The following is a 72,089-nucleotide window of genomic DNA, read 5'->3' as shown; positions in this document are numbered from 1 at the left end:
CAATCTTATTGTTTTTTTTAAATTAATTATTGTTACAATTTTATTTAGCTAAATATTTTTAATTTTAATTAATGCGAAAAAATATTAACTTTCATTAACTAAAGATAGCTATCAACCGTACTTCGCGCACAAATAAAAATTATCTTAATTTAATAAGGGCACCTACCTAAATATAATATTTCTTTCTATGGTTTTTCTTCTTCAAAGACATTAACATTTTTTTGGAGTGAAGAAAGAGGTAGATACCTGAGAAGGATTGGTTAAGTCTATCGACCCCCAGGCTAAGTAAAGTCACTCGTGGTACGAATGGATCAGTAACGTCGAAGAAAATTTTAAAATATATTTATTTACATATATGTGTTTGCACGCGCTAGATCCGTTCTAAACTCCTTGCCTTTTTTTTATATTAATTTTAAATCAATTTATGCCTGACCTGCTTCTCTTTTTAACATTTAATCTTTTTTCTGTGAATCATCTATGGCTGTCATCTAAATTGATTTATTGTGAAACCATCAACATTTTATAAACATTTTCGTATTCACTCTCGAAATATTCACACTAAATCAAATACACACATACACACACTCACACTCTCTTAATAATTAATTTCTCTCTATCACTCTAAATCATGTTCTCTTTCTCTCTCTCTCTCTCTCTCTCTCTCTCTCTCTCTCTCTCTCTCTCTCTCTCTCTCTCTCTCTCTCTCTCTCTCTCTCTCTCTCTCTCTCTCTCTCTCTCTCTCTCTCTCTCTCTCTCTCTCTCTCTCTCTCTCTCTCTCTCATTTACTTAAACTATCTCTATCAATATTTTAATCTATTAAAAAGAATTTTTTTTTAAATAAATATATTTATTTTAGATTTCTTTAAAATTTTTATAAAACATCTTTAATTATTTTATTTTCTTAGATTTTTGTGTCTTTTTTTCATCGTAATCTTTTCGTTTAGATGATTGCCGAGATTTTGGCTTTTCTTTAATTATTTCACACTTCCACTCTACTATCTTTTTTTCCTTTTCTTGATTCTCAAATTCCATTTGTATTTGAATTAATATATCATCAAATCCATCATCGAATTCTATAAATAAATAAAATTATTTTAAATATTCATTATAACTTTTTTTTATATTATTAAACCATATTTAGCTTTTTTTTAAAATCTTTTTTTAGAGATTTGAATAGACAATAACCTTGATTTAATAGATCCAAAATAGTTATAATTTACCTTTCGAAAAATCTTTGCGTGATCTTTCTTGCTGATCTAATATTCCCTTCTCTTCAAATTGTTCTATTTTTTTTCTTTCTCGCTAATAAAATAATCCCTTCTCTCCAAATTGTTCAATTTTATTTGCAATAAAACAATAAATATCATATCTATAATTAATTCGTAAGTATTGTTCTATTTTACCTTTTTAATATTCTGTGTATTTGTCCTTTATTAAAAACATTTTTCTCAAATTCTTTTTTATTTAAATTTTCCATTCTTCTCAAAATAAGTGACACAGATACAAATTAAAGATTGAATAATATTCTGACACATTAAAATCGTGAAACTATCTGCAGCTCAATATTGTCATTAATTTATTTATATATTCTCGTATTAATAACACATTTTAGAATTAATGCCAATATCACACAGGCACACTTTAAGACGTGCATTTCACCTCAAAATAGGACGATAAATAATAACATAACTTCCCAAGTTTCCTATACAAGTTTTTAACCATACACACACACACACTCTCTTACCCAGCAAACACAAAGTTACATGTAACGTGCCTGTTAGTTGTAATTTCCCACTCAATAATATAATTGTAATATAACACGTGTTATATTACAATTACATTGTTGAGTAGAAAATTACAACTAACAGGCACGTTACATGTAACTTGGTGTTTGGTGGGTAATAATTAATTTCTCTCTATCACTCTAAATCATTTTTTCTCTCTTTCTCTCTCTCTCTCTCTCTCTCTCTCTCTCTCTCTCTCTCTCTCTCACTCTCATCTTTAATGATATAATTTAAAATAATTAATATCATATCTATAATTATTTCGAAATTATTTAATTTAAAATAATTTAATTTAAAATAATTAATATCATATCTGTAATTATTTCGAAATTAGTGTTCAATTTTACCTTTTTTAATATCCTGTATTTGTCCTTTAATATAAACATTTTTCTCAAATTCTTTATTATTTAAATTTACCATTCTTCTAAAATTTAGTGACAGATACAAATTAAAGTTCTCAAAATAAAGGCCTGCATTTATGAAACGACCGGTAATTAATCTAATATTCATTTTATCAAGTAATTCTAATAAAATTGAATACACCGTTATGTCAAAATTTCAAAAATATCAGTAAAAAACTACTTTTTAAAACTAAATTTGAGGTAATAATTTTTTAAACAACCGGTATATCCAAAAACTGACTTTATAAGAAAACTCGTGTATACGAATACAACGTTGTGTCAAAATTAAAAAAAAAATATCATTAAAAAAAATATTGTTTAAAATTAAATTATGGCCATCATTTTTGAAACACATGGTATTTTCAAAATTAGACCCCATAAAAACACTCCCGGTTACGAATGCAACGTTGTGTCAAAATTTTAAAATAATCGGTGAAAAACTTACGGAGATCTTAGATGAGGAACAAACATTTACATTTTTATTTATATATAAAAGATTGTGCTCTAAATTCAATTCGTTTGTATCGTTTGCTGTGATACCCTTAGAATTAAATTCTACTTCAATATTTGTCGGAGAATTAGAGTTGGTTTCATACTTTTTTGGTTGATTGAGCACAATTGGGGAGTTGGATATGACTCCAGGCTGGTTGCTTTCTTCGATAGTTAAAATAAGTTCAGTCTTACTTATCGAACTATTGATGACGTCATTTTTTTGTAGTTGACACATTATTATTAGCAGAAAGCACAGAGTCATGTGTCGACATAGCCAATAGTGATCTGCAAACGATCTTAAATGAGTGGTCACAAAGGGCATAGCGGAATAAGCAGGTGAAATCTGCCCCCGCACTAATCGAGCTCAAATTGATATCATTAGTTGGCACTCTTGAGATGTAAAACTTCCCCAAATATTAGCTACAAAATTGTATTTTTTTTGGAGTTATGGAGGGGGAAAGAAAAATAAAGAAAGTGGTTTTTTTCGAAAATGGTTGGACCGATTTTAACGAAAAAAATATATGTTGTAAACATCGACAAGTTTAAGAAAATTTTAAGTAATTTTTGTGGTTACAAAAAACACGATAAAAACATTTTTGAATTTTTTATGAATTTTTTGGGGGGTAATAGTTCTGAGATACCACTTTTATATTTTTACAAAAACATTTCTAGATTTTCTCCTTTAACACATATTTTTTTCAAATCAATCGGAGAGGTGGAACATGGTTAAAAATAATAATTCACACCGCGTCGCCATGCCGCGCCGCGCCGGCTGGGCGACCGCGCCGCGGAGCACGGCGATTGTTGTCATGTTAAACTTACATACTAGTTGCAGTGTTGCAATGTTTAGTTGCCAAGAAAAATTATGATATAATAATATAAAATATAATAACACATATAATATTTTTAGAACGTCTGCAGTTAGCCTATAAAACTTATCATTTCGGCAGTTTATCACGAGGAGATTGCAGTACGTTTTTAAATTCCATATGTTCGGGGTGCTTTTTAAATGTAAGTCCTCTTGCCTCTCACATTATTTATCATCGGTGTGCTTTTTTAATGTGAATTCCTTCGCCTCTCACATTATCTATCATCGGGGTGCTTTTTTAATGTGAGTCCCCTCGCCTCTCACATTATCCATCATCGAGGTACTTTTTTAACAATAAGTTTTATAGGTTAACTGCAGACGTCCTAAAAATATTATATGTGTTATTATATTTTATATTATTATATCATAATTTTTCTTGGCAACTAAACATTGCAACACTGTAACTAGTATGTAAGTTCAACATGAACACAATTGTCGTGCGCCGCGGCGCGGTCGCTCAGCCGGCGCGGCGCGGCACGGGCAGATTCCGATGGAGAATCAATTCCCTCATTATCTTTTCCAATTTCCTCGCTGAGAGATAATATAATAATACTTTTGCTATTTCGACAAAATGAGAAAAATTTGTTTGTTTTGTTAACAAAGCCATAGCGCGTATATAAAATTTCTTTACTTTCGGATTTAGTTGCGAAAAGAATTTCCATTTAGACACCATATGCATGTAGTGACAAATATCAAGCCGTATAAAGCACTTCGGCGTTTCAACAGAATGTTCTGTTAAAATTATAGCAAAACAAATTGTTAAATAATATTTTAAGTTAGAATATTGGCCAAAAGCTTTCACAATAGCATTAAGTAACGCCATATCAAAATACGCATACGACTGATCGAGGAATTGGAAAATTTGCTTTTCTAATCGATCCAATACGCAAGAATTCACTTAATCAATATTGAATAGCATTGACATTTTGCACAGCGCTCAACATTTGAAATTCTGGCATCTTATAGTTAGGTGTATCCGCAACAGCTTGATATAAATAAATATGTGACGACAGTTCCCCATTTGGTAAATTAATTTTTTAAATTAATGAACCGGTTGCATCAATATAAAGTGTATCGTGATATTCTAAGTAAATGATCATTTGTCCAATAATGAACAAAAAATGGATCATAACCTATACTATGAATGGAACCTCCATGATTTTTATATTTCATATTTTGCAGATTAGTATACACACATGATCCTTTGACTTGCAAGTTGAGATCTTGCCTTTCTTATTTCGCCTTTCTCAAAGTAAAAGGTTTGTATAGATGTGGAGGTTCCGAATCATACAAAGTCATCATTTTTGTAGCTTCTTATCTTTGCCATGTTGTCGCCGACAATGTACCATTGCAAGAGATTGCGGTATATCTACTCTTTTTTGTCTACTCAAGTTTCTTTGTGTGTGTGATGTCTGCATTAAAATTTTTTACACGGCATTCCATTTGCACATCTATATTATCCTTAGGTTTATTAATAATTTTACCAATAAAATTTGATTGGCAATCTGGACATTTTGCATAAATAGTTGCATAAATGCCTGTTTCAGATATTTTGCATCGTTTGAACATAAATGGACATAGTAACTTCACAGTTTCATATATAAGTTTGAAAATTATATTTGTTCATCTACGGCATCGTAATGTATTATAATTTCTTTGTACCTTGGTGTTAGATTTATAAATTACTGATTCGCAATCTATATCGTGCCATGTTTTTAAAGGTATAATGAGATTAAATTCTATATCTTTCTCTGTAGATGACAAATTAAATGATTCGTCATCATCAATACTTATATCAATTTCAGTAATAGTAAGATCAACTAAATTATGATAACTTAAAACTTTCTGATATAATCCATATCTTTTTTCTAATAAAATGGTGTAAATGTATTTCGGGGAAATCTTTCCCTCTAATAGAGAACTTAATTCTTTATATACAGTGGATTTTGGCACAACTACCTTTCCATTTTCATCCAAAACGCATCTACACTGAAAAAAATTTTCTTAATAGTATCAATGTATGGCGTTTATTGACTAAAATTCATTGACACAATAAACTTTTTGTTAATAGTATAAATATTACATTGAATCTTTTTATTAATCGTAAATAAATTTATTAATATAACGAATTATTCTTTGTTACAATAAATAAAACGTCATAATAATAAAATAATTCATTGGACCAATTTTAATAAATATTTCATTAATAGAATGAATATTTCATTGGAATTTATGTACAGTTTTGGTTCAGTGTATATTTGGAACAAAGTAATATTTTTTCTAGCATGTTTACTGCCTTTATGCTCAAACTTATAAGAAAAATTCTGTACGAATTAAATTGCGAGATGGAGAATAAAATCGAAAAAGTATTTTATTTTATTTCATGAAAAAAATTCCAAAATTTGCACTCGTAATAGACGTAAGCGCGTCTTATGTGTGACTTATCCGATTTAGCCACAAATCCAAACAACAGCGACAGTGTGTCGAACATTCGCTGCTGCCTGCGCTAGGCAAGTCGTCCCCTCCACTATTAAAAGCTATGGCTGTTTCGAGCGCATGCACTCGTTCTCTATCACACTCGCGCGCCAGCCGCCAGCACTCTATACTTTCTGCTACACGCGAGCACATGCGAATACGCATGCAAATGCAGGTCCGTGAAGTTGGTACCAGTTGGTCCGTGAAGTTGGAAAATAAAATTTTCCAAAGTGTTTCTGGTAGATTTCAGCGTGTAGAGGATTGTAGTAAACGTTATTTTGTTTGTAGTAAAAAAATAAGTTTGGATTGGATTTTTTTTAAACCGATAGAAATTTTTTTAAGGTTAGGCCTATATAGACAACAGATTCTTATTTGGAATCGTTTGTAGTTGTTTGTAGTGATTTTCATTTCGTTTGTAGTCGAATCGTTCAAAAGTTATCGATTTTATAAAAACCGTTAGAAATATTTTTAATGCCTTTTGTTTTGTTTGTAGTCGAACCGTTCAAAAGTTATTGATTTTTCAAAAATCATTAAGAATTGTTTTAAGGCCAGGCCTATATAGACATCAGATTCTTATTTGGAATCATTTGTAGTTGTTTGCAGTGCTTTTCGTTTACTTTGTAATCGAACCGTTCAAAAATTATCGATTTTTTAAAAACAGGAATTTTTTTAGGTTAGCGTAAAAAGTCGCAAACCCATGTGGTGCAGTGAATGCTTTGCACGCGCATACACACACACATACACACACGGGGGGGGGGGTGCAAAGAAGGGTCTTCGGTCCGTGCGGACGTGCGTGCGTGCGTGCGTGCGTGCGTGCGTGCGTGCGTGCGTGCGTGCGTGCGTGCGTGCGTGCGTGCGTGCGTGCGTGCGTGCGTGCGTGCGTGCGTGCGTGCGTGCGTGCGTGCGTGCGTGCGTGCGTGCGTGCGTGCGTGCGTGCGTGCGTGCGTGCGTGCGTGCGTGCGTGCGTGCGTGCGTGCGTGCGTGCGTGCGTGCGTGCGTGCGTGCGTGCGTGCGTGCGTGCGTGCGTGCGTGCGTGCGTGCGTGCGTGCGTGCGTGCGTGCGTGCGTGCGTGCGTGCGTGCGTGCGTGCGTGCGTGCGTGCGTGCGTGCGTGCGTGCGTGCGTGCGTGCGTGCGTGCGTGCGTGCGTGCGTGCGTGCGTGCGTGCGTGCGTGCGTGCGTGCGTGTGTGTGTGTGTGCAAAGCAATCACTGCACCACATGAGTTTGCGACTTTCCATGCTAACTTAAAAAAATTCCTGTTTTTAAAAAATCGATAATTTTTGATCGGTTCGATTACAAAGAAAACGAAAAGCACTGCAAACAACTACAAACGATTCCAAATAAGAATCTGATGTCTATATAGACCTGGTCTTAAAAAATTCCTAACGGTTTTTAAAATATCGATATCAAGTTTATTTTTTTACTACAAACGAAATGTTTACTACAACTACTCTACACGCTAAAATTTACCAGAAACACTTTGGAAAATTTTATTTTATAAAAGTCGGGTGCCAATTTCACGGACCTTGCAAATGCTTAACGTCTGATTGCTAACTTTGTCTGCGCTGCGAAATCTGGCGATCTGACGTAATTTTGTCATTAGGAAAAATTATTGTGTTAGTCTGGCACAATCCGGCACAATCAAAGAAAATTCGGAAATGTCAAATTTTTGAATCACGCCCACCCCTCTTTTATTAACTTTTATTGACCCTCAAGGTAATCTCAACTTTTAACGCATGTGTCTCGCTGATTGTAAGTAGCACAACTTAGCACAACTTGCAGAATTCGATTATCTGTCGCCGTTCGCAAGTTATACAAATATTAAATTTTTTATTCCTAAAAATTCAATATTTTTTACCTACAAAATAAATAGAGATATCGAGTTTCTGTTGACGGCACAACATAGCACAAATTATTACCTTCATAAAAAAAAAGTTTGTTTCGGCAAAGGTGTGGGGCTAGTATAATTTTGTTTTTATTTTTTTTATTAATTGTTATTGATGTTATTAATCTCCCGTTTGCAGCACAATTCAACACAAACATAGTACAATACGGCACAAGAAAAACTCAAAATTCGAAAAGTGCGGGGCTATAAAAACAAATTTTTTTTTTTTTATTTCTTGAGTACGCATTGATTTACAGAGTTGCGGTTTACGGCACAGTACGGCACAAACGCAGCACAATGCAGCACAATTTTAAAAAATACAAAATTCGAAAAGTACGGAGCCAACTTCACACACGTGTAAGGATAATAATTATCACTATCACCAAGGTATTACTTTTGTCACCAAGATATCAACAATTATATGTTACTAGTAAAGAATAAAAATAGTATTATTAAAATTATTCATTTGAAATTTTGTTACATATAATTAATAGTTATTAATATTGATTGACAATTACAGCAACATTTAACCAATACACAATTGTCACTGTGAAGTTGGCACCGCAAGTTTTCATGACAGTTCTACTTGCACCCTAAATAGTTCTAGAGTTTCTGATAAGGTTCAGAAATAGTTCCGTTGATTTAATTAAAAAAAATTAAATTTTAAAAAATAAGATGCTAACTTCCCGTGGCACCTCATTAATAAAAATTGAACATTTTAACAGCAGTTCTATTTGCACCCCAAATAGTTCTAGAGTTCCTGATAAGTTTCAAAAATAGTTCCGTTGATTTAGTTAAAAAAATGAAATTTGAAAATATGAGGTGCTATTTTTCCCAGGCACATCATTAATAAAAATTGAACGTTTTAACAGCAGTTCTATTTGCACTCGCAACAGTTCTAGAATTCCTGATAGATTTAAGCAAAAGTTCTGTACATTAGATACATTTAAACAATTTTTTAATTTGGCTGCTGACACCGCACCACAAGATTAAAGTACCACTCTCTGGCGAGTTCCAGCCAACTTTATGGTATTTTCTAACAGTTCTGCAATAGTTTCAAAGCTTTTTGTAGGTTTCGTCGACAGTTCCGGTTTTTAAGCAATTTTTTTATTAGACGGCTGGCACCGCACTACATGAGTAAACTACCATTTCATAGCGAGTTCCAGACGACTACATAGCATTTCTCAATAGTTCTGCAATAATTCCAAAGTTTTTTGCAGGTTTTGTTGACAGTTCCGGCCTTTACGCATTTTTAAACAATTTTTTAATTTTATGCTGGCACCGCGCTATAAGATATGAATACTACGTTATGGTATTTAAACTTTAGCCAATTTTATGGTATTTGATATGTATGTGTTAGTAATGTGTTAGTAATAAATCTTTATTACTATTTCAGATTTTGTAACACCTGTTAGGACATTCTTACATATACTACATTTCTTTGATACATAAATTATTAAGAATATTTGCTGCAATAGAGTTGCAAATGTCAAAGTAATCACGCGTTATATCCGAGAAAGACTTCTCCAAAACTAACATCCAGCTACCATTGCACCTAGTTCTTACAATATACATAAATTCTACTAATGTAAGCAACAAAAACGATTCATCTTTTTATCTCTGTTATTTTCTCCACGACACGAGGTGACGTTGAAAATAGTCAATTAGTAACAATAATAAAAAAAGTATATAAATATAAAGTATATAAAAATAAAGGAATAATAAAAAAAGTATATAAATATAAAAAACATATTTATTCCTCTTTTTATATAAGTATAAAATTATTTAAAATTAATATATTTTTGGTTGTTAAATCCACCTCGCCCGCGCCATCCGTCTCGGTTGCCATGACTTTTTTTCCATCGGACTGCAATAAAAACATATACGTTATAATTATATATAAGTTTATCGTTTTAAGATTAATGTAAAAAAATATTTACGTTGCTGGTCGTTGATCGCAGACTCAGTTGTTGGTTGTCTAGGCTCTAAGTTGTAGCTCTTGCTTGTCCAATTGTAAACTCGGCCCCGGTTCTGATTGCGAGTTCAACGTCGGCTGCGAACTTGAGCCCGATGTCTGATTTGTTTGTTGTCCTTGTGCAGTGAACTGCTGCTGCATTTTTTTCATTTGCTTCTCGAGATCGGCAATCTTCTTGTTTTTACTAAGGCTCTTTTGTTCTTGTATAGTTATTACAGCATATTCCTGCTGCATTTTTTAAATTTCGAGGTCAGCAATATTTTTTTCTTCGGCATTATTTGCGGCTATACTACATTATAAAAAGGATAACTTTTATTAATGTTGTTTTAAAAATATTTTAATATGTAATATTGTGAATCTACTTACATGTCGTCATCGGCGTCGTCCATCTTTTCTTAATGTTAGACCAGGTGTTAAAGAACTATAAAAGCACTCATTCTGTATGAGTAGCCCGATTGTTAATGATTGTTAATGATAGTTTATACTATTATGAAATATGCAATAATACACTATATCTTACATTACATAATTCTAAAATTGTCATGTATACATATAATGATTATTTTAAATGTCTTAAAAATGTCATGTCATGTCATGTCATGTCATGTTTTTTAATGTCTTTAAATGTCTTTTAATGTTTTTTTATGTTTGTAAAATATATATTGTTTTTTTAATTTAACGTTTTTATAACTGCAATAATACATATTATATTAAAAAGTAGAGTACAAGGTAAGCAATTGATGCTCATATGACCTGCACGCATGTGACACTTACGCATGCGAGTCATATGAGCATCAATTGAGGACACATCTGTCTAGCACCACGACATAAGTTCACGCCGTGCAAATTATCCGTACGACGTGCATGCATTGTGAGCTCACTTAGCGGGCATTTTGTTATCTGGGTATTACATTGTCAAAAATACAATTGGTCACACTGAATTATATTGTGGCACTTTGGCAACCCTTTAGTCAACGATTAAAGTTAAACGGAGTTGGTCAAAGTGGCCCTACAAATCTTGATAAAATTATAAAAGAAACTTGGTTTATATTATAGTTGCAATAGAGTACTAAATTATTTAATATTAAAAGATAATATTAAGGCTGCGAAAGATAGTATTAAACGTTTATTTAATTTTAATCATTGGATTATAATTATATTAAAAATAAAATTCCTAGATTATATAGTAATTAGTATACAAAGTGAATCTTAAAATACCTTTCTAATTTGTTAGCCTATTTCACACTGAAAAAAAATTTACTAGATTAAAATAAATATTTTTCAAATAGTATCAAGCAGAAGTTTTGTAAAAATTAAATTTGAAATAAATAAATAATATTTATTTCAAATAAGATAATATTTTTTATAATTTATAGAACGGATTATACATTTTTTATATTGTAGAAAATATTATCTTATTTAAAATAAATATTATTTACTTTTTACAACACTTCTGCTTGGTATTATTTTAAAAAATATTTATTTCAATCTAGTAAATTGTTTTTCAGTGCATACATAATATTTTAATTTTTTTAGAAATATTTATTTCTTTGGATTTCTTTATATAACAAAATAATAACTCTTTCGTTAATTAAGATTACATTGACAAGCATTATAAATGCATACTGTACCACACGTTTTACATATCAGAAGTAAAACTTAGCACATATAATGTTTAAATAAGAATATAAAAATTAAATAAAATAACAAAGAAAATTTCAAAATACGACTCGCAAAATTTATTATTTAATAGTTAAAGTTATTTAATAATGTACACCGTTGTACAGAAAGTGCATTACTGGAGAAAGGTTGCCAATATCGTCATGTTATATATTTGAGTGAGAAATAAATATAACAAAATACATCTATGATATTATTTATAGAAACAAATAAATAATAAGATATAAAAAAAATGTATTATTAATTTCTGTTAGAACATTTTGCAAAATGTCAAACAAAACACAAAATTCTGAAGAGATAAATGATATTTTGGAGGATGGATCTTCTGAAGAAATAAATTATACTACAGAAAACAGATTTACAGAGTTTGAAAAACTAAATGGAATTAAAGTTCTAACTCCTAATGAAGTACTAGATAATATTCAAGTTTTCGATTCAACTGTATAAATACTTATTGTATAAATTTTTAAATATCACTTTCTTTTTTTCTCTCTTATTATTATAATTATAATTCATAATGTTATTGAATTTTTTCAACTTTTAGGTCTATGTAGTGAGATAATAGAATTTGTTGCTGGGATAGAAGCTCCAAGATTTGTCGGTGATAAATAGCAATATAAAGTTTTCAAATTTTATTTAAATAATGGAAGTGGAAGACGTGTACAAATTATCGTTTGGAACGATGATATTGCAAGTGTAGAATCATTTATAAAATTAAATTATGTGAGTATTTTTATATACATGTACGTAAAATTATAATTAAATTAAAAATTTTTATATTAAACAACACAATAAATTTCTAAACATTTTATTCAAATTAATACATATATACATTAATATTCATAAAATTTTTTAATGATAAATATATTTAAATTTTTGTTTTGACATATAATGATTATCCATTTAGATGGTGTACAAGCTTGTACACCTAAGATAACTAGATTTAATAATGGCAATGTGCCATATGAGTTGCAAGTGCGAACAAATAGTATAATTTCAACTTTGAGAAAATATGATCTAATTTTAACGGATGTAGAAGCGGAACAAGTTGAATTTTGTGAGGCTATAAATAAATCATCACCTATTAGTAAGTTTTTTAAATTTTCTTATTTATTTGTAAAAATTTACATTTAAATTTATACAATAAACTAAAATTATACATATAATAATTAATTTCAATTTTGTTTCTTTTTTACACTTGGTATGTATAATAAATTTACATATGTGTATAAAATATGTAGTTTTAAAATTATTATTGTACAATTATTTAATAATATATTTTTATTTAATTTAAAAATAATTTTAATTATTTTTTTTTTATTTTAATTAAACATTTTTACATATTTAATAAAATTTTAATAAAAGAAATAAAATCATAGTTTTTAAATTCGTTTTTTTTTTTAGTTTTTAAACATATACACATTTTATTTTAGTTTTTAAACATATACACATTTTATTTTTTAGTGTTAGAAGGCTATATAAAATCAAATTTTGGACCAATTTATATTAACAGTTTAAATAAGAAAATTGGTTGTAGCTTACTAACTGACGGATACTATAAATTAGAAGTACATATTATGAATTTTAATGAAGATGTGATTTAGAAAAAGGTGACAAAGTCAAAATAACTTGTATAATGCAAAATTCAGGTAAAAACAAACGTAATCGAACACTCATAATAATTCATTCCTTCTCAAACAATCGTAATCAAAGAGTAAGTTTTTTAGACTAGGAAATGTCGAAGGCTGCGTTCAGTTTTACTCGTGATGCGCATAATGCGTGATCGGAACACAGCCGAAATGTTACACAGGAAGTCTAGAAACTATTCAAACCTCCTTTTTGCATTGTTTATATTTTTTTGAATGTAAAAATTAATATTATCTACTTTTTAGAAATAATTGACAAACGTGCTGATTTGTTGTGTCAATCTGTTGTTTCACTGTTACTGATAAATTGATTTTTATATTACATTCAATTTAGTATCAGAATGTAATGTCAAGTTTTGGCTGTATTAGGGTGTATTTAATGATACAATAGACTTTAGATTTGGCAGCCTTTATTACAAAAAATTATTTGTACACGTTCCGAAGTAAGTCTAAAAAGGTCTTTTCTTCCCACATAGAAATAAAACCTCCAGTAGACGTCTAATGGACGTCTGCCATGGAAGGATAAACTTCTAGTGGATGTCCATTAGACGTCCAATATAGAGCCATTAGAAATCCACAGTTCCGCATTGTGGACGTCCATTAGACCTTCATTAGAGGTCGTCAAAGAGGTCTATTAGACGTTGTGTGGATCATTAATAGAGGCTTCACGGAGCCTCGATGGATGACTGACGGACGTTTCGTGGATCATTAGTAGAAGCTTCATGGAGCCTCGATAGATGATTGACAAAATAAAAATTTAAAATAAAAATTTTATTTCTTTTAAATTATTTTTATCAACAGTACATACTAAATTTAGGACAAATTTTTATTAATTAATTAAATTTAAATTATATTATTTTATTTTATTCTTACTTGCCTCTGGTTTTGAACCCGAGACCTTAGGATTACGAACCTTGTACTCTATCTGCTATGCCAATTTGACTCATCGATATGCCCAGATAGCACAAAGACATCCAATGTATGTCCAATGGATATCCGCTTCTGGACATTTGGACGTCCATTAAGAGTCCAAATAAGGTCCGTCGGACATTCGATGGACGTCCATAGGATATACGTTTGGCACAACTTTGTACGTTCATAGAAAGTCCTTTAATGGACGTCCATGGGATATACGTTTGTCACAATTTCGGACATTCATAGAAAGTCCGAAATAAACCAAATTTTGAACCTATTATGATTTGATTATTTCTTTTGGGCCTTTTTCAATTAAAGGGCTTGCTGCAATAGTGGGTTAATCCACATTTTGTAAAAATTATCGACATAAAGCATGGACTGTGCATTTCCTGTAACAAGCTCTTGAAAAGTGTCCCGCAGAAAGACATAGGCCGGTATTCATAGTCAAATCTTATTTCAAGATCGTCTCAAGCAATGTCTTAAGATGCTAATACGGCTCTGTGATTGGTTGATGGCATCTTAAGACAGTACTTAAGATGATCTTAAATATAAGATCCGACTATGAATACCGGCCATAGAGGAGACATGGTCCGGATCAATTTCTTTTTTTGTCTAGCGCCCATTATGCTACTGGTTAGACAGAGACAGCGCTTGACCCAGACCAATTGCTATGTCCCTCTTTTGGTCGGAAAAAGAAACGGGGGAAAAAAAAACAAAAAAAGAAAAAGAAAGAAAAAGAAAAAGAAAGAAAAAGAAAAAGAAAGAAAAAGAAACGATAATAAAAAAGAAAAAGAAACGAAAAAAAAAACAAAACAATAAAAAACGAAAAAGAAACAATAATGTATTATAACAAACATTTTAAAAAATACCAATAATTGAGTGTTAATAATAAATAAAAAAATAATACGTATTATTTTATATTATTTCATATTATATCTAAAAGTAGAACAATTAAAATAAACCTTTTGAAAAATAAAAACAATGTAATTTATTATTATTTATAAATTAATGTTAATTAGAACTATGTAAATAATATATATATAATTTACAATATTTTTTTTAGATTATATAATAAAAATTAAGATAAATTATATAAAAGTAAGATGCAAGTGCGGACATAAATCAGATATCCAGCATAAGACGTTCTGAATAGAACATTTTAATTCAAATAATGGACATCTTATAAATGTCCATTTTATGTCCATGGACATGTGGGCCTGAATTGGACTTAAAATGGACGTCCTTGGAACATCCAGTGCTATTTGGGTGGGTACTTGTTATTGTCTACATATACATATATGTTATAAACTAACGCAATTATATTATTTTTTATAAAAGCAATTAAATTTTGCAAAACATATTAAAAATAAATAGCATTAATTTATTTACTTATTAATTTCACTGTTAAATTTATCTTTTTCCATAACCTTAATAATTTGATGGAAATTGCGATCTATTTAGCATTAATACTTTGAAGCGTTCAAATGGTTAATTAGATAATTTTAACTATATAGATCATATATTCTAAGAAAAATTGAATAATACACTTATTATTCTGTTTTTGTATTCAGTACATGATAAATTTAGATTTTGTGCATTTTTTTGTGCGCAGTAATTGTAGACAAACCGTTATTTTTTAAAACATTATCTTTATGATAATTTTTTTTAATATCAAATGGATCTCTCATTCAGAATGTTATAGTGTTGTCTGATTTCTGAGTCAACTACGACGCGCATGGACGGCTAAAAAATCGGACAGCATTGTAGTATCTTTTATGAGATATTAAGCTGATATCATAAAAATAACATTTTCAAGAAACTTAAATGAAATTCTTCCATGAGATATCTCAAAGACCTCTCTTAGCAGACGTCTCTGATAAATGTTACCATTTGGACATTATTTCCAAAATATCTAAATGTTTTCTTAAAAAAGTTCTCTTAAAGTTTTCATTCTGACAAGCGTGTTGTCTGGGTTAACTTCTACTATAAAAATAAATGTTCCATACAGCTATGGAAGTTTAATGGATACCTAATGGACATCTATCTAACTTCCATCATGGAAGTAAATGTTCCATAGAGCTATGGAAGTTTAATGGATCCTTAATGGACGTCTGTCTAACTTCCATCATGGAAATAATGTTCCATAGAGCTATGGAAGTTTAGTGGATCCCTAATAGACGTCCATCTAACTTCCACTATGGAAGAAAACATCTAATGGAGCTATGGATGTTTAATGGATTCCTAATGGATGTCTATCTAACTTCCACCATAGAGGTAAACCTTCAATGGAGCCATGGAAGTTTACTGGATCCCTAATGGACGTCTAGCTAACTTCCGCCATGGAGGTAAACCTCCAATGGAGCTAAGGAAGTTTACTAGACCTCTAATGGACGTCCATCTGACTTCCACCATGGACATAGACGTCCCATGGATCTATGGAGGTTTAATGGACGTCCATTGGACATCCACTGGATGCCAATTTCTATGTGGGTTGCTTAGGATTGTTTTCAAAACAAGAACATTCTTTTTAAGATTCGCTTACGTGGGTCATCCTTATATAGAACTCTTGACTGAATTTCATTTCCGAGTTCGGTAGCCATTTCTACTATAAAAAAACTTAAAAAAATAAACTTATAAAAAATAAACTTATAATGGATAACTTATTAATATTTTGTATGTTTCTTTTATGTTTTAGAGTTTAAAACATATAAGTATTAACTCTTTTCATTTATTATTTATGTATATTAATTTATAAACTCTTATATTATGAAATATTAAACTGTTAAATTAAATTAATTAAAATTAATAAAATCTATTATACACTATTAAATATATATTTCATAATATATTTTATTTTATCCAAATGTTCCTTTTTTTCTTATTATACATATAATACATTAAAAATAATAATTATTTATAATTTTTAAATTATATGTTGCATATATTTATGCATGTAATACATTTTTATATGAAAGCATAACTATTTTATTATATACAAATATATTAAATGTATAATATATAATTGATTATGTAATATATTTTGTTGCTTTCGTCCGGCAAAACTGCCTTTCGCTCTCTCACTCACGCACTCCCGCACGAAATTAGAAAGACATTTTCTCTCTTTCAAAGCTCTTTAATGTAGCTAGAAATACAGAACGTTTTCGGACAAAGAAACAAAGCACGTCCGTTCGGGTTGACAGCTCCGGATCAAATCTGACGAGCGCGTCCGCGTAAATACCACAGCGTGGTTACTAAGGAGGACGCCGCGCAGCCGAGAGTCAAAATGCATCGAGCGTCCAGCGCAATCATAACACTGCCCCCCTCCCCTTCCCAGATTGTCGTCCCGACAATCGAGGAGGGCAGTTTTTAAGCGGTAAAACGCAGACATCAGGACTTCAGTGTGATTTAGCCCTTCCCTGAGCTGCTGCTTAAAGTACCGGGCCACACTTCCGTTCTTCTGCATCTACGGGATCTTAATTCTTTTTCCTCGAGTCCCCTTCTCAGAGGCAACCAACTAGGCTCTTCCCCCAGCTTCAGGAAAACTCAGGAATTCCGCTTCCTGCATGAACCACCTCGCCGTTGCTCTTCGTAACCGCTGCCGACGCCGTTCCTCTTCGAACAAGGGGGAGGTAATTTCTCGTGGACCCCTCTCGCCCTATAAGAGCACCCTTGTCCCCGTCTCGGCATTCGCCCAAAGTCTCACGGAAAACCACGCTCGAAAACCGTGAGTGAGACGATCTTCTTAAATTCTTTTCTTATAAAAGATTACACTCGTCTTCCAGACAATTCTCAAAGAATCCTCTCAAAAATACCTTCTCCAAGACGGAAGACCTCGCTTTTGAAAAAGAAAAAGAAAAATTTCCCGCAATAAATTGTTAAAATTTAAAATTCAAGTTTCCCTTTCCTCAAAAAAAAAGGGGGGGGGGTAATTCTATCTCAAGACGGGCTTCCGAACTCCGATTTGTCCCAACATTTCTAAAAATTCCTCCTCAAAAACGGAGCCAGCCTATTCGCATGAACCACCTTCTTTTTATGCCTGGAAGTTTTCTGAATACAATAAACAACATTACTTAACTTCTTGACCATCAAAAAGGGGCCTTCCCAGTCGCCTTGCAACTTTGGAGCTTTATCTTTAACTCTACGAGAATTATAGAACTAGACTCTTTCTACCTCTTGAAAAAGAACTTCCCTAGTTTTTCGATCATAATGTACTTTCATTTGAGAAGATTTTAAATTCGTCCTTTCCCTAACACAAGAATGGATTTCTTTCAACTTTGTTTGAAGATTTTCCACAAAATTTTCTTCCGAAGACGATTCTTCTTCTTAAAGTTTCGAAGGACCTCGCAAAAGATCCAAAGGCAATCTAAGATCACGTGCGAAATAAAGTTCTGCAGGAGTCATACCGGTAGACTCGTGTTTCGATGATCTATAAGCCAAAAGAAACATGGGAACCCAACGATCCCAATGTTTCTGATTTTCAGAAACAAATTTCGCCAAATAATTTGTTATTGTTTGATGTTGACGTTCGACCTGCCCATCAGATTGAGGATGAAGTGGAGTAGTTCTTGTTTTTCTAATTCCGAGAAGTCTCATCAATTCCGAGAAAAGCTTTGATTCAAAATTTTTCCCTTGATCCGTATGGACTTCCACAGGCACCCCGTGCCTGGAAACAAACTGGTTAACAAAAACATCAGCTACTGTCTTTGCCTTAAAATTTTTCAGAGGGAAAGCTTGCACCCATTTTGTGAAGCAATCAACGATGACGAGCAAAAATCTATTCCCAATCTTAGTCGCCGGAAGAGGACCAAGAATATCTATTTGAACCCTCTCCAAGGGAACTCCAACATTATAAATCTGAAGAGGAGATTTTCCTTTACCCAAGGGACCCTTCTTAAAAATATAGATCTTGCAAGTTCTGCACCATTCTTCAACGTCCTGTTTGCAGGTCCCCCCAAAAAACGCCTACAGATCTTTTCCAAAGTCATATTTATTCCAAAATGTTCTCCGGAAAGAGAGTCGTGTGCTTCCTGCAAGACTTCCTTAACCCGTTTACGAGGAACACTAAGCTGAAGAAAGTTGGATTTAAGGTTTGGAGCTTCCCATTTTCTATAGAGAATCCCGTCTTTCAAAATTAAGGCATCCCAGTACGACCAGTAAATCCGAGAAGAAACATCCCTCGAAGAAAACTCTGTGCGAGGTGGGCGAATTCCTTCCTCCTTGCTTCGAAGAAAAACCGAAATGCTAAGATCTTGTGTCTGATCTCTACGCCAGTCCTCTAAATTTTTCCCTTCGAAAACGATGCGAGCGACTGCTTTGCCATTTACTTCAGCATCTCTTCGCTGAACTTTAGCACAATACTCACCATGCGTTTCACATAATCGTCTGGACAATCCGTCAGCGTTACCGTGACACCGTCCTTTCCGATGAATAATATCAAATTCGTACTGCTGGAGCCTTTCTAGCCAGCGAGCCAATTGTCCTTCCAAATCTCTAAAAGACAAAAGCCAACGTAACAAAACATGATCCGTACGGATCAAAAATCCGTACGTCCCAAAAGATAATGACGAAAACATTTAATTGAATCCATTATCGCTAAAAATTCACGACGAGTTACACAATAATTACGCTCGGCCTTACTTAAAACACGACTAAAATACGCAATGACATTCTCCTTCCCCTCCTGATTCTGAGATAAAACCGCGCCAATTCCAATATTGGAGGTATCGGTATCTAAAATAAATTCACTCTCCCCTTTCGGGAAAGAAAGTATCGGGGAAGAAGTCAGCATACATTTTAATTTCTCAAAAGCTTCCCGGCACTTCCCTTCCCAAACAAATTTAGTTTGACTCTCCGTTAACGCAAAAAGTGGTTTAGCTATAGAAGAAAAATCTTTCACAAATTTACGGTAATACGAAGCAAATCCAAGAAAACTACGTAATTGTTTCTTTGTGTGAGGAACGGGCCATTCTCTAACGGCAGCAACTTTTTCAGGATCCGTAGAAATTCTCTCCGCGGAAATTACATGCCCCAGATACATTTTTTGAAAAAAGAACACATTTTTTGGATTCAATTTTAAATTTATTTTTCGTAATCGTAAAAATATTTTTTTAAGATTTTCCATCATCTTAGCAAAATTTTTCCCATAAATTATTACATTGTCTAAATAAACCATACAAATTTTTTAAATTAAATCTCGCAAAATCTCCTCCATGAAGCGCTCAAACGTAGCAGGAGCATTACATAAACCAAAGGACATCACCGTAAATTGCCAAAGCCCCTTGCCGATAGAGAAAGCCGTTTTCATTTTATCCTCTGAACGAATTTTAAGTTGCCAATAACCATTCTTAAGATCTAAGGTAGAAAACCAAGAATTACTTGAGAGTTGATCCAAAATATCGTCAATTCTGGAGAGGGGATATAAATCTTTAATAGTTACCGCATTGAGTTTCCGAAAATCCACACAAAATCTAATTGAGTCATCCTTCTTTTTTACTAAAACTGCTGGAGAAACCCATGGATTTTGCGATTCCGCTACTACTCCTCGAGATCGCATTTCCTCAATAATTTTATCCACCTCTCCTCTCATTTGAATTGGAATTCGGCAAGGTACCTGTTTAATGGAAGAAGAGTCTTGCACATTTGACATGTTCGACAACATTACAATTTCCCGCAACAACATTTTCAGAAAATACATCTTCAAATTCTGCCAAGAAATTAGCAAAGATTTCTTTCTCTAAATAATTCAAATTCTGAGAATTTTCCTCAAAGAGTTCTTTCAAGGAACTTGGGACTTTTTCACAAAAAACTTCAATTCGAGCTACTTCTTCAGTTAACTCAGGAGTACCAAAAACATTTTCAAAAGTTTGTTTCAAATTAACAATTTTTAAGAAATCTACCCCGAGAAGACAATCATCATTTATTTCCGCAACAAACATCGAAACTTGAACAACATATTTCCCTATTTCCACTTTTATTTCGACTTGAGATTCAACAGGGACCTTCTCCCCAGTGGGATATCTAAGATTTAAATGTTCCTTCAAAATCTTTCCCTTTTCCTTTGTAACAAATTTACTATTTATAATTGTAACATCAGAGCCCGTATCGACCTTGAAAGAACACTCTTTTCCATCTGCTCTACCTTTAAACAAGAAATAATCAAAATTCCTCTTAATTCTATTAACTTTAATATTAAAAGGTAGGTTGCTTAACATTTGAGGAATAATTTCTACTAGCCGAACTCTCCCCGAAAAGTTCGAATAAGCCGTGTTTTCCTTTTCGCTAGGACAATCAGAGCGGAAATGCCCAATCTTCCCGCAAGTCCAACATTCCCCGCGGTTGGCGCTAAACCTGCTGCCACGCGAATTCTCTTTTCAAACTTTTTCATCCCTTCCATTTTCTTTTCCTTTCTCCACATTCGTCTCTTCCTCCCCGCGCATACCTCCTTTACCTCCCTTCCAAAAATTCTTATTAAAATTCACTTTCCTTCGTTCGAAACTCTCCCCTTGAATAATTTTTAAAGTTTTCGCTCTTTCTATAGCCAAATTTAATTATGTTATATTTTCAAGGTGGAGAGTCCGTTTAATAAATCCATCGGAAATCGCAGAAATAAATTGCGCACAGGCGATTTTATCAAGAACTGCGTACGGGCATTCGGGGTAAGCGAGACGCGAGAGTCTTTCAATATTCAAACCAAGTGCGGCCAAATCCTCCCCAAATTTCTGTTTTCGGTTCGTAAATTGCGTATTAAAATTCTGAGACAGATGCTCCTCTCCGAAACGTAACTCAAGCTTCGATTTTAATTCCGCGAATTCGAGATTATTTAAATTTTGCACTGTCTCGAGCACGGAACGTGCCTTTCCTCGCAGGCAAGATGCAAGCGCGATAGTTTTAACTGAGTCGCTCCACCGGTTTGCAGACGCGATCAAATTAAATTGCGCAAAGAATTCCCGTAATAGGACCGACCCATCGTACGTATAAGGCTTTAACTTAAAACCGCACTCTGCGCGCATGCTCTCCTCCTCCGCGAGACACGAGCCCGAATCCCCGCACGCTCTAACAACAGATTGACTTATCTGGTTTCTCTGGAGACGTATGAGCTCATTCTCGTGTTGCTGTAGCTTTGCTCTGAGCTCTGCCTCCCTCCTGGTTTGCTCGTCGCGCTCCTGGCGTAACTGCCGGATCTCGAGGAGAACGGCTTGTAGCGTAGCGGCTTCCGCCGACACAAGCTCCGAAACCTGCTCACGAGCCTTACTTCTAGTGACAGGCATCCTGGCTTCCTCTTCCGCAGGTGTGACAGTAGGGTTCGAGTCGGCGTCCTCGATAACATTCCTTTCGACCAAAGCTCGTTGTCTATTGTTTGTGGCTCGGACGAGCCCCCAAAATGTTGCGTTCGTCCGGCAAAACTGCCTTTCGCTCTCTCACGCACTCCCGCACGAAATAAGAAAGACGTTTTCTCTCTTTCAAAGCTCTTTAATGTAGCTAGAAATACAGAACGTTTTCGGACAAAGAAACAGAGCACGTCCGTTCGGGATGACAGCTCCGGATCAAATCTGACGAGCGCGTCCACGTAAACAGTGTGGTTGCTAAGGAGGACGCCGCGCAGCCGAGAGTCAAAATGCATCAAGCGTCCAGCGCGATCGTAACAATATATATATAAAGTTAATAATTATATATAAACATTTTTAATATAAAATAGAATAGAAGTTTATTCTGGTTTCCCTTTCGGGGTTACCAGGTTTTAAAGGGCCCACCAAACCCCTTACAACTTCGTATCCATACAAATATACGCCTCTACATAACATCTGTACATATACAAAACATATAAAATATAATACCATACAAAACAAGAAATACATAATACCAGACTATCACATTTGCAGCGGAACGGAAGTCCCCCTGTTCCCCAACTCTTCCTTATCAAAATCTCATTACAATATATTACATATCCACTTCCCTCCTACCGACCTGGCCATTGTGCAGCCTTACAGACATTTACCCCCCCCCCTCCTTTCCATGACCCTTCTATACCCCTTTCTTCCTCTTTTTTTTTCCATCCACCCGACTTGGCCCTTGGGCAGCCTTATATACTTTTACCCCCCTCCCTTCCACGTCCCTTCTATACCCCATTTTCACTTCCCCTCTCCGACTCCTTATCCTCTCCTTTCTCCTCTCCGTCCCCTCTCCTTGTCCTCCTCTGCCGCTTCCGAGCTGTTTTCTCTTCTCACCATCCTGCCTCCCCCAGACTGTCTTCTCTCTCGCTCCAGTCTTCAGGTATCTTCCTTTCTCAGCCACTTTCTCACCCCTCCGTGCTGCCTCCCTTCCTTTCCACTCCTTCTCTGCTACCTTCGCTCCTCTCCTGCTTACAAAACAGACATATACTTGAATTTACATATACTATAAATCCCCATCCTCCTTCTCCCTTCCCCCTTCCTCTTATACTCCGCCTCTCCAGCACTCTTCCTCCTCCTCCAGATTCCTCCTCCATGTCCTTTCCCTCTACTCCTCTCCATACTAGCTTCTTCTCCCTGCTCCTCTTCTCCTCTTCCTCCACTCTGCCTCCCGCTCTTCTATCTTTCTTTCCGCTTCCTTCATCCTCTCCTTCCTCTTCTTATCTTCCTTCCTCCCCTCCTCGTCCCTTGTATCCTCTCTTCTTTCTTCCTCCTGCTCCCACCAAGCCTTGTCGTCTCCGCTCAACTCTCCGCTTCCTTCTTCCTTCCCTTCTCTTCCTGCTCTCCATCCTCTTTTCTGCACCTCCTGCCTCTTCCTCCGTCCTCGCTTTCACTTCTTTCCTCATTCTCTTCTCCTTTTCCTCTTTCACTGTCTCCGTTCCTCTTCCTATCTCCTTCTTTTCTGCTCCTCTGACTCGTTCTCTCTCTTCTTTCTCCCCTCTCTGGATTTCCGCCTTTGACCCCTCCTGCTGCCTCTCTTTCCCTGGATTTCTCTTCCATTTTCCTATCTCACCTCTCTCCTCCACTCTGTTCTCCCCTTCGTCTTTCTCCTTTTTACCTCTTGTCTCCTTCCCTTCACTCCTCTGTCCCGCTTCCTCTCCTTCCATTCTTATCCTGCCGTCAGCCTCTAACCTCCTTTCCTCTTTCATCCTCCACATCCTCATGATCTCTTCTAGGCACATCCTGATTTTCTTTAACTTCTCTTTTAATTCTCCGATCTTCTCTTTCCACTCCATCTCCTCTTATAATTCTTCCTTCTTACAGTCCTTTATCAATTTTCCTTAATTATACATCGTTTCTTTTGACATCTCTCTTCTGCTTTTGATCACGTTTGTCTAGCGGATCACGCGTATGGGAACCGCAGCGTTCCCAAATCCGCTACCGTTGCTCCTCCTCACCCAGTGAGAAGTAGTACATCGAATCGACATCGATTCGACATCGAAATCATCATTTCGATGTCGATTCGACGTCGAATTGATGTCGAATTCATTATCATTTCTCGCTGGGTCAGGCTTGCCAACTCACTCCTCAGCTCTCACCACTATACCCCACCGCCACCTGCCACCGTTCTCTACCGCTCGCTTTCCCTCCTCCATCTTGCCATCGCATTCCACTGCCTCCGACCTGCTATCTATCGAATCCACTCCTCTCTATTCCTTGTTTCGTCCTCTCCAAACTGCACTGGTGCCCTCTTCCTCTTCTTCTCTTCTTCCTCTCCATTATTCACCATTCCTTCCTCTTTCTACTCTAATTTCACTTCAACCAAATTTTTTCATATCTCCTCTTCCACTTAATCCTCCCATTTCCCTTCAATTTCTCTTCTTCCTCCTCTTGTATACTATCTACTCCACCTCACTATCCATTTATGTTTAAAAGAAGACAGTTTCCGATCAAAATTGCTTTTTCAATGACGATTAATAAAGCACAGGAACAGAGGTTTAAAAGAATATTGATTTACGCAAAGATGTTTTTAACCATGGTCAACTTTGTGTTGCTTTCTCAGGTTACTGTTACGTCCGGTCGATTTTTCGCGCCGGCCGTCACGAATTAGGCAAGAATCGCGCCTCGCGATGACGCGTTATCACGGTAACCGAACGCCGGTGGATTCACGCGCTCTCGGTGCTGGGCCCGGGCGATCACGCGCTGCGAGCGTGCGGCCCGCTCTACCGACACGCATGCGTCAATTAAAAATGCTCATAACTAACGAGCCGCACTAAAAATCGAGGAAACTTAAAAAGGGGAGTGATCCTCCCCCTAGGCGGCTTCCCCCTAAGGCGCCGCGACCCCGAACTATTAGTAGAACTCGCGCAAAACGACTAATTAATTTAATTAACTAATTACTCCTCGGAAAGGAGGCAAGCTTACGCTCCCGTTAGCAGCGGTGAATTTGCACTCGCGCGGGACTATTTGGAATAAGACAGTAAGACCCGAGCGCCCTTAATTAAGTAATAAACAGCCTAAATAAGTTCTGAACATGATGTTATGAGCGAAATATTCACAACCGATGATATAATATAATATAGAATATTAAAATTAAATTATAAAAAATAGATTAGAATAGCTATCCAAGGAAGGCTCCTTATCACAAGGTGTAAAGTAACATGCCTCGTGCGTTGCCGGCCGACTATCGCTCCGATCAACGCACCGGGCCTCGCATGGAATTTAGCGAAGTTCAGCTTAGCAACGATCATGCCACCGGAAATGCATATTTGCGTTTTGACAATTGTTGCTAAGCTCGCGAATATTTCCCGCGCGCAGGATGCGCGCGGTTATGACCATATATGGTCATGCAGAGGGCCCTTTGCCCCACTATTATGCCAAATCCACGGCACTACTTAAACCGCTGCCGAACAGCGGACCGCGGGATCAGTGATAGTCAATCAAGCCGATACATACGGCCCGCGAGATTAGCATACGAACTTAGAGTTCGGGACTTAGTCACAACGCATCTCGAGCAAGTGAATACACAGCGCGCTATCTCAAAGCCGCGCGCCGTATCTTATCACCTCTGAGTAAAACGACACGGCACCTTCGCCGATCGCAAGCGTAAAGAACTGCCTTGTAACTACAGAGAATAAACACTTTTTTTGTTAATTACTAATAACAAGTGTGTTGGTGACTCGAGGACCCTGCCAACGAAAGCCTCCTTTCGCGAGTTCCTACTCTTAAGGCAGCAACGAACCCAATAAGATTATTTGTCGCACCGCAAGGTACGGCAAAATCATTTTGTTGCACCGCAAGGTACAACAACGAGAAGGAGCACGCCGTACCTCCGTGGTACAGAAATCTCCTATCCTCAATTCTGTTAATAAAAACTCGATCAAGGAATACGGCCAATTAAAAGAAGCGGGCGATAGTTGCACGCCCCACGACTTAGAAATATGAATAGAGAAGCAAAACTTCATCTGATGACCACGAAATCGAACGCGATAATTGACTAATCGCTAAATTAAATGACAGGCATCAGATGATTTATTGCTCTCCTTTCCGCGCTCTTCACCCCCGAACGTCCTCAGTTGCGAGTATATAAACCGCGATTTTCGGGCGAAAATTGAGATTTTGCCTCCCTGTCTCGCGCCGAAAGGACGTTGGACGTATTCCGTAGCGTTTTCGTGGACTTAGAATAATTTCAATTTTCTCGCGTACGAACTTAGAATAACTCCAATTTTCTAGCGTACGAACTTAGAGTATTTCCGTATTTACTCGTTTGAACTTAGAATATTTTGCGATACTCGGAGAGACTCGAGGTGGCAATTTCTCTCTCGTCCTACTAATTAGTTTCTTTCCCTTTTTTTTTATAGATCGCGACTAGCGATCCCAGCGAGCGACGTGCGTGCGAACCCTATCGGTGCGACACCAGCGAGCGTGCGTGCGTGCGAACTCTATTTAGTGCGAATTTGTGAATTTGTGAAGGTGCGAGTTCTCTTACTATTAAAAATTTTTATTTTAATTAAACTTAATATAATTAAAACAGAGACTTCTTTTTTTTCTCTCTTTTTCCACGCGTCATCGAATCGAGTGTGCGTGAGTTAATCAGTGGTGCTTCGATCCCCCTTCTTTTTATATTTTATATACAATTTTTCTTTTCTTCTTTGCCTCCATTCATAGTGAGAGTGGTGAATCATGGCTCAGAGCTGCAGTTCCTTAGAGAGCGTAGCGGCCCCCGTCACTCGCTGAGGGAGCGCGTTTCAGCGTTCGCTCGCGGCACGCGGGAGCATCGTGCGCCTCTCTTCTCTCTCTCTCTCTCTCTCTGTCTGTCGCAATATCCCATCTTTTCGAGAACGACTAGCCAACGGTGCGGGAAGGTGCGCGCTGAGAAGCGTACGTCCTTCGTATTCGTAATTTAAATTCATATAACCGTGCTGCACCAGCAACTCTCTCTCTGTTTGCGCTCGGCAGAAAGGAGATTAAACTACTATAAAAATTCTGAAAAACAATAATATTCGCGATCCTGACCCCGCCGGACAGTACGCTCTTGGCAAGCAATAAAAGTTTATCTTGGAAATCAACGAGAAAGTAAAATTGTTAAAAATTTTGTATATAGAGAAATATTAAACTAATTATCATTTATTTACATTATTAAAAATGTAACTATTAAAAATGTACATTATTAAAACTTTAACTTAATAAAAAAGACAAAAATTAAAAAATATTCTATTACTTATTACATAAAAAAAATTAAAATATCAATTCAATTATTTTAAGTTGGTATTGTTTACATAAAAACGTAATATTTTTTTAATTGATAAAAATATAGAAAAAAATATTTTTTTTATATAAAATTAAATTAATGAATTGAATTAAAAATCTAATTTTTTTAAACCAGAAAAAAGTTATTAAAAATAATACAAATATAAAATATAAAATATAAAATAATATAAGATTATATAAAAATTTGTTAAAAGGACAAAAAAGAATGTTTAAAAAATAAAAATAAGATATAATTAAGATTTTACACTTTAAAAAAATTAATTTTAAATATACTGTAATTAAAAAAGAATGATTTCAATTTATAATTCTTCTTTTATTGAGAATAAATAATAATGAATAATTATACACTTTTGTTATAATTAACAACGTATTAAAGTATTATAATAATAATAAAATTAAATAATAATATTAGAGTAAATAATTAAATAATAAAGTTATTTTACATTAAATAATAGAATTAATGTAGCAGTAATTTAAGTTGTTAACCTTTTATTTTATATCTGAAAAAAATATATATTAAAAAGACCATTAAAGTTTATAATATTGCATATATATTTAAACATAAACGTGTTTATAATTTAAAAGATTATGTTTGTTTTGGCTTGTGGCAGTTTTGGGCTTGTGCCCCACACACTGAATTTCCCGGCGTGATTTTCTCGGGAAGGTGTGTTCGAAGAAATTTAGAGTCTTCTTATTTTGTACTTTATTGAGGAGGTAGAAATACACAAAAGAAAATGATTCCGACTGATCGACGCGTTTTGGTGGTTATGTAAAAGTGAGCATGGCGAGAGCCGCTCACGATCTGCTGCAATGGAAGCGCGAGACCCCGAGCGGAAACGAAGACCGCCGAAAACGAACGACCGGTAGCGAAGTCGCATGGTAACACGAGCGTGAACGACCGGTCGCGGACGCGAACGAGCTCCCGATGGAAAGATTTGGAGAGAAAAGGCGCAGGCGGAAATATCCTACAATGCCGCCCCCGTTGAAAGGATTCACTTTCAAAACGCATGAACGTAGCTGTTTATGTAGCATCTAAAACAAACGAATTCGATTACGAAGGTAAAAACTTAAAGCACAGAATGCGGAAATACAATAAAATCTGCTTAAAAAGGGGTAACAAATGAGAAAATCTTCTGAATGTCGAGGTTACAAGACGGATAACTGACTCAATATAAAATATACAGTCGACGCTTAAGTAGGCTAAATACAGTTGAATATTAAATAACATGTCATGAATCTAATGGCAAAATAGCAATTTTTGACAGGGGTCTAGTATATAAACCCCTTGCTGTACGGATAGTAGCGGTACGGACAACATTGTCGGCGCCCGGATGAATTTCTTCAACTCGGCCTAGTAGCCACTGGAGTGGTGCGAGGCCCTGTACTTGCAATAGTACCATTTGATTGAGCTTTAACTGCTCGCCCTTATTAATTTTCCATTTTGAACGTTCTTGGAGAGTATGCAGGTACTCTCGGCTCCATCTGTGCCAAAAATGTTGCCGCATTTGCTCGATTTGCTGCCAACGCACCAACCTGTTTTCATTAATATCGATTAGATTTTCGTAAGGAAAACTGTTCAGGGCGGTGCCAACCAAGAAATGACCCGGAGTTAAATAGGCTAAGTCGTTAGGATCAGCGCTTAGTGGCGTAATCGGACGCGAATTCAGAATCGCCTCTATTTCACAAAATATTGTCTGTAACTCTTCGAAGGTCAAAGGCGATCTTCCGACTATTCGATGTAAATGTAATTTTGCAGATTTTACTGCTGCCTCCCACAAACCGCCGAAGTGCGGAGAGTTGGGAGGTATAAATTTCCAGGAAGTTCCCTGGTCGCGTAAAAAGAATTGAACACTAGTTTGAGTTTGTTCATTGCTTAGAAAATCGAAAAATTCCTTTAATTGCCTTTGAGCTCCGACGAAGGTGGTTCCGTTGTCGGAATACATACAACTTGGTTTTCCTTTACGCGACACAAATCGTTTGAGTGCGCCAATAAAGGTATCGCTGGTAAGGTCGCTAACGAGTTCTAAGTGCACTCCCTTTGTCGCGAAGCACACGAAAATGGCCAGATAGGCCTTATGATTACGGGCATTGCGTCGTTTCGATTCGCGTAGCAGAAAGGGACCGACATAGTCCACCCCACAGTGGGAGAACGGTTTTGAAACGGTCACGCGACCTGCGGGTAGTGAACCCATTATGGCCTCCGAATAAATAGGATTTGTTTTGAAACAAGTTACACAATTTTTGATAATTTTTCGCGTAATTGATCGCATCGAGATTGGCCAGAATCGTTGTCTCACTGCCGCCATGGTGGCTTGTGTGCCAGCGTGTGCATTGCGCACATGCTCCTGCTCTATTATACGTTTAGTTAATGTGTGATTGCGCGGTAGTAAAATCGGATGGCGGATGTCAAAATTCAAATCTGAATTGTCTAGCCTTCCGCCCACTCGAATTAATCCATCTTTACCTATGAATGGAGAGAGGGACAAAATGCTGCTTGAAGAGTTGATAACGTTGCCCTTGCATAACGCCCTATGTTCCTCTGCGAACGCCTGAGCTTGTACTACCTTGCACATGATGCACAGAGCTGATTGAGTTTCTTGGTGAGATATGAAATTGGTTGATGCAAATTTGCGATAAGGCTTAGAGAACCTTAAGCAATATGATAGAATGCGACATGCTTTGTTGAGAGTTGAGTGTCTATTAAGCAACTCATCTACGACGTTATTTTCGAAAACGGCGGTGGCCGCATGGCATTGCCTTTGTTCCGGGTGGTTTTTTGTTGTGCGAACGAATTCACTGTTAGGCCAGAGCTCGTTGCTTTGTTGTAAAAAGGTGGGACCGTGCCACCATATTGATGAACTTGCTAGTTCACGCGGATTGAGTCCACGAGATAAAATGTCGGCAGGATTGTCCGAAGATTTGACGTGACGCCAACGTTCTGGATCCGTAATGCCTTGGATTTCGCCCACTCGATTAGCTACGAAAACGGACCATTGTCGCGACGGTGAGGATATCCAGTTCAGGACGATTGTAGAGTCTGACCATAAAAATGTTTGCAAGTTGGTCAGGTCAAATGACGCGCCGATTTTCTTGATTAGTCGCGCTAGCAACAATGCTGCCGAGAGTTCAAGGCGCGGCAGAGATACAGCCTTGAGCGGTGCAACGCGAGACTTAGAAGTCAACAATTCGGTACGATATTCATTTTTTTTGAATTGCGTACGCACATAGACGCACGCTCCATACGCCCGCTGACTTGCATCACAAAAGCCATGAAGCTGTATGGATAGCGGATCAGTACTGAATTTAACGCAGCGCGGAATGGAGAGCTGATTGATAGTAGCCAATTGTGATTTGAGTTCCGACCAGCGCGAATGGAGGTGTTGCGGAACCGACTCATCCCAGTGAGAGCCCAATTGCCAGAGTTCTTGTAAGATTAGTTTAGTCAAAACAATTACCGGGCCTAATAGGCCTAGCGGGTCGAACAACCGAGCCACCTCAGATAGAATTGTTCGTTTGGAAACTGTATCATGAGTGTCGCTATTTTTGTAAGAAAAAAGGAGTGTATCTTTAGTCTGATTCCAATGAACCCCCAAAAGAGATGATTCTGAGTCCTTGTCGATTATAATAACATTGTTATTTTGATTGCTAAGGTCCGTCAACAAGTCAGGGCAATTGGATGCCCATTTGCTGAGCTCGAACCCTCCCAAGCGCAATAAATTAATGACCTCATCGCGAATTATTTTGGCTTGATCAATTGTATCGGCTCCCGTGAGCAGATCATCTACATAAAAATCGCGTCCCACGGATGTAGAGCCACTCGGATATTTGCTTGAGTATCGTTCGGCTAGCCATTTGAGACACCGAGTGGCCAAATAAGAAGCGGAAGACGTGCCGTATGTAACCGTAACGAGTTCGTAAACCTTGACGTCGGAATTCGGATCGTCCCGCCAAAGAATGCGTTGGTAGCGCGTTTGCGAGGGGTGCACCCTTATCTGCCGATACATTTTAATGATATCCGCCGCGAGAACATAACGAAAAATGCGGAATCGGAGTAATATAGATACTAGATCCTGTTGAACGGTTGGACCCACCATTAGTACTTCATTCAGAGAGGTGCCAGTAGAGCTTTTGCTCGAAGCGTCGAAGACCACTCTAATTTTGTTGGAGCCCAGAGTGGGCTTGAAGACGCAATGATGAGGTAAGTAGAAGGATTTCGAATTATCATCGGATTGTTCGTCAATTTGCATCATGTGGCCTAATGCCAAATATTCATTTAAGAATTGAAAGTATTGAATTTTTAATTCGGGATCGCGTCTAAAACGCCTTTCTAAGCTATACAGCCTTTTCAGGGCAACGTCCCTTGACTCTCCGAGTTTGTCAAATCCTGGTTCCTTACACGGAAGCTTAACGACAAATCTACCCTGCGGAGTTCGAGATAAGTTTTGCAAAAAGTGTTGTTCACACTGAGCCTCCTCAATCGTATGATTATTTGGATTTTCAGCAACGTCCTCGATTTGCCAGAAAAGCGATAATTGATCGCGTAATTGCGTGTTGGTCACGGTCGCGTGAAATGATTGTATGCGTTGTCCGGTGGTCGGTGAGCCGCTCAGTCGTCCGGCTAAGATCCACCCGAATCGCGTTTTTTGTAACGTCGGATGTGTTGGGGAGGCCCTAATTTGACCGACACAGAGCAAGTCCCAGAAGTGTTCCGCGCCTATTAATATGTCGATTTCTGATGAGATGTGGAACTGCGGATCAGCCAATCTCAAATTTTGCGGTATCTCAAATGCACTTCTTTTCATGGTAAAGGCGGGAAGTTTATTCGTTACTTGATCTGTGATTATACAATCGCTCGAAATGCTGAAGGCATTGGTACGTGACTGTAAACATACTGTTGTGGATTTAGACGATCTCGTGACTGTTTTGTTTACACCTGAGATCGAGATGTCGATTGAATTTGTTGGAAGTCCGAGTGCATCTGAGAACCCCTTTGATATGAAATTGGCTTGAGAACCGCTGTCCAGTAAGACGCGACAAGATTTGCGAGAGCCCTTGCTATCATATGCATAAACGACGGCAGTAGAGAGCATAACGCATTTGCTATCAAGAGAATGTGTGGAGTGCGTGACTACGGCAGCCGAAGAGCTGGTCGGGCTCGTTTCGGCGCCGCTTTCGGTAGCGCGATCGCGTTTTTCCTTTTCCTTTATTTCGGCAGTTGCAAGATGAAGCAATGTATTGTGTTTCGCCTTGCAAACTCTGCAATTGCTTGATGGGCATTTATTTGAAGAATGATCAATGGATCTTAGACAATTGGTGCACAGTTTGCGCTTACGAATTTCTGAAACTCTTTGGGAGACGGGCAATGCTAAAAAATTTTGACAATAATATATGAGATGCTCTCCATTACAAAAACCGCATTTAAATTTAATCGTCGCAGTACACGAAGACTGACGTTTTGTGTTGGATTGTGACTGCGTATTTTCATATTTGGGAGAATTGACATCCGGTCTGCTAGCCGTCTCGAGAGTTTGACATCGATGTGTTATAAAGCCGAGAAACTGTTTTAAGGTAGGCAGTTCAGAACCCTTTAGCGACAATCGCCAATCGCGGAGAGTGCGCGCGTCAAGTTTGCGACTTAAAATTATAATTAATATATCATCCCATTCAGATGTAGGACGCTTTAGAGCCTGAAGGGCCTGAATGTGTGTCGTTGCGCCATCTGCGATTTGTCGCAGTTCGATAACATTTTCTCTTTTCATAGTTGCTAAATCTAAGATCGTGCTTATGTGATCCTGAACGATCGCACGTTGGTTACAATAACGCTCTTGTAATAAGTTCCACGCCACCTTGTAATTTGCGTCGGAAATTTCTAAGGAATTTATTAGCTTGAGCGCGCTGTCAAGAAGAGCGCTCTTTAGATAACGCAATTTTTGAACGTTACTGAGAGATTTGTTCTCATGCACCGTTGATTTGAAGGTATCGTAGAACGAAAACCATTCGTCATATTTTCCGGAAAATTTAGGAATGTCTAACTTCGGCAATTTTATTCCATCGAATTCCTGCGCTCGGTTCGCATCTAACGATGCCGGCGCGACCATGGCCGTACCGCGTGTCGAAATGTTGAGCATTTCGCGAATTTTGGCCGACAAGGAATAGAACGCGTCTTCAAAGGTGACGCGGTGATTTGCTTCGGATTCGTCATGCATCTCTAATTTAGTTTGTACGATGTCATATTCGGTCCAATAATTCTCCAATTTAATCTTACGTTCCTCAAATTGAGCCACTACGGACGGTGTAACGGATTCGGCCGCTTCTACAAAATTGCGTATCCTCGTACATGATCCTAATATTGTTGCGCGACGCCTTTTGAGTGTGTTTACATCGTCGTCAGCCATGGCGAATAAATAGAGGCGAATTCACGCGATAAACAAAGATGGTTGGCAACGACCGTTGAAGAGTTAACCTTACCTCGCTCTCGATTTTACGCTCGCAAGCCCGAAGGCGGAAGCGTCGCAGGAATCGCCTGATGCCTTCGAAGAAGAATGGGGTGGGGGAGGTCGTAAGAATCACTCGATGCTGTCGAAGACGGAGAGCGTCGCCGAAGTCGATTGATGTCCTCGTAGATGAGGAAGGTCGATCTGGAACTGCTGAAGCGCTCGATGACGGGCACGTTGTCGTGGATCGGCTCGTGCGCTTGACGACAGGAATATTGCAGGGAATCACCTGCCGTCCTTGTAGGTTAGACGCGTCGCCGCAGTCTATCGATGCCCTTATAGTAGTTGAGGAATGTCGCCGTGGCAATGCTGAAGCGCTCGACGATGGGCACGTTGCCGAGTATCGGCTCGTTCGTTCGGACAAGGGAAAGCGTCGTGGGAAGTCGTATGTCTTTGTAAGATCCCGACCGCACGCCTCCTTGCCGCGCGGATATTACTGTAATGCTTGTCTCTCGATCCTCCTCTATGGCGTCGATCGTCACGGCGTGCCGTGATGAAAAAAGGCGCATCCGGCTCGAAGGACCATATGTTTTGGCTTGTGGCAGTTTTGGGCTTGTGCCCCACACACTGAATTTCCCGGCGTGATTTTCTCGGGAAGGTGTGTTCGAAGAAATTTAGAGTCTTCTTATTTTGTACTTTATTGAGGAGGTAGAAATACACAAAAGAAAATGATTCCGACTGATCGACGCGTTTTGGTGGTTATGTAAAAGTGAGCATGGCGAGAGCCGCTCACGATCTGCTGCAATGGAAGCGCGAGACCCCGAGCGGAAACGAAGACCGCCGAAAACGAACGACCGGTAGCGAAGTCGCATGGTAACACGAGCGTGAACGACCGGTCGCGGACGCGAACGAGCTCCCGATGGAAAGATTTGGAGAGAAAAGGCGCAGGCGGAAATATCCTACAATGTTTAAAAGATGTTTGTACTATTATGTAATTTTGGGGGAAAAAAAGAAAATTTAAAAAGGGAGAAAATATAAAATAAAAAAAAATTCATCGTACATATTTATTAGATTTGAACTGTAATAAAGAACAACGACAAATATATTATTTGCGTGAGAAATTTTAAATTATAATATTTAGCCATAATAATAATAATAAAAAGAAAATCAATATGTATTTTAAAATGAAAAGATAATTTGATTTAAAGATTTTACTTGTTCAGATGATATTTCATCAATCGTTCTTTTTTGAGGCAAGTAAATGCCTTTTAGTAACAATGGTAGCGGCATGAAACCTTCTATTTTTTAAATATCATTTATACTATTAATAACAACATAAGGTGAATTTAAAATTTAAATAATAATAGTGTGTATCATGGCTTTTTGTATTAACTTAATACTAGTTAGTATATTGGAATGCTAGTAGAGCCAAAGCCAGTTGGTGTTTGCTATAAAGTATATTTTTTCTACAGAGCTTTTTCAGTACAGACGTTTCGACACATTTTCTTCGGCCATCCTCAGTGTGTGATAATCTTATACATACTAAAATTTCTTTCCTATGTTTATGGTATATCTAGACATTTGTCGTTCTTTCCCATTTTTCACAATATTGCTAAAACCGAGAGTATAAAAATTCGATTCAACCTTATTAAAGTTAATAGAAAAAATTATAGGTACCTGTTAAACAGTGGAATTAATTTCTATGTATCCGTGAAAGTCCTTGGTATTCTTTCTTTATTTATAGGTGTCATTTCGTCCTAATATTGTCATGAAATATAAACGTTTTTAGTCAATGATTAAAATAATAATTTTTAAATAATGAGAATAAATAAACTTATAAATAAAAAATGAAAAAAATAAAAATTAAATAAAAATAAAAATAAATGAGACTATAAAAGTAAACAGTAAAGGAACTGAGACAATAGTCTCGTCGAAATGTTGAAAATTTGTAAAAGGAGAAAAGGTATATGAAAAATTATTTTTACGTTAAGAATTAAAAGATTGAATAATAAATTGAAATAAATAGATAAGATTCGTCGATAGTTAGTAGTCAATAGTCAGTTCGTCAATAGTTAAAACTTTGTATTAATTAATGCTAGGGAATGATTCTTACTTTATAGCCTGTCAATATTCCTACTTTTAACGTGTTTGTGTCTTTACGGATAATTGTAGACTGATGTGTGATCGTTTAGATATTCGGAAAAGAGTCAAGGATCGGTATGTAAACATAAAAAGTAAATATAAAAAGTAAACATAAATAAGGTGAATTTGCTGAACAATCAATAAAATTAAAATTTACAGAAGTGTTTTTTAATGAGATTATTTAAATTAAATTAAATACCCAAACAGGTTAACTCCTTTGAAAGTAGAAATTGTTAAATACCGTTTAAATTTGTAAAATTAAAGAAAAACTACGCAGGTAGGTTAAATAAGACCAAAAATAATTATGTAAAAAATTTAGTTTCGGGGCACAATTTATAAGAAAATATATAAAAAATTTTTAAAAAACTTAATAAACAATGGTAATAAATGTGATCGCATACTAAAAAATATTACTCATGTAAGAAAAAAAAAGAACTAGAAAATTTTAAAAAATTTGGCTAAAGGAGAAATTTAGAAAAAATAGTTTAAAAAGGTATAAAATATAGAATCGCAATTAAAATTAATCATCAAACTTAAAAAAACATAAATAAGAATAAAAGTTTAATAGAAAAGTTAAATTATTACTTGTAAATTGTACAGAAGCAATAAATACGATTTTATCCCCCTTTTTTATTATAAAACTTAATTTTAAATAATCATCAGTCAAAAAATTTAGTATATGAACTTCTAATTTATAATAACCATCTGTAATTGCACCCATACCAATTATTTTATTTAATTTTACATTAAAAGTGGACGTAAATTTTGTTTTAATAAATCCTTCCAATTCTGAAAGGAAAAAATAATCATTTTTTAAAGTAGAAAGAAATATAAAAGTTTTAAAAATTTTTAAAACATTAATTTAAGTTTAATAGATAGTTAGGAAAAAAACTGTATAAACAAATTAGAGAATAAAATTTAACCAATCCCAAACCTAAAATATACATTATATAAATGCAAAAAAAAATTAAAAAATAAACTATACAAATTTAAATACAACGATTATATTATTAAATTAAAAACAAATATTAATGCAAAAATAAGAACAAAAAGCTTAATTTTCATCTTTAAAAAGATTTTAAATGTAAAATAGTAATAAGCGATTAAGATTTAAATAATTAAAAAAAAAACAAAATTTAAAAATTTGAAGAAAAAAAATATAATTCTAAAAAATAATGGAAAAAATGGAAAACAATTTTAAAAATAAAAAAAAGTTACATTAAAATTTATAAGAATGACATGTTGGGAAAAATATAAAAAAATTATTTTGATTAAATTAAAAAAATACTCAAAAAAAAGATTTAAAATAACTTACTAACAAACTGTTCGGATATATTTAAAATTTCTTTAATTGAACATTTTATAGCTTCAATCTCGGCATTTTTGGGATAAAATTGATGAAGAGTGGTAATTAAAGTATTGTGCCGTATTAACAATTTAAAAGGCACATTCCCATTATTATATTTAGAATTTTTAGGAAGCTTAGCTTGAACGTCATCTAAATGGATAATCTAGAAAATTCAATTGTAAAGGAGTATAATAAGATTATTTGATAATAAATAAAATAAAATTAATTGTTTAAAAATTAAAGAAATTAAGGAAAAAAGGATTTAGGAAAAATAAAAAAGGAAATAAATATATATTAAAAGCAAAAAGTAAATATTAGAAAATTATAATTTTCTTTTAAAATTTACAGAAATTTAATGAAATAGTAAACTTACATTATTCGATAAGATCTCATTTTCATTTAAATTAATATCATCATTCCAAGCCACTACTTGGATACGTTTACCTTTACCATTATTAAGATAAAATATAAAAAAATTGAATTGTTTTTTATCCCCAATAAATCAGGGAGACTATAAACCATCAACGTATCCGACAATTTCACTGTATTGAAGATAAATTAATTAAAATATGAGTTCAAATATTATTAATTCTACGAGACGTAATCAATAATATTTGAGCACGTATTTTAATCGAAAATTGTAAATTCCATTTTAATACTGACTAAAAATTGAGCTTTTCTTTTCTATAAAATAGAAAAGGATAATATAAACGAAAGAACGAGTTAATATTAGATAAATCATATTGAAAGAATAAAAACAGGAAAAAAGACAGAATTAAAGAAAATAGCTAAAAGAAAGGAAAAATTATGAAATCGTTAAAGAAGAAAAAACTTACACTGCAGAATCAAAATTTTGCAAGAAATCAAATAATTCATTTGGTGATAACAATTCCAAAGGATTTATAGAGGAATTAACCGAAGATGGATCCAATTGAGCTAGACAAATAAAATTGAAATTAAAAAAGAGAAAACTAAAAATGTAAGAAAAAGAAAGAAAATATTTATTAAAGGAAAATTAATTACAAATACCTGAAGACTTTTGACGAGGAGAAGAAGGTGTCGGAGAAGAACAACGCGAACCAACATAAGAGCAAGAAGCGACAGATGGAATATCAACCGAATAAAAATTAGACATTTTAAAAATGTAATAAAGGGAAACTATAAATTAAGAATAATGAAGAACATTAGAAAAATTAAGTAAGATAAATTAGAATATAGAAAAAAAGGAAAAGAGTAAAGAAAAGTACATATTTTAAAAATAAGAATAAATATTTTTAAAAAACAAGAAGAAAAACGTTTTAAAAAGAATAGAATATAATATTTGGAATATTGTATTATAAAAATTATTACAACTCAAATACACAGATAAAATGTATGGAGTGAAGTACAACATTAGAGAAATAAATTTAGTGTAAATAAACTGAATATAAATACAGAAAATAAAAAAGTACAATGTTCAATATAAAAAAGCTAAATGGCACGCGCGAAGCGCGCGCAATGTAATGTTCTGGTTTTTTCAAAATCAAGTTGATCAAAACAAAATGGAGGCAAATAAGTGGACATTTCTCGAATTTCTCTATTTCTGTTAAATTTTAATGCAGTTATAAAAGATATAGAACTTTGCAAATTTCTTGAATCAAAATCTATTTTTTTTTCAGAAAAAAATGGCTGATTTAAAATGACGACTCAAAAGTTATATCATGATGGTAAAAAACCAATGTTTACTTATTGTTAGAAAACCTGATTGAACCCAATCGAAAAGTAGTTGCTTTTACAAATGTATGTGTAATTATTTATGCAAGTGTGTGCCTACAGATACGTGTGCATTTGCAGTTATGCACTCACGGATGCATGTTTTTTTCACGTCTCTTAGCCGTTTATAATCATAGCCGTTGTCCGAACCTTACCACGAGGAGGTGAACATGAATAAGATTCACTTTTGCTTTTGGTTTTTTATTTAAAAATTTTTTTGTGTCTTCAATTTTTGTTCTTTTTTTACGTTTTATTTATTGAATATTTATCTTTCTTCCACTTATAAATATAACTGATTATTATCTAAAAAGCTAAAAAAGATAAGGTATGCAATTATCGCAAGATATCACAAATTGAGTAAAGTTGAGAAGAAAAAGTAAAGTATTGTTTGAATACAAAGTGTTAGATCCGAATTTAGTCATACTGCGATAAATGCACTCAGGGCCGTCTTAAGTATTAGTGCTGCCTTTGTGCCAATGAACAATTGCCGCCCCTTCCCGCCCCTATTAAACTGAATTTAAATTAAATTAAAATTTATGTAAATCTAATTTTGTTGGATTGAACAAGGTAGAAAAAACTTTTTATAGAAATAATAAGCAGCAATTTTTAAACAATCATATATTTATTTAAATAGATACGAAATAAAAAACGATGAAAAAAAATATATTAAAAAATCAGAAAGACAAATACAATATTAATTTTTCAATTTAATGAAAATTGTTCCGCGTATTTTTATTTTATTCTAATTTATTTGCGGAACAAACAATTAACTTTATTTTGTAACAAACAATTATTTAGTTGGTCGAATTCAATTATTTTATTTTTCTTTCGTGACCGATGTAACTGCGCGCATGAGGCGACATGATGGGTGATGGCGCGCGTATCGGACGGTCGATGAGAGCAGTCAATATCGACTCGAGATATATCGATTCTACGCGAGGGTCAACGATTTAGCCGAGATTCGGAAGCGCCGCGAGAGGGGATAAATAGAAGGGCAAGGGCCCGTTTCACTTCACTTCTTCCGTGTACGCGATCGCGATTATACCTTTATCGCGAGTGAATCTGTGCAATCGATATTCGGTCAAGAGCGCGAATTACCTCACAGGGGTTTAGAGTCTTTTCACACGTATATTTCTATTTTATTAGTTAAGTGAGCAAGGTGTTCATATACGGGGCTTCGGCCCATTTAAGGGAATATTTCCCGACTTGTCTTCACCCGAAAATGGAAGACCACATGCGACTCATATACGAATAATTTCATATACGATTTATACGATTCGGGGCCCCGATAATTATAGTGGTACCACGACATGCGATCTTCATGATCTATACGATTATACGTACAATACGACATATATGATCTTCATGATCTACCCGATTATACGTCTCACTTAATACGACTTCCACAAATTTTGTCTATTTGGGGTTTTTATGCCGCAAGGCTTTTCCCCACGAGCCAATAAATCTTTTAAAATATTGGCTCAAAAATACGCATTTTTATTTAACATTTCCATTCCTATCCGAAACCACGAGATCTCTCCACAAGGAGCGGTTTCGACCCTACAAATTTTTGGTGCCTCCTGTGAGGCAATAGTGTGAATTCGCTACGACCACGATACGTTTCGTTAACGCCTATTCGAGTCAGTGAAATTACGATAATCCGTGAGGACGTTCGACGCCGGAATCATCCAGAAGGACCACACGACGGCCATTCGAGACCAAGGTCTTCCAGAAGGACGTTCCATTATCACGGCAGCCATTTTGAGATCGAAGGCTTCTAGAAGGACGTTCCATCACGTACCGACTATTCGAGACAAGCTAAGTGCCATTAACCTGCACCTTGCATCATTGCTATAAAGATTGTAGCTAATTATATAATTTTCAAGCCTATTAATCTCATTGCCAAGCCATACGTTTCATAATTGTATTAATGTGCATGATCCCATAATTTCACAATTACGTAAAATGAAAGAATTGACTCTACCTAAGGCAATAAGTATATTGTCTGATTTCAAAGAATCGAAAGGATATCGCATACTCTTAGATTCGATACATTATCATATACAAGACCGGCAACGGTCAGTGCAACGTGCGTTTCTAGAACTTGCTGGCGCGTGTCGAGACTTGTTACTCAAAACGACGATCGCGAATCTTCTCCCCTTCCCTTTTTTCTTCTCTCTCTTTGCATCGTTCGTCGGTCCGCTTGGTGACACGGGGGAGAAAAAGGGGGGAGATCCGAACCCTTTGTTGCTGGAAACACGCGCCGTTTGCCGGGTCGACTTGGTGACTTAGGGGGAGAAAAGGGGGCACGAGCCGAGCTCTTGTCGCCGGCACTACGCGCCGTTCAACGGGGGGGGGGGGGCCACCCCGATCGCTTCCGCAAGCGGTATTTTCCTTTTTTCTCTTTCTTTTTAGCAATTGTCTCACCGGTTTATTGATTTATTAGACAAGTCAAAATGAATCGTTTAAAGTTCATTAACCAGAAGCGCACGACGCTGAAGGCTCAACTGACTAACTTTGAGAAATTGATCGCAGAAGATCGGTACGACGATGCGAATATAAGATTGAGATTAAAACGTATTACCGAACTCTTTCATGCGTACGAAGAATTTCACGACGAACTCGCAATATTAGAGCCATTGGAAGATCATTCGGATGAATTCGATGAAATGCAATGATTCGAGAAACCCGCGCAACCGTCGACGTCACGCAAAGTCAATTTAAACACAACGTCTATAGCGATCGACAATAATACGCGCCGCATTAAATTACCAGTAACGGAACTACCAAAATTCGATGGTAGTTTAGATAAATGGTTATCGTTTAAAAATACGTTCGTGACGATGATCGATTCCTTACAAGACATTACGGATCTGCAAAAATTCTTATATTTAAAGGATTCACTACGGGGCGCAGCATTAAATAAAATTTCTATATACGACGTGAGCGAAGAAAATTATAAGAACGCATGGAAGTTGCTTAACAAATCTTACGAAAGGAAACGGATTTTAATCGCGAGACACCTTGACGCGATTCTTGAATTGCCTACGCAAAATAAACCGGATCCACAAAATTTGACGAAACTTATTGACGACATGCAACAACATGTAAACATGCTCGCTTCATTAGGCGTACAACCGGATCAACATTTATTAATTCGAATAATCGAACGCGCACTGCCAACGGAAATTTGCGCTAAATGGGAGGAGACTCTTAGTCTTGACGTGTCACCAACGTTGGAGCAATTATACGAATTCATATCGGAAACCGCGTTTCGTATTTGTGATCCCAAACGAGATGCGCCGCGTTTTAAAAATGGGGGGAATGGGAAACGACCCCACTCACAGAAGGAGACGTCCGCGGCCAAGACACGCAAGGATGACTCCGGCGCGCGCGCTCTAGTTACCAATACCACCTCTAACTGTTCATTATGTAAAGGGGAAAAACACGCGTTGTACAAATGCCCGGAATTCATGAAACTATCGGTGTCAGGTAGATGGGACTTCATTAAGAAAACTAAATTTTGTAGAAATTGTCTCCGCACTCATATAGGTAAATGCCGATGGTCACATTGTAGAATTTGCAATAAACCCCACAACTCGCTTTTACACAATCCATCGTTCAAAACAACGGCGGGAACTCCCAAAATTGAAAATAATAATTCTACAGGCCAGACGTCAACCGGAACATCTAAGTCGGATTGACTAAATTCATTCGCCTTCAACGCAATGTCGCGTAGCCCGCAATCACAATTGATGATGAGCGCGATGGTTCGCGTTAAAACGCCTAACGGAAATTTCGTACGAGGTCGCGTTTTATTAGATACTTGTGCAACAGCACACTTTGTAACGAAGGATTTCACCCGAGCGTTGAAGGCGCCTATAAATCCGTGTTCTATTTCAGTCGGGGCGATTAACGATTTAAACACCATTTCAAACGGAACGGTCGAACTTGACATTTACTCGATCCATAACGACTTCAAGAAAAAACTTACGTTCTTGTTAATACCGAAAATTGCCGAACGAATTCCGAACGAAGTATTCCCACGCGAATCGATCAACATTCCCGCAAATTTAAAATTAGCTGATCCACAGTTTCATATGCCACAATCAATCGACATGATTATCGGATCCGGAGCTACATTGTCTTTGCTATCGATCGGACAAATTAATCTTTCGCGAGATAATTGTGACTTATTTTTACAAAAAACCCAACTCGGCTGGGTCGTCGTCATGGGGGTGGCCTCCACCAGCGGAAGGAAAATCGTTTCATGTAAATTAACGGAATTGACAGAGCAGATCGCGAAATTCTGGTTATTAGAAGACACGACCGCGAATCGAGTTAAAATACCAGAAAATTTAGAATGTGAAACGCATTACACGCAAAACACGACACGCGATAATTCCGGCCGCTACACTGTGCGATTACCATTCCGTTTAACCGAAAGAGATTTCGGGAATTCACGCGCGATCGCACTACGTCGATTTTACGGATTACAGAGAAAACTCGGTGCTAATCCTACACTCAGACGCGAATACGAGAACGTGATGCGCGAATACATTGAGTTAAATTATATGTCGTTAATAATAGACGATACTGAGGATGGTTATTATCTCCCTCACCATGCGGTTATAAAACCTACGAGTACCACAACCAAGGTACGAGTCGTATTCAATGCATCGGCAAAGACCAATAAAGGAATATCATTAAACGATGCCTTAATGGTCGGCCCCACGATTCAAGCTAAATTATTCGAACATCTTATTCGCCTCCGTGCACACAAATACGTACTCATTGCCGACATCGAAAAGATGTACCGGCAAATTCAAATTCATCCTGATGACCGTCGATATCAAAAAATATTTTGGTATCACGAGAATCACATTCGCACTTTCCAATTAAATACTGTGACTTTCGGTGTATCAGCAGCTCCATTTCTCGCCATTCGAACGGTACAACAACTCGCAGAGGACGAAGCCGTAAATTTCCCACTAGGCGCCGAAATTCTAAAACGCGATTTCTATGTCGATGATCTCTTAACCGGAGCCGATACGTTAGAACAGCTTTTACAAATTCGCGACGAGGTTATCGAGATTCTAAGACGCGGCGGTTTCAGTATGAGACAATGGGCGTCGACTCACCCACAAGCTCTCGAGGGTTTAGACAAAAAAATTATAGATGTAGAATTTCTAACTAACGAGAACCTCATTTAAAAAACTCTAGGAATCGAATGGAATGCACACCGCGACGAATTAATTTACACGGTTAAACCTATCAAATCCGTTTCAAGAATTTCTAAACGTTACATTCTATCCGAAATAGCCAAGATTTTTGACCCGCTCGGTTTGCTCGGTCCAATCACTCTCGCGTGCAAGGTATTGATACAAGAATGCTGGAAGGCAAAAATTTCCTGGGATGAATCGGTTCCCCACGCATTACATTCCTCGTGGTTATCGTTAACGGAACAACTCGAACTCCTTGATCATCTCACTATTAACCGTCGACTTATTCTCGACGATCCTACCGAGATTCAATTACACGGTTTTTGCGACGCGAGCAAGATCGGTTACGGAGCTTGCGTGTACATAAGATCCCGTAACGAACAAGGCGACGTACGTGTACAACTTTGTTGCGCCAAGGTCCGCGTCGCCCCCCTCAAGGACGTAACAATGCCTCGACTCGAGGCGGCGCGCTCACTCTCGCACGTTTATATCGCGAAATCCACACCGCCCTCACATTCAAACCCGACAAGATCATTTTCTGGTCCGATTCTATGATAATTCTACACTGGTTAAAGAGATCACCCGACGCGCTCAAGGTATTTGAATCAAATCGTGTTAGAGAAATTCAAGAAATCTGTAGAGACGCCGAATGGCGACATGTTAGATCGGAAAACAACCCGGCCGATGCCCTATCACGTAGCCAACTTCCGCGAGAATTTTTGAGAAACAAATCTTGGTTTAACGGACCATCATGGCTCAGACGATCCGAAAACAACTGGCCAACATCCCTCGAAGTTCCGATTAAAGAATTACCTGGTTTAAAGAAAGGCATATGTTTAATTTCGCAAACTTACTCAGATGACATTTTTCTAAGATTTTCATTCTACACGCGAATGATTCGAACTATCGCGTATTGCTTACGAATGTCACCATCAAAACGGGCTAAAGGCGCGCTATCAATACAGGAAATAATAGAAGCCGAAACCCGAATATTACAGATCATCCAAGGAACGCGATTCGCGGACGAAATCAAACGCAGATCGAATTCGAAGGAAATAAAGGGCACAAGATTAGCGTCATTAAATCCGATAATCGACAATAACAAATTACTTCGCGTCGGCGGCAGGCTGCAGAATGCAAACATTCCTCTTGCACAAAAACATTCGATATTGTTACCTTCACATCATCATGTAACAGATTTAATTATTCGCGAGACCCACGAGAAAAATCATCATCCGGGCATTCAATCCACCCTATATACAATTCGCCATCGGTTTTGGCTTCTCGACGGAAAAAATCAAGTACGCAAAATCGTTCGACGTTGCGTACGCTGCATTCGATTTCGCGCAACACCCGTAGAATATAAAATGGCAAATTTACCGAAAGCCAGAGTCGAAGATAACGTCACCCCATTTCATCATACGGGCGTTGATTTTTTTGGTCCCATGTTTATCAAGGAAAAGAAATATCGAAATCGAAACCGCATAAAAGTATACGGCTGCGTGTTTATTTGCATGTCGGTAAAAGCCGTGCACATCGAGATCGTCAGCGATCTCACAACAGAAGCGTTTCTCGCAGCGTTAAAACGATTCATAGGACGAAGAAGTATACCCGCTCACATTTATTCAGACAACGGGACTAATTTCGTAGGCGCGAACAACCAATTACGCGAATTATACGCATTATTCAAATCCGACGAGTTTAAAACACAAATTGACGAGTTTGCCACATCCAAGAAAATTTCTTGGCACTTCAATCCACCACTTTCACCTCATTTCGGAGGCATATGGGAAGCGGCAGTCAAATCGTTTAAACACCATCTAAAACGAGTAGTAGGCGATCGTTTATTCATATACGAAGAATTAAACACCTTGGCAATAGAGATTGAGGCTATATTAAATTCAAGACCTCTGTGTCCGATATCCACCGATCCAAATGATCCTATAGCATTAACACCCGCTCATCTGCTAGTAGGGCGACCCTTCACGATGCTGCCGGAAAATGATTATACGTCTGTTCCAGAAAATCGCCTAACATCCTGGCGATTAATAACCAAGGCCCGCCAGGATTTTTGGAGCAGGTGGCATATTGAATACCTTAACGAGTTACAAAAACGGCAGAAATGGATTGGTTCCGACACCGGATTACAACAGGACGCGGTGGTTATCCTAATTGACAAGGACCAGCCGTGTATGCGATGGCCGCTGGGGCGTGTTGTGGAAACTCACCCCGGAAATGACGGCATGATCAGAGTCGTTACCGTCAAGACGGCTCAAGGAACCTTCCAACGCAACGCTAAACTAATTTGTCCGCTGCCAAATGTTTCGTGATTCGATATTATATTCGATATTATTATATTCGATATTATTATATTCGATATTATTATATTCGATATTATATTATTCAATATTACTACATGCGATCACCTTGCTCACAAATTGGATATGCGCTTATTTTGATCGCTACACTCTCAAGAGGGGGAGGATGTTCCGCGTATTTTTATTTTATTCTAATTTATTTGCGGAACAAACAATTAACTTTATTTTGTAACAAACAATTATTTAGTTGGTCGAATTCAATTATTTTATTTTTCTTTCGTGACCGATGTAACTGCGCGCATGAGGCGACATGATGGGTGATGGCGCGCGTATCGGACGGTCGATGAGAGCAGTCAATATCGACTCGAGATATATCGATTCTACGCGAGGGTCGACGATTTAGCCGAGATTCGGAAGCGCCGCGAGAGGGGATAAATAGAAGGGCAAGGGCCCGTTTCACTTCACTTCTTCCGTGTACGCGATCGCGATTATACCTTTATCGCGAGTGAATCTGTGCAATCGATATTCGGTCAAGAGCGCGAATTACCTCACAGGGGTTTAGAGTCTTTTCACACGTATATTTCTATTTTATTAGTTAAGTGAGCAAGGTGTTCATATACGGGGCTTCGGCCCATTTAAGGGAATATTTCCCGACTTGTCTTCACCCGAAAATGGAAGACCACATGCGACTCATATACGAATAATTTCATATACGATTTATACGATTCGGGGCCCCGATAATTATAGTGGTACTACGACATGCGATCTTCATGATCTATACGATTATACGTACAATACGACATATATGATCTTCATGATCTACCCGATTATACGTCTCACTTAATACGACTTCCACAAATTTTGTCTATTTGGGGTTTTTATGCCGCAAGGCTTTTCCCCACGAGCCAATAAATCTTTTAAAATATTGGCTCAAAAATACGCATTTTTATTTAACATTTCCATTCCTATCCGAAACCACGAGATCTCTCCACAAGGAGCGGTTTCGACCCTACAAAAATCAATATGCATATACGCAAGTCACAAGTGGCTGTTTGCGACTTCTGTAGACAAGACTTTATACTTCGTCTACAATAAGTCGTTAGTCGTTGGTTGTAAGAAATCTAGCCAATAACAGTTAATCTTAGAGAAAAATAAACAAACATGATTGGTTAAATTTCTTACAACCAACGACTAATGACTCATTGTAAACGAGGCTTTATATTAACTTGAGCCAATTTCAATAAATAGTGGCACTGTTTTGATATCTCGTTTCTGACTTGAGTTTGAAACATGTTATATATTGGGAAGACGCTTGGTTTGTTCGCGTCGCCATGCCCCGACATGATCCTACTCACTCCAACGCATTCTAATAGGTTGACGTCATCGGAATCAACGTATTGGAGTGCGTTGGGGTGAATAGGAGCATGTCGGAGCATGTGACGCAAACAGACCCGCTATTAACGCTATCAAAACTGTTCACAGAGCCAATAGCGCGAAAGCGATAGCAAACTCCATGAACGGCATTAGCGTAGCGTTGGCATTATGTGTTATGGTGCTTACGTTTGCGTTTAGGTAACTTAGGTTATATTATAGTGCTTATAATCTAAAGTTACTTAATTTCGAAAGAAATTGAAGCGAATATTTGAATCTTTTGAGGGACATTAATTATTTAGGAATATATCGTAGGCGCTATAAATATACTGTTTATACTATAAAGAAGCTATCGATGTGCTAGTCGAGGTAAACTTAAATGTTAGATGTGTATTTGAATAGGGATGGAATGTAAATATAAACGGTTTGACTTATAATCGAATATTGCATTTATAAAAGGTTGAAAACATACAGATAGAGGCGATCGATCCCGAGCTGAGGAGGCAGCTGCATCTCACCACCGAGGACTCAAGATTCGCCGATTCCATGGTAAGGCACGTGTCTGAGCCTCGGAAGGATATTACTCCCGTATATACCGCGGAGAATCGCGTCAAGCACAAAACTCCAGCAATCAAACAATGGAGGCAAATCAAAGAGATTTGGTAACAATAATAACACTGCAATGCTCTACGGGAGTTGGTAGATATGTCATCAAGTGACAGCGATGATGAACTTGAAATATTGGAAAAAATGTTAAATAAAAAAAAAAAGTGTTCAGAGTACAAAATTATGTTGAAACTGTAGTGCCATGGTTGACAAATCAAGATTTCAAGACTTATTTCAGGTATCAGTTACATAAATATCTTCCTAAAAATATTTCTCTATCAAAAAGTTAATGGTAAACAGTTTAGTACAGATTTAAATGGAGAATGTAATATCTAACTGATAAACAATAAATGACTAATGCATAATTTAGGATACTTCCTGAGATCTTCGAATATCTTCTGTCCATTATTGAGCCGATACTATTAAGAGAAAAAACAGACGGAGCACCTATGATTTCTCCACGCAAACAGTGTTTGTTGACGTTGTGGCGATTAGCGACTCCGGATTCTTTAAGATAATAAATAAGTTCACAATTTTGCTGAACATGATCAGTGACATCAGTCAACACAAGCATCAATCTTACTTTGTTTGACATGTCGGCAACAGAAACAGAGTGATGCTTATGTTAAGAAACAGCCATAAAATAAATGTAATATGAGTGCTTATGTGCCGGCGCACGATTGAGTGAGTCCCAGATGCGCACAGTAACAAACAGACACCACCAATCAAATTCTATAAATTCATCATAACTTTAACCAACCTAGCAATCTGATTGGTGGTGTCCGTTTGTTACTGTGCGCTCCCGTATGATTTTGTATTACATTAATTTTACGGCTGTTTATGAAGAGAAAAGAATAGTTCTCAGAGTATTTTTAAAGTGTGCTGAAGTAATCTGAAGTATGTTATTTTATAGTGTCCATTTTGCATTGTGCGCATCTGGACGTTCCCCTATTTCCTGCCTCTGATGTCATAATCTCACATAACGGCGGCAAAAGCCTAGGGGCTTGATTCTTGAATTCATTCGCAAAAGAAACGTATTCGCAAATTCTGTTCTTACAGAAAAGTTGGAAATTTATTGGCTATCATATGGATTTTAACCAATAAACTTGCAACATTTCTGTAAGAACAGATATTTGCGCATACGTTTCTCTTGCGAATGAATTCAAGAATCGAGCCCCAGGAGCCTTAACTAGAAAACAACTGTTATATATTTTTGTTTTAATCTTCAGGTCCATTTCCGATCAATTTAATGTCGGTAGAAGTACCGCATTGTATATAACAAGACGTATCATAAATTCACTTAATGAGCTGGCACCTATGGTAATTAAATGGCCTACAAATGAACGAGTTGGTCAAGTGTGGGCAGGATTTGAAGCTACCAGTAGATTTCCTAAAGTCATTGGTGCTATTGATGGTACACACATCAATATTCCAGCTCCCAAAGATTATCCAGAAGCGTATGTCAATCGCAAAGGTCATCACTCAATCCAACTTCAGGTAATATTTTCTACTTCAATAATTTTATTGGGAATTCCAGTGTTAATGCTTTTCATGCCAATTTTATGTAATCTATATTGGTTTGCATATCTTTTGTTGCAGGCTATTTGTTACCACACTTGCAAATTTATTCATTGTTATGTTGGACATGTGGGGTCGGTACATGATCAGCAAGTGTTTCGTCTGTCGAAAGTACAATCCTACCTTGGAGATGTGTCAAAATTTCCACAAGAGTGCCACGGTTAGTTGGAGATCTAGCCTATAAATTGCATAAAAATTTGCTAACACCGTATCGAGACAATGGCCATATGACACAACGTCAACGAAATTATAACTTTTGTCATGCTTCTACGAGAATTGCTATTGAAAGAGCTTTCGGACTATTAAAGGAACGTTTTCAAAGCCTTCTACAACACTCGCAATGGATAGAGTGGACTTAATTCCATTGCATATTCTTGCCTGTTGTGTATTACATAATGTGTGTCTAATGAAAAATGACGATTTTAATATAGAAATGATTGAAGACGTAGATGTGATAGATAGTGTGGCCAATAATGAAAATATGTACGATGCTGCTCATGTAGGTGTTGCAAAGCGAGATTTAATAGCTCAAAGATTACAACTAAGAAATGTATAACTGGTACATATTCATTTATTTAGAATAAAAAACTACAATTTACTATGCAAATTGGTTAATATTTATTGTATAAGAACTAAAAACTTTACAAAATTATAATGTAATCTTTGGTTTAATTATTACCTCTTTTCATTTTTTATTTTTTAATTTTTAATCTTCTACATACCTTTCTTATATACCTACTTTATATACTATTTAATGTTAATAAATTAAATTTTAGTTATCACTTTGTTCACGATATAACCCTGGTGAAAATGGAAAATTGGAGCGTAAGTTGAATGTAAAGGGAGAATGATAGAAGCGTTAACAAACCTTCTACGAAGTGTAAATTGAAACAATGAAACAAAAGAAGTGTTAACGCTTCTTTTACATTTCATTGTTCCAATTTACGCTTCGTAGAAGGTTTGTTAACGCTTCTATTACTCTCCCTTTACATTCGACTTACGCTCTTACTCTCCCTTTACATTCAACTTACGCTCCGATTTTACATTTTCACTAGGGAACGTAAAAGAGAATATATTAATAATAAAATTAACGTGCGTGTAATAAAATAATATATAATAGAATATATATGTTGAATAAAAATCAAACTTTCGTAGGAATTGCACTTTTCCAAACTTTGCAACTGGTTTTGTAACATTGAGGTATTTACTTCTTCTCTAAAAGTTTATTCAGTTTTGCCAACATGTTGTTTTCTATATCCATTCTTTCTTTGTGTCTCTTTGCTTTTTTTTCCTCAGCTCTTTGGCGCATTTCTATTAGCGTTTGTATAGTGGTTGATTTAACAGTGGCTTTGCGTTTACCTAAAAGTACAAATATTTTTTATGTCTCACTGTAATGTCCAAAAGCTAATTTATGGAGGCTGTAACGGTTGATTTAATCTGTAAGTTCTAAGAAATTGACAAATCACAGTCGAATATGAAGAGAATAATTTAGTCTATTTTTTAGGGCTTTTAGGCGACTATTAGTCAATTTTTTAGGGCTTACAAATTAAATTAACGGTCTATAAATCAGCATTAATTCAATATTCAATTTTTATTGAGTAATACTTTCTTATGAGAAGCTTCACCGGATTTACAGGTAGACACACTACTGCTGTAACTACTACCTTCAGAGTTTGACCTTTCAAGTTTCGATGTTACAGATCCACTTGATGAAATAGTTGTCAACGGTTCCATATGGTTTTCACCCAAGAAGACTTTCCATGACCTAAACAGTCAATATTGCATTAAGAGTAATAAGAGCATATGTGAGTAATAGTTAGGCAAAGCAAAAGTTAACATTTATTGTAATAAATCAACTAATACTTACATCATAATATTTCTACGTGCGCTTATTGTTACCAGATTTTCCGTTATGGTCTTTTACCGTTTTGTACGTTCGCTTCATTGTATTAATCCTTGTCATGCATTGTTTATTCGAGACATTATATCCTTTAACATTCATTACTCGCGCAATTTCATCCCATGCTTTCTTGTGACTCATTTTTCCAGAAGACATGGAAAATTCTCGCAGTCTGTATTCTTCCAATAATAGCATTATTGCCGTATGAGACCATTTGAAATCTGTAATGTAAACTAAACATTACAATGTAAAGCAATAACATTTTAAAAATATGCGATTACAATCTATATTGTCAAATTTCCTTATTTTCTTTATTTTCCGTCAACGACTTCTCTTCTATTTCATCCTCTTCCATTTCTCTTTCTTCAATAATTGACATGTCCATATCATCTACAAAAACAATGCATATAATTAATTTAAAAAAATTATCTTACAATATAAAAGAGAAACAAAACTAAATTATATACCAAATACTTCCTTCGATGAAGTATTACTTGAGAAAGTGGTCTGCACATGTTCAGATGCTTCTAAGAAATAATTTTTTAAAGTAAAAATGATCTATTTTGCACTAATTGTTTCATACAGGCATTAAGCAGTTAACATAAATCATATTATTACCGATTGTTAAAACAATTCTTACCCTCACATGCACTGTTTTAAACACATGCTTGACATGCAACATTTAATAAAAGTGTCGCAAAACTCAAATCTGTAGATAAAATAGCAATAACATTAAAGCAAAAAAAATTATTTAAATATATTCAAAAAGAATATCTCCCTTATTCTGTAACTTATATTGATAATCATCAATGTTGTTCATTGTGCAACTATTGTGTGATACATTTTTTTTACATAAAAATTGTGACGCATTAAAATATGTTACAGAATAGATCCACAGGAATTAATGCAAAAAAGATAAGAAGGCATTACAAAATTAAACCATTAATGTGACAAAAGCCGAAACCATATAAAATTAGTTGCATTATTAAACATAAATAAATGTGAAATTATTACAAGCAAAAATCCGTTAAAAATAGTTTATATATAACTTTATACAATATTATTTACAATTACATAAAAGAAACTTACTGGTTTTTGCTTTCAAAGCACTCTTCGGTGAGAGTCGCAATGTAAATTCTTCTTCATTTATAACATCCTGAAGCTTTATTTCCACGGAATTGTCGGAATACTCGGGATTATCCATTATAAATATGTGTATTACTGATACCTTTTCTTTTCTTATTCTTTTTCGACCAGTAGTTTGGTGGTTAGGTTCGACAAACAGGTGCAATACATGGGTGTTCTGAGCGTTCACGAACCTTGCAAATGCTAACGCTATCAATACACTACCTTGGAAGGAATAGCGTTGATAGCGCCCAGTTATGACGTAAAACGCTACCATCAGTGACGTCATGGTAGCGTTTGCTGCGCTACCATCTTATAGTTTCGCGAACAGCTTGTAGCGCTAATAGCGTCTTCCCGAACGCACCCATTGTATTTTTATAACAAACATTATTTTAGTTTATCCACAAATTCTACTATTAATGAAAATTTGCCGCCCGTTGTATCCTGCCGCCCGTGAACGGCGCACACTCTGCACACGCGGTTAAGACGGCTCTGAATGCACTAAATATTTTTTGCAAAACTTGTTCTGGCAATATGCATAAATTAAAAAAAAAAAAAGAGAGATATACAAATATACATAATATAAGTTGTTACGTCCAGCCTCATGGAATTTTAAATCTTTTATTTGGTAGGAAAAATATTTCAGGGAGAACATGTAAAGCAGGAAAGAACGTAACAAACACGTAGAATTCCCGTAGCCATACAGATTAAGAGAGGGTAGGTGCCTCGGGTCGAACGCACTTTATATGACTCAAAAATATGAGTGAGTCCCAGATGCGCACAGTAATAAACGGACACAGCAAGCTAAGTGAAACGGACACAGTAACAAACGGACACAGACCAAACGGACACAGTAATAAACGGACACAGTGCGAAACGGACACAGTAACAAACGGACACAGTGCGAAACGGACACAGTAACAAACGGACACAGACCAAATGCGCACAGAGCGAAACGGACACAGTGCGAAACGGACACAGACCAAATGCGCATAGAGCGAAACGGACACAGTGCGAAACGGACACAGACCAAATGCGCACACTGCATATGCGCACGGACCAAATGCATACACGGAAAGTCGCAAACCCATGTGATGCAGTGAATGCTTTGCACGCGCGCGCGCGCGCACACACACACACACACACACACACACACGGGGGGGGGGTAAGGGGGGCCTTCGGCCCCCCTCCCGCACCCACCCCGTCCAAGTCGCTAACCTATGTGGACTTTACTCTGCTTGCAATGTACATGGATTGCATTTGGTCCTTGTGCACGTGCAGTGTGCGCATGTGCAGTGTGCGCATTTGGTCCGTGTGCATTTGGTCCGTGCGCATTTGGTCTGTGTCCGTTTCGCACTGTGTCCGTTTCGCTCTGTGCGCATTTGATCTGTGTCCGTTTGTTACTGTGTCCGTTTCGCTCTGTGCGCATTTGGTCTGTGTCCGTTTGTTACTGTGTCCGTTTGTTACTGTGTCCGTTTATTACTGTGTCTGTTTGGTCTGTGTCCGTTTTACTCAGCCTGCTGTGTCCGTTTATTACTGTGCGCATCTGGGACGCTCCCAAAAATATAGGTCAACGTGCCAATATGCCCGCTATAACCCGTTTCAGGTTGTACGTTCGTCGGTCCAAGTTCGAGTCAACGAATTGAATCGCTTTAACTTGGGACCGGACTAGGTGCAGTCTTTTTTCGGGATGAGGGGTCGTTATTAATTAAAATAAATGATGAAATTTATGTAACAAAAAGAAATAACAAAGTATTTAATCTAAATTTCCCAAAAAGTTATAAGAATATAAATAGGCGCTGAAGTCGTGATTTGACAATTTTGTAATAACGGTAGTATAATCGAATTTAAAACGCAGTGTGTATGTATATAGTTGTCCAAATATTATATAAGTATGTGGTGGGCGAAGAAAGGGAAACAAAAAGATTTTTATTTTTTAATTTTGTAGTTATAACGGTAAACGCGGAGCAAAAAAATAGTCCAAGAGTTTACTAAATGGTTACATAAAAAAAACAAAGATGCTTGAAGTCGTAATAAGATAAAGAATAGCGCGGGAGAGAGTTGGGGTGGAACATCTTCGGGTTTTGGGGAACTGATCGAGGAATAAATTGGAGAGGCAGAAAGAATGAGGACATCTCGAGGATCACGCAAAGGTTCCTCAAGATTGTGAGATAGTGTAAGGATATCTTGAGGATCGCACGGGGGTTCCTCAAGATTGTGAGATGGTGTAAGGATATCTTGAAGATCGCGCTGGGATTTCTCAAGATTTTGAGATGCCGGTGGAGGTATTCTTAAAGAATCCAAGTACTCGGAGTAGACAGCATCGAGTAGTGCGCGAGCTCGTCGATTAAACTCTAATAAGAAATTATTTATAAATAATAGGAGCGTGTCTTAAAGAATTAAAACGGAAGGGACTAGACGAGTAACGTAAAAACAAAAGGAATTGTGATTGTGGGACTTACTCATTACTGGTTCTCGAACAAATCTGATTCTACATGATTATTTCTTTTACTAACTAATTAACTACTACCTTTTCTCGTTACCGATTACTAACTGAGGTGAAAAAACACTGAAAAACTTCTTTAAGATTTGGTTTTATATATACAGAGTCTTACAGAGGGAGAATCCAAATGTAAGTGGTTCAAATATTCTGATTGGTACGACTCTTTTTCAGGATTATGTGGTGGGTGAATTCTAAGTTTTCTTATTGGAGAAATAGTTTTTCCTTTTTGCCCAATCATACATTCAGTCGAAAGTTTCTCTGTTTCCTCCCACATTCCTTTAATTTTATCGAAGGGATCCGATCTATCGCGTAGTTTATTTTCCCTTTGAGTTTAAAAGATAAATAATTCTTTATCGTGCTAGACGTGCTACGGTATGGTTTGCAGATGGAGGAAACGGTTATTTATTTTTTGCTAATGTTTAGATACTTTATTGCTCTTTTTTTGTGAGGAAACGTGAAACTTTGCTTCGATTCCAAGTTTGTTTTTTGTATTTCTACCTTCAAAATTTATTGTTTGTTGACTCGATATTTAAAAGGAGTTGAAATTATCAACTTGGTCGTTTCGTCCATCCATGTTTGTCGACACGTTTCTAACGAACTAATCCTAAACGAATAAAAAATTATTGGAGACCGTTGAAACAGAATTTCTTTTGTAATTTTATTTGTTTTTCTGACGAAGAGAAATCGTGGAATCTGTCGGACGTAAAAAGTGAGAGAAGGATAAGTATTCAATAAATAAGAAGTACAAAAAAACAAAACTTGAAAACAAAAAAATTTTTTAAATAAAAAAACCAAAAACAAAGGTGAATTTTATTCACGTTTTCCTCTTCGTGGTAAGATTCGGACAATGGTTATGATTATAGACGGCTAAAAAAGGTGGAAAATTATTATACATACAGCCGTAAGTGCATAACTGAAAACGCTTACGTATCTGTACGTACACGCGCACACATACATATGCACTTACATAAATAATTACACATGCATTTGTGAAAAGTAATTACTTTTCGATTTGGTTCAATGGTATTAGTCAGGTTTTCTAAGTAAACATTGGTTTTTTACCACCATGATATGACTTTTGAGTTACCATTTTGAATCAGCCATTTTTATTCCTAAAAAAATGATTTTTAACCCAGGAAGCATAAGGAATGACCTTCATACAATTTTTTTCTGCTCCAACATAAGAAATTATAGCGATGAAAATTGCATAGAAAAAGTGTCCACATTTGCTCTTTAAAAGGTTAAATTAAATTTTTAATTAAATTATTAATTATACTATAATGTTATTTTATTATTAATATTTTTCCTAATTTTTTATCTCTTACACTCTCTTTCTTTCTCTTTTTCCATTCCTTCTTTATGCAAAAGTCGTTGTTTCTTTTCATTTCTTTTCTACCTTTCTTTCTCTCTCTCTCTCTCCCTGTCTCTCTCTCTCTCCCTCTCTCTCTCGCTTTTGTCTGTCTGTCTGTCTGTCTGTCTTTCTTTCTCTCTCTCTCTATCAATCTCTTTCTTTTCTTTGTTCTCTTTTTTTAAAAGATTTCAGAATGTGAAAGATATTTAAAAGAAATGTATATTATTTCTTCATATCATATACATATATCAAGACATTATTACATACTGAGCAACAAAATTAACGCAACAAAAATTTATACCAAAATTTTACTCAACTTTAAATAATTGTAACGTCGCGAAAACTTATCACATTGGAATGATTTTTTTTCATTTTAAAGCTTGAAATCTCTACTTTAAAGAGCATTTGTCAAATTTTGATCCTCTTCTTTGCTCTTATCGGCATCTCTTTAAAAGTAAGAACGTGTTTGGCCTTAAAAAATTTGCACACTTTGATGCGCTATACGGGGTATAATGAATTTTTCTCTTAAACTTTATAATAATTACCGTGTGCAACTGTGTGCAACTGAACAGTGTGCAAATGAACGGTGCGCAAAGTATTATGTCCAAAAGCACCGTGTGCAAATACACCATGTCCATTTGAACCGTGTGCAAATGCACCACTTCCGTATTTCCAGGTAGCAAATATTAACCACTTTAACGTTAAATTTTGGTCATGTTAGTAGTACACGTTAGCAAATATAATAATTTTTATTTTATGTTTTTACTTCTTACTAATTTATATAGACGTAATCAAAGCGTAATATATGTAAACAAAAACTTCCAATAACTAATAATCATTATTTAGAAATTGACTAAATTAATATAATATTTTATATAATTAATGCTATTAATATTTTTTAGTTATATAATTTAGTTTCTTTAGAAGAACAGTTCAAAAACATATTTTTATTAGTTATTTCACATGTTATTTTGCATATGTAAAAATCAGTAAAAAAACTGTATTTATATTTATTTATTAAAATATTATTTAACTGTACATGTTTTATCTTTCTAACATTTATTAAACTGATCTATAACAAATATGTATTCATAAACATCAAGTGTTCAAGAATCATCATGAAATGTTAGGTTGCGTACAATCTTTGATGTCAAGCAACGTCAACAGTGGCTCACACTTGGATGGGTGACCGTTTTTCCGCTTGTAGAAGTTAAGCAATGCGACAAATAAGGTATAACTGTGATTTGGATGGTTAAGGAATGTATAGTTCATTAAGGTGAAATATTTTTGTAATGTGAGTGCAAATTCTAGATAGAACATGTACTCGAAATACATATTTTTTATTGCAAAAATATTATTGAAGTATTAGACAAATTGCAGTAACATTTCAGCGACAAATTTTTACGGACATTTTATATTTCAGCAATATTTCTGTAATATTACTGACCAAACAAAATTATTTTTTTTTAATAAAGTAAAAAAAGTGTGGTCTTCTTTTAAAAAAAAATCTGGAAAAAAAATCACAAAATCCAAGATAATACTTTTAATCAAATTCAACCTAAGTGATATTTTCTTTTCCCTTTCTAAAAAAGGCGTGTCAACTGAGTGAATTTCGTTCGTATCGATGCCTTGAGGCAACGCTGATTGGTTCTCTTGCTTGCCTTGCTTCGCGTTGCGAGAGTAGCTGTTAGCACAATTGAATTTTGACAGCTGTAAAGTTTAATTTGGCAGTCGCGTGACAGTTTGTTAAAAATGTTAAGATTGTTGTTATAGAAGAGAGGAAGATTTATTTTGGAAAAGGCGAAACGAAAAAAAGAAACAAAAGAGAGAAACGAATAAAGAAGAAAAAAGGAAGAAAATTAGGTAATCAAAATACTTAAAAGTAATAGAGAGAGAGAGAGAGAGAGAGAGAGAGAGAGAGAGAGAGAGAGAGAGGGAGGGGGGGTTACAGGTGGGTAAGAGAAATAAAGAATGAAAAAGAACTCGAGGGAAATTTTCTTTTATTTAATACTATTGCTCATGAGCGTAATCTTTGACGGGAGACGGATCCCTGGTTTGATGGGCCTGATGGTCACTATCATCATCTTCTAACTTTCGCGCCACCTCTCGCTTGACGGGCCTGAATCGGCACCGCTGGCGTTTGGCGCAGCAGGCTTAAACAGATCGCGAGGGAAAGGCAAGGGCTGAAGCGGTGGTACAGAGAGAACGGAGGGGGGGGGGAGTGTCCGCTGGGATCGAACTCTTCGTGATTGGTCAGCTGCTCGTATAGCCGTTTTAACTGGACCTTTCGGCCCCTTCGGCGTGACCTTCCCATCCTGTTACGGAAAATGCCATTTCTTTAGTTCTCTTAATTTAATAGATATTTAATGTAATAACGTTGAATAAGAATTAAGGTTTAATTAGTCGGACGGTGCGATCGTACAGTGCTTCGCGCGACGATTATTATTATCATTCGGAGGACGCTGGATCGCTCTAAAGCGTGGATCTGCGGGAACGAGAGACGGGTACCTCCCCCACCATACGTGTAGGTGGAGGCGCCTAAGTTTGTAGCGGCACCGGCATTGGTGTCCGCTCCGGTGCTGTCAAGAATGGCGGTACGCTTAGGAGCGCGCCGATCGCCGGACCTACGCCTAACCCCTTTGGGTTCGTAGGGGCAGTTGACGGGGAAGGATGTACGCTTCACAGCGCACACCTACCCGCACCGTTGGCTAGTCGTTTCTCGAAGGATGGGTAGAGACAGAGAAAAGGAGAGAGAACCAGAGCGCACGATCCTCCCGTGTACTGCGAGGCAACGCTGAAAAGCGCTCTCTCAGCGGGTGACGGGGGCCACCGCGTTGGGAGCGGTGCACTTGCACACGGTGCATTTGGACACGGTGCTTTTGGACACAAAAGAAATTTTATTAAAAATGTACACCAGTTATATGCACACGTAAAATTTGACCACCAATATTTGCACACGAAAAAATGCCCACCGTTCACTTGGACACGTAAAAGTTGCACACCATTCATTTGCACACCGCTCACTTGCACACCATTCACTTGCACACCGTTCACTTGCTCACCACTCATTTACACACCAAGAAATGCGCACCCATCATTTGCCACCCACCGCGTTCCGTACGGAACTGCAACTCTGTGCTATGCTTCACCTCTAGCACCGTCTGTGGAGAAGGATAATACAAGAAGAGGATCGAAGCACTACCGGTTGTGTTAGACACGCACAAATCCGCGACGCGAAGAAGGCAGGGAAAAGAAGAAAAAAAGAAAAAGAACTTTACTTTGCTATCACAATTTAGGTTTTAATTACGGTGAGAAAAATGAAAAGAAAATAAATTGAGAACTCGCACCTTCACAGTCAGTCGTATTTGCTCGAGTATGTTGAATACGCACGCGCACGCTCGCTACGGTCGCATTTCCGCTCTAAACTACAACAGAAATTAATTAGTACGATAAAGGGGGGGAGGAGTTGCCACCTTGAGTCTCTCTTGATGGCTTAAGAACTCTAAGTTCGATTGTGTGAAATAATCCAAGTTCAAACTCGCGAGAAATTCCAAGTTCGAATTCTTAATAATTCTAAGTTCAGTAATCATGAAAATATTCTAAGTTCAAATATGCAAAAATATTCTAAGTTTGAATATTTGAAATAATTCTAAGTGCAATAATCGAGAGAAATTCTAAGTTCAGTAATCGTGAAAATATTCTAAGTTCAAAGTACCAAAAAGATTTTAAGTCCAAAAATCGCCGATATATTCTAAGTTCGAAAGTAATAAGGAGTGACTCTTACAGCCTTCCGGCGCGAGAGAAGAAGGCAAAATCCCAAATTTCGCCCGAAAATCGCGGCTTATATACTCACAAGTGAGGGCGTTCGGGAGTGAAAAGCCGTGAGAGCAAGGCAATAAATCATATATCGTCTGTCATCTAATTTGTTAATTGATTAATTAATTTCTTTAATCTCATAATCGTCGGGTATAACTTCGCGTTTATATTCATTTTTTTGACTCGTGCGGCGCGCAACTGTCGCCTGCGCCTGTTAATCCCGCGCATTCTTTAATCGGTTTTTTTGTAACGGAGTTGAGAATATGAGATTTCGGTACCACGGAGGTACCGCATGCTCCTCCTCATATTCAAAATTAGTATCGCGATTAATTAATCAAATGAGGGTGCTCCGCCCTTGCTGTTTAGCGCCAAGTGGTCCCGCGCGAGCGGAGATGCACTGACATGCAAGGGGACGTCGGCTTGTCCCCTCTTTAATGACTTATTAGCGATTTAGTTTAATTAATTAATTAGTTATTACTAATGCGTCGGAGCAGAAGTGCCTCAGAAGAGAATCTCCCTCCCAAGGTGGAAAATTTGTGATAACTATCGCGGTTTTCCCTTAATTAATAAAAATTGTTAACGCATGCGCGCGCTGGAACGGACCGCACGCTCGCGGCGCGTGATAGCCCGGGCCCGGCAGCGAGAGCGCGTGAATCTGTCAGCGCTTGGTTACCATGGCAACGCGGTTCGCGGCATGACGCATCATATGTTCGTGACGGACGGCGATGAATTATTTAGCTGGACGTAACACGGTACAATTATGTTTACAGATGACATTGTTAGCCAAAAGAGGAGAGCGAAGTGCAACTTACAACATAACTGTACAATATGGATACTGCAAAGAAAATTAAAACGAATTTCAATTCAGCATGCACAATTAAGTTTAAAAAGCGCTTGCAATAGATTTATGATGATTATCGGTAATTTAAGTCGTTTTCACTCTCTATTTAGCAAAAAATGGCTCTAAATCGAAATATCTCGAAAACAGTAATGGGAACAAACAAATATCAAATTTTGATGAGCGTGAAAAATTACTTCAGAAAAGTACTGTTTTATCGGTGATTAATTCTCTTTGTTGAATAATATTTTGAGAGTAAGACGCAATTATTACTAAAGGATTGAAACAGAAACTATTTTGCGCATATTTTAATTTGATTTTATTGCAAAACTTGTTATTTAATTTTTCAGTTTCGCGATGCCACAAATGCACGCATTTGCACTTTCATTAAAGAGTAGCGGCGTCGCGCGCCTGAGAAATGTGCCAATAAACGTGTAGCAACAGATGGACTTTGTGCAAATATCAATGATAAAGACTAGTCTTATCGTAAGCAATATATATATATATATATATATATATATATATATACCAAAGAAAACTGCTTTATAATTTTGTTAGTACTCATAGATTTTATGAAATAATTATAGTTTTAGTGGACAAAGCTTTTGTTATAGTCTCATATTAATCGAAACCGATTATGTTTGAATGACTTTGTGCAATTTAAGAGTAATCTAATATTGTGCTTTTGCGATTAGTCTAATTATTTGGAGTATTTTGGTGTTATTAATTTATTTAGAACTCTGATTAAGTTTAATTTTTTTTAATTTCTACATGTCTTGTAGTTTCATTGGTTCTCAGCTAATCAAAAAGTAACATCAATAATATAATGTACATATAATATGCTACTTTCTGAGTTTAGCTCATAGCTTTAAATCAATCATAATATCAATAAAAAAAACTTATTTATGTTTGTTAACGTTGAAAACTTAGGCGTGTTTGATCCCTTTAGTGCATTTAATTTCGAAAATTTTATGTAAACAAATTATTTGCAACCTGAAAATATAGCAAAAATTTCAATGATACGACCAATTATGGAAGCTTAAACATTTTTCTATTATATATTAATAAAATTATAATTTAGCGTATTCCTAATCTTATAATCGTAGTATATAAGAAATTGCGTATTATTATTCGTCTTGCTAAGAAAAACTTACATGTACAATTAATTAGTAATAAAATTATTGCTTAACTGAAAACGTAATAGTAAAATTAAGTCAAAGTTAAGTAACGTCCCAAGCAGCATTTTGACGTCCGCTCGACGTTAAGATAAACACACTTAACTTTGGTATCCAACGCTTTCGCTATGTCATTTAGACTCTCTTTTGCACTAATTTGGGGAATCAAATTTAAGTTATACCAACATGGGAGCTGACTTATATAAGTTAAATTGGTTACATTTTTTCCACCAGTTTTAACGTTGGTGTAAGTAATTTTTGTAAACTTTGATTTTGTACACTCTGCTAGACTTGAGGTTATTTTTTTACAACACGTAATATTTCAGTTTTCGTGCTTCTATTCAAACCATATAACGGCATTGGTATAATAAATGTCTCATAATACGTACTTTATTAATTTGGCACAAATAAAATAGCTTTAGAGGAAATATATAGCTTGCGTAGTCTTTGATACTATTGTAATTTTGCCATAAATACACGAACCCAGCACTGAAAATTCATAACAAAACCCACTTTTTGATAAATGTGGAAATATAGGTCGAAATTAGACGAATCCCTTCTAAAATATTCCAATTTACTAAATATTTGGTAATAATTCACCTATACGGAGCCACCCCCAATTTCAATGTCCTTCACATATGTTATCAGGGACATGACCCTGAGTAACTTTTCCTTATAACTTAATCGTCGGTCATTGTTCGTTAAAGAGTTATTAACAAAAGAAGTTTGAAAAATATCCATGTAAAATGAAACAACATACACACACACACACACACACACACACATACAAAATCAAAATAATGTTTGTGAATTGTAGTTAACCCTACAGTAACCATGCGTTTTACAAAATTTCCACACAAAATGTTTTAATTTTGTGTGTATATGTGTGTGTATGTGTTTGTTTTTCAAATTCTTTCGAGAAAGACGAATCAGTATAGCACAGATTGTGATATTGTTAACAGTGTTAAGAGTATTCCAAAATGAAATATTACGAATTTCTTGCTTTAACTACAAAATACGATGAATTGTTACAATATTTATGTGCAAAAAATGTTATTTGTACAAAAGTAAGATGTCTGCGCTGTAAAAATATAATAGAATTAAAGATTCAGCAAGAACTTATTATTCAATGTACGCAACACTATTATAAGCAAATACAAAAACAAAAACGTAAACGACTAACTTGTAATTTAAAAATAAGTGCTTTGAATAGAACATGATTTTCACAAGACTTCTAAGCATTGATGTTATTTGTGGGCTAATTTGTTATGTAATGATGATGAATAGTCCTCAACAAGTATTTCTTCAAAAAGAACTTAATATTTCGTCGCAAACAGCAGTTGATTGGACTAACTTTTGTCGAGAAGTAATTAATTAATTTATATAATTGAATGATTTTTATAAATATTTTTACATATAAACCAAAATATTTATATATAAAAACACAATGTTTAATCAATTTGGTATTTTAGCTTATGAATCAATGGTTAATGCATAAAGAAGATCAAATTGGTAGAAACGGAATTATTGTTGAGATCGATGAAGCGAAGTTTGGACGTCGAAAATACAATCGCGGACGTCTAATTACGGGACAATGGCTTCTTGCTGGTATAGAACGTCATACGAAAAAGATGTTTGTTGTACCAATTCCATCTCGCAAAGCAGAAGTTCTACTGCCGTTAATTAGAAAACACATTGCTCCTGGATCAATAATTTATAGTGATTGCTAGAAAGCGTATGATCAAATAGATAAAAACTTCTATAAACACGGTACAGTGAATCATTCAAGAAATTTTATTGATCCAGATACGGGCATTCACACGCAAAATATTGAACAACTATGGAGAGAAATACGTGCAACTATTCCTCGATATGGTCGTAAAGAATATCATTTTAATCATTACTTGGCAGAATTTGTATTTAAAAAAACATTTAATTATGATGATTGATTAGATGCTTTTTTTGAAATAATGGCTACTACGTATCTCATAAATGAAAATATGAATGAATAAATATAAATTAATAAATTTAGTATTGTTCTTATATTTATTTCTTGTCTATTAAAATATTATAATCAAAATTTCAACATCAAAAATTACATATAATTGGTGAAAACTTTCCGTATTAATAACTTTTTAATAAATGCCGAGCGCGGCCTAAAATCTTTACAACATTACTCAGAATGATGACCTTGATAACAGGACTTTCGGCCTCCTCCTCCCGCATCCACCCATGTGTGTGTATTGTTTTATTCTACATAGATATTTTTCAAACTTCTTTTGTTAATAACTCTTTAACGAACAATGACCGACGATTAAGTTATAAGTTATAAGGAAAAGTTACTCAGGATCATGTCCCTGATAACATATGTGAAGGACATTGAAATCGGGGGTGGCTCAGTATAGGTAAATAATTACCAAATATTTTATTAAATAATTAAAATTTTCAAAATAACGAGCCGCCGGTCCGTCACAGAGTATCGCGGCAAATACGCGAGGCTATTACCCTCTGCCTCGTGTGGGGTCCCTGCTCCTTGCTTCTCTTCCCCTCTCGTCGCCAAGTGGAGGGTATAAAAAGCCCTCCACCGATCGAGAGAAGGCAGATCTTCCCGAGCGGAGTGAGCTGATCGTACCTCCGGGCGGATTGAGCCTGGCCTCCTAGAGTGCGAACTGAGCACTGAACATAACCTGCAATCCTACACGACACGTATTGTCTTCCTGAGTCGCGGACTGAGCGACGACACTACCGACACGTTCCTCGTCCTGACTCGGAGTGAGTGGTCCTGCATCACCGGGATACCGATGGGGATGGGGACACCGGACTGACGGGATAACCGGCACCGCGAAGATCATCCTCGCGAGATGATCGTTGACCGCGTACGAAACAGCTGATCGACCGCAAACAGCTGACGCCGCCGGGACCTGCGCTCCGCCGTTCACCACGTCGCGAGCACCACGCAGCCGCGCACCGCCGCGATCAATCCGAGCGCCGCGACCGACCGATGCGACCAATACAAACGCCGCGCCGCATCGCGCAGCCGCGACCGTAACGAACGACCAATCCGGATACCGCCTCGACCGACGCGAGCGCTGCCTCGCACCGCGCAGCCATAACTGCATTAGCGCGAGCGTCGCATATACCGAGACTAGAGTCCCTAGAAATAAGAGTCTGGAGCCAGTGGTGCAAGTTTTGGGCCGCGAGCACCTCGGGTGCAAGTTTTGCTCCGCCGAGCACCGCCGAACACCGCCAAGCACCCAAGTCGGTCGCGTTACCTCGAGTCTCGGGCCGGCTCGGTCGCTCTCGCTACACCTGCCGCTACTCGGTTATTAAAAAGAGAGAGACGTCCGTCTCTTTTCCTCCAAGGCTGCCACGAAAGCGCGCGTTCAGCGGCCAGCGATTGACGCTTGACGAAAGGCGCTCCTCCCGTCCCCTTGCATGTCCCCCGCTCATCTCGAGCATTACGATCAACAAGCAGATCAATTGATATCAATCATTGATAGCATTGATCATATTATTCATTATTATTAATTATTAAATTTTTTACCATTAATGTAATTTATTGTCTTATTTAAATTATAATAAATTAATTATAATAAAACCAATTATAATATAAATGTACATTAATTAACAATAAAAATTTTTAATAAATTATTAAATACAACTAAAAATAGAAAGAGCTGACGAGTTAGCAAAAGATCTTTATATCCAAATTCTTTATTCTATAATAGTTAATAGACATTTCGTTATTCGATCATTTTTAATGTATAGTTTCCCCAGATGTACTATAAATATTAAATAAATACGCCAACATGTCAAATGAAAAATAAGTTAAAATCTTATCGGTGGTAACGAAAACATTAATTATTAAATCTTAATTACATTGCAACTCTTTAAAATATTAATACTCAGTAATTATAAATACATACATAAATTCGTGAAATATAAATTAATGTAACGTGATCGTGTCATTCTTAAAATTAATTACAAAGTAAATTAAATAAGAGAAATATGAAACTAGTCCACAATTTAACAAAATAAGAAAATAATAAAAATACATATATAGTAACAAGACTCGTGACAAACTCATCTCCAACAAAATATTTAGTCACTATTAAAACTCAACTAAGTCATATCCAACCAACATTTCAGGAATAAATGTGAGACAGAAAACTCTTGAATTTATCACGTATTCTATTATTATGGTATATATTTTTATTACTTACTTTGTTAAATTGCGAATTATTTTTATACTTCTCTTGTCAAATTTATTTTGGAATTAATTTCAAGAACATGAACACGTTATATTAATTTTATACATTTCACAAAATTTGTGTGTGTATTTATTATTAATTACTATTGATATTAAGAAAATACTGTAGTTTAAATCAGAATTTAACAACTAATGTTGTATTTATTCTCACCGATGAGATTTTAACTTATTTTCCTTTCGATGTTGGCGTATTTATGACATTTATTTGTTGATTACTAAGTGGCTTTCACGCTACCCATGAGGTGCTACTAATAGCGCGTTAGGTTTTTTTACGTGGACCTTCGCCAGTAGCCCTATTATACCACATTTAATTTTTTGATATTTTTAACACATCTATTTACAGATGTGAAGTCTAGCGTTCTAGATGAGATTTTAATTTATTAAGTACATATTATATATATATGATTATATATATAAAATGATATAAAAAAAACTTCAAATTTTTTAAATATTCTTTTATATTCCTTTCATTATTTCTTTCCTATATATATATATAGGAATATATTTATAATAAATAAGTATTATAACTTTTCTTAAAAAATATAAAATGATATAAAAAAAACTTCAAATTTTTTAAATATTCTTTTATATTCCTTTCATTATTTCTTTCCTATATATATATATATATATATATATATATATATATATATATATATAGGAAAGAAATAATGAAAGGAATATAAAAGAATATTTAAAAAATTTGAAGTTTTTTTTATATCATTTTATATTTTTTAAGAAAAGTTATAATACTTATTTATTATAAATGGGGGGCCACCACCTTGGCCGCCACCTCGGCGAGGTGGAATTCCTCTCTGGGCACGCCAACGGGCCCTCGAGCCACCGCCCTCTCTTCTTTTTTCTAAAAATAAATAAATAAATACGTTATTGGAATAAAATAATTTTTTATATTAATAACGAATAATGTAAAATACTTTACGTTTTGGCTGCTGTGGTTGCTCTGGCTGCTCTGGCTGCTGTGACTGCTGTGGCTGTACCAGCTCCAGCTGCTGCTGCTGCTTCTTTTGCTTTTGCAGCTTTCCATAAAGGAAGTCCAACTTCTGTTGGACTTCCTCTTGGTGCTGCTGCTGCTGTTGTTGTTGCTGCACTAACTATTGCAGCAATTCCTGCATAGATGCAGCTTTCTCAGATTCTGGTAATATAACGGATTACCGCCCATCCATCTCGCTGGAAGGATTACGTCCGGAACAGGGTGACTGCTATTCAGGAATTGTTACCCACCGCCACGTGGAGGTTTGTCCCCGGGAAAGAAAACCTTGCAGATTGTGCCTCCCGCGGCCTACATCCCGACCAACTTCTCAGCCATGAACTCTGGTGGAGCGGCCCCTTTTGGCTCATTGGGCCTCAGACCTCTTGGCCCTCTCTTGCGTCCCCTTCGGAGATTGATCTGGAGGAACGTCACGACCAGGTTCTGACGATCACTGCACAATCCATCCCACACTGGGACCTGCTGGATCGCTACTCGTCGTTGACTCGACTCTTAAGGATTACGGCACTCTGCAAAAGAGTCAACTCCCGTAAAACAGGTCCCCGGTGCCTCCACCGACAGTTTTTTCAATTCAGAAGAGCTGCGACAGAGTCGACTGTTCTGGTGCAGGACGGTGCAGCAAAGCGTTCCACGACGAAAGGCACGTCCTCCTTCAGGGGAACTCCCTTCCTCGTTCCTCACCACTCCTGAGGCTCACCCCGTTCATCGACAAAATCGGAGTATTGCGGATGGGCGGGCGTCTACACCATGCTAAGTTAAATGCAGAGTCGAAGCACCCCATCATTTTGCCTCACAAATCACCGCTTACAACCTTGGTTATCGCCGACGTCCACTATCGAACTCTCCACGGAGGGACCCAGCTTACCCTAGGTTATATGGGAGACATACTTACTGGGTCGTGGGAGGGAAAGCCCCTGTTAGGTCGTTCATCTTGAGATGCATTACATGTGCACGACACCGGGGACGTCGCGCTCAACAATTGATGGGGTAACTCCCACCGGACAGAGTGGTTCCCTCTCGCGCCTTTCTCCACTCCGGCTTGGATTACGCAGGACCGATGCAGCTCAAGACTTGGAGGGGAGATCCGATCTGCTCGCACATACAAGGGTTATCTCGCCATCTTCATCTGTTTCGTCACCTCTGCAGTTCACATCGAGATCGTCACAGACTACACCACGGAAGCTTTCATCGCAGCTTATAAGAGGTTCACCGGACGTCGAGGAATATGTGCTACCCTTCGGAGTGACTGTGGGACAAACTTTGTGGGGGCCGATGCAGAGTTACGGTGGAGATTCTCTTCTTCGTCTCAGGCGCTACAGGAAATGGCACGCCTCCTCGCAAACGACGGCACACGATGGATAACCTCCCAGCCGCACTCATTTTGGTGGTAAATGGGAGGCAGCTGTGTAGTCCACAAAATTCCATCTTGCACGAGTCCTCGATGATTCTACCCTTACCTACGAGGAGCTGTCCACGGTAGTGGTCCAGATTGAGGCAGTGCTAAACTCTTGCCCTCTGTGCCCGCTGTCTGACGATGCGGATGATTTCGATGCCTTAACATCCGGTCATTTTCTCATAGGAGAGGCTCCAACTACCAGAGCCCAGTGTGATGGACGTGCCCACACCAAGACTCTCCAGGTGGCAACTTCTCCGACAGAAAGTAGACCAATTCTGGACCCGATGGTCCTCCGAGTGTCTTCAACGATACCTGGCGACCTCCAAATGGCATCATCCATCCACGGCTATCAGGGAAGGTTCGTTGGTCCTTCTGACAGACAATCGCTATTCTCTGGCTAAGTGGCCGCTGAAAAGGTTGGTCGAGCTGCACAAGGGACCGGACGGCCTAGCCCGAGTCGTCACTCTCCGGACCGCCAGCGCCACGTATAAACGGCCAATAGCGAAACTTTGCGTCCTATCTCTTGATCCGGACACTAGCAACTCGTCGACACTGTCGCTGAGTGCCGGGGGGGGGGTGTTACGGAATAATAGCCTTTGTAACAGTGCTCTTCCCCACATTTACGAGGAGGGCAGAGCGTGCAGTTGAGAGCAGCGCGAGCATTGCTCAGGCGGCGTGGGTGCAATGTGACTAACATGAATCTCTGAACAGACCTGCGCACGCGCGGTGACGGGCGTCGTGGACCTGGCCTCGGAGCATTGTTGCTTGCTTGAATTGAAAATACGTCGCCTTTAAGTTGTGTATGCTGTTGGTCTGTTTTTTAGTCATCGTGAGAAGCGATCGAGGTTAATTTGAATAACGACGTCGGCTTCGTAAGATTGTTCGACCGGGAAGTTTTGTACGCTCGAGAAGGGGTAAGGGAAGTAAACACGAAGGGAGACTCGTGGACGCTATTGCTGTCCGAATTGTGATGGAGACGGCTAACGCACACCCCGGTGTCGTACTCGTTAAAGGGAGACTCGCGGACGCCCTCGTCGTCCGATTTAGAAGAGCGAGAGGAGTTTGTTATTTATTTCAGATCCAGATCGTCAGCAATCCAAGACCCCATAATTTTTCATCTCCCTTGGACAGCCAGCCATTTTTTCTCCCCTCTTTCCTTATCCGAGTTCTCGGTCCTTCCATCTGGGCTATTCCAACAAAAGAACGAGCGCAGGGGATGTAACAACACAGCTTAACAGACCGGAAACTCCTGAACATTCTCGAACACACCAGCGGGACCCGTCGTATGTCGCGAAGCGTGAACCTTTGACTATTAAATAACTCCATCCTCCTTTATTTTATTTTATATTTTGTTTTTCTCTCTCTTTCAGTTTCCTTGTTTGTAAGAAAAATACGTAAGAATACATAGTTTCAAAAAAATCGGAGATATGTCGCTTTCGGAAGTTTACCCAAACTTTTTATTCAAAAATACTATTCTAGAGGGTTACAAGTGTGGTCTTTCAAATGCCGTCGAGAAAAAATAAAAAAGAAGTCAAGAACATTAAGTTTTTACGTTATTTAAAAAAAAAGTAAATTTTTTAAAGTGGATTTCTTTTATTTTATGGGGTTTGGATTAGAATTGCATAAAACGTGCACTTTTTAATTGTACTTGAAGATTATGCAGCGCAAAATTTTTTCTTAACATGGCGGATTTAATATGGCCGCCTAAATGTCAGAAATTTTTGAAATCTCTATTTTTTACAATTTTTTTTATTCAAACAATCGTAATTCGATTTACTACTACACATAAATCACTTAAAAATGTTTGACCATATTAATTTGTACCTTAAAAAGTGAAATTCAATATGGTACTTCCAATATGGCGACTAGAATTGACGTAAACACCGAAAAAGAGTATAATTTGTAATTTTTTTCTATACTTTCGTGTACCAATGTGTGTGTATACGTACATCCAATTTGGGAAATAATTATAAGTGAAAATTGATGACATTACTGACTTTTAAATCGTCTTTTGTAAATGACTTCATGTTAGAGTTACTAATTCTTATCGCGTGGAAGTGGTCGATTATTGAGAATCTCTTTTTATAATTTTTGATCTTTTTTGTATTTTTTTACATTTTATTAATTTTTTTTATAATTTTTTAGATTTATATTTTTAGTT

The 72,089-nt window shown here is 36.7% G+C and overlaps 4 protein-coding genes across 4 annotated transcripts; 3 read left to right on the top strand and 1 right to left on the bottom strand.

The window, feature by feature from the left end:
- Positions 1 to 29,006: 29,006 nt before the first annotated feature.
- Positions 29,007 to 34,172, bottom strand: LOC118647514. Its single transcript, XM_036292557.1, has one exon. The coding sequence runs from the start codon at positions 34,170 to 34,172 to the stop codon at positions 29,007 to 29,009; it is 5,166 nt and encodes a 1,721-aa protein (XP_036148450.1).
- A 9,009-nt stretch (positions 34,173 to 43,181) lies between these two features.
- On the top strand, positions 43,182 to 44,666 carry LOC118647513. Its single transcript, XM_036292556.1, has one exon. The coding sequence runs from the start codon at positions 43,182 to 43,184 to the stop codon at positions 44,664 to 44,666; it is 1,485 nt and encodes a 494-aa protein (XP_036148449.1).
- A 560-nt stretch (positions 44,667 to 45,226) lies between these two features.
- Positions 45,227 to 49,230, top strand: LOC118644088. The gene is made up of 2 exons (XM_036292555.1): positions 45,227 to 48,733; positions 48,824 to 49,230. Exon 1 carries the CDS (start codon positions 45,227 to 45,229, stop codon positions 47,003 to 47,005), a length of 1,779 nt encoding a protein of 592 aa, XP_036148448.1. The 3' UTR covers positions 47,006 to 48,733; positions 48,824 to 49,230.
- A 955-nt stretch (positions 49,231 to 50,185) lies between these two features.
- Positions 50,186 to 50,833, top strand: LOC105840156 (putative nuclease HARBI1). Its single transcript, XM_036293330.1, has 2 exons — positions 50,186 to 50,467; positions 50,570 to 50,833. Exons 1-2 carry the CDS (start codon positions 50,288 to 50,290, stop codon positions 50,711 to 50,713), a joined length of 324 nt encoding a protein of 107 aa, XP_036149223.1. The 5' UTR covers positions 50,186 to 50,287; the 3' UTR covers positions 50,714 to 50,833.
- The last annotated feature ends 21,256 nt before the right edge of the window (positions 50,834 to 72,089 follow it).

This window comes from Monomorium pharaonis, chromosome 10, assembly GCF_013373865.1.
Source record: "Monomorium pharaonis isolate MP-MQ-018 chromosome 10, ASM1337386v2, whole genome shotgun sequence".
Taxonomy (NCBI): Eukaryota; Metazoa; Arthropoda; class Insecta; order Hymenoptera; family Formicidae; genus Monomorium; species Monomorium pharaonis.
The sequence above is the reverse complement of the archived record's forward strand: the minus strand, read 5'-3'. Positions and strand labels throughout refer to the sequence as shown.

Bases quoted from the DNA above. Each gene is read 5' to 3' on its own strand.
- LOC118647514 (XM_036292557.1), bottom strand. From the start codon at position 34,172: ATGGCTGACGACGATGTAAACACACTCAAAAGGCGTCGCGCAACAATA.
- LOC118647513 (XM_036292556.1), top strand. From the start codon at position 43,182: ATGTCGCGTAGCCCGCAATCACAATTGATGATGAGCGCGATGGTTCGC.
- LOC118644088 (XM_036292555.1), top strand. From the start codon at position 45,227: ATGATAATTCTACACTGGTTAAAGAGATCACCCGACGCGCTCAAGGTA.
- LOC105840156 (XM_036293330.1), top strand. From the start codon at position 50,288: ATGGTAATTAAATGGCCTACAAATGAACGAGTTGGTCAAGTGTGGGCA. The intron at 50,468-50,569 runs GTAATATTTTCT...CTTTTGTTGCAG, and splicing joins ATCACTCAATCCAACTTCAG to GCTATTTGTTACCACACTTG.